Here is a 70,808-nt window from a genome sequence, read left to right on the forward strand (position 1 = left end):
TGAAGAAAAGCAGTTTTCAGGAGGAACTCTTGGAGCAAGTGTAAGCATCCTGGTTTCATGCTGACATCAATTCAAAAAACTGTATTCTTAAGAGTTTGCCCCTGCTTTTACACAACACGTTTTCTTTTTTTATTTTATTTTATTTTTTTTTTTTTGCGGTACGCGGGCCTCTCACCGTTGTGGCCTCTCCCGTTGCAGAGCACAGGCTCTGGATGCGCAGGCTCAGCGGCCATGGCTCACGGGCCCAGCCGCTCCGCGGCATGTGGGATCCTCCCGGACCGGGGCACGAACCCGTGTCCCCTGCATCGGCAGGCGGACTCTCAACCACTGCGCCACCAGGGAAGTCCACCACACGTTTTCTTATACATAAATCCCCTTCCGGTTTTTTTTTTTTTTTCTAACTTTTCTTCCTTCATTTACCTTAGTGTCTTAGTAAAATTAACTTTTTAAAATACTAAGTACTTGTGGATTCACCCAAAGAGCAGCAGAGCATGTTTCTACAGCAGAAGGAAGAGAGAAGCAGTGCATTTCTAGTGACTGAGGCCAGTGGGCGAGTTGGGGTGATGGAACCGGAAGTGAGCAGAGGGCTGGACCCTCCAGGTCCCCGTGGACATGCCTTAGTGGGGTCTAGAGAGCTGTGGTGAAACGCTAAGTTCTTATCACATTCATTCTGGCAATAGATCTCAAACCTGCGCCAATGCAGAGAGCAGGAAACTGAAAACTATAATGGGCTCTCATTAAAGCTGTCATATCCATATGACAAGAATGGATATTATGAAAAATGATCAAAGGAAAAGAAAAGATCGGGAGAAAAATCACAGGAATCATAGAAGAAAATGTCCCAGGATTGAAGGACATGAATTTCCAGAATGAAAGGGTCCACGGAGCACTCGGAATGGTCAATGATGAAATGCCTGCACCAGGGCACATCATCGTGAAACTCCAGACCACCAGGGACAGAGAGAGTATCTTCAAACTTCCAGTGAGGGAGAGAAGAGAAACCAAACCAACAAAGCAAGGTTTCGTAGAAAAGGTGTGAACCACCACACCTCCAGGGCACTTACAGATACCGGGAAGTACAACGAGGCCTTCAAAACTCTGAGGGAAAATTATTTCTAACCTGGGACTCGATTACACTTCCAAACTATCAAACAAGTTTGTGGGCAAAATAAAGTCTTTCAGATACTTCTTAGGATGTAAGATGTGAGCCAAGAAATGGGATGGCATGGGGGCCAGCCCAGGAGGAGAGTAAAGGTCAGTTCCTGCATGATACTGACAGGAAGCAGCAAAGGGAGGAGGAAGGTGATGCAGGGCTCCAATAAAAAATGGAAGTAACACATTTGAGCCCAGAGATAATGTTACTGATATGAATGTGATTAATACGTTAGAGCATTTGGAAAAAAATTAACATAGGTAAGTGAAATAACCAGGCAAAGGTGAACCTACACACGTGGCACAGCAACGCAGGATCACCTGGCTCAACCAACGGTGGACGACATTGGGCAGAGGTATAAATAACAGGAGTGTCTGCCGGGCGGGAGGGAGGGAGGGAGACTGATTCCTGGGCCCTAACTCAGCATTCACGGAATCACAATTTCTAGAGGAGTGATCTGTAGCTTTAAAAGTACCTCAGGTGATTCTTATCATCAAGCAAGTTGGGGAAATGCTGACTAGTACTTTGGGGTCAGTAAATTTAGAGTGGATTTGGTTTTCTGAGTCAGTTAACAGTGCAGCTCTGTTTATAACAGCTAGTGTAAGTCATTTTCATTAAACCAACAATATCATTAGAACAAACACAGCATATTCCAATCACTAACAATTAATACACACACACACACACACACACACACACACACACAATCCACATCTTTTTATATGGTCAATTAATCTACGACAAAGAAGGTAAGAATACACAATGGGGAAAAGACAGTCTTGTCAATAAATGTGTGGGGAAAACTGGACCGCTACCTGCAAAAGACTGAAAGTGGGCCACTTTCTTACACCATATACAAAAATAAACTCAAAATGGATTAAAGAGTTAAATGTAAGACCCGAAACCAAAAGCTCCTAGAAGAAAACATAGGCAGTGCACTCTCTGACCTTGGTCTTAGCAATGTTTTTTGGATCTGTCTCCTCAGGCAAGGGAAACAAAAGCAAAATAAACAAATGGAACTACAGTACATCAAACTAAAAACAGCCTTTGCACAGTGAAGGAAACTATCAACAAAACAAAAGGCAGCCTATGAACAGGAGAAGACATTTGCAAACAACATCAGGTAAGGGGTTAATACCAAAAATATACAAAGAATTCATACAACACAACATCAAAAAAACCCAAACAACCTGATTAAAAAATGGGCAAAGGACCTGAATAGACATTCTTCCAAGAAGATATACAAATGGCCAACAGGCACATGAAAAGACGCTCAACATCACTAATCATCAGGGAAATGTAAATCAAAACCACAATGATATACAATCTCATACCTGTCAGAACGGCTATCATCAAAAAGACAAGAAGTAGCAAGTGTCTTTATGGTGAGAATGAGAGACAAGGGAACTCTCGTGCACTGTTGGTAGGATTGGAGACTGGTGCATCTATTACAGAATATTGTACAGAGGTTCCTCAAAAAATTAAAAACAGAATTGCCATATGATCCAGTGATTTCACTTCTGGGTATTTACCCAAAGAAAAAACACAAATTCGAAAAGACACATGCACACCAGTGTTCGCTGCAGCACTATTTACAATAGCCAAAATATGGAAGCAAACTAAGTGTCCACCGATCGATGAATGGATGAAGAAGATAGACACACACACACACACACACACACACACACACACAGGAATATTACTCAGCCATAACAAAAAAGAAATCATGCCACTTATGATAACATGGATGGATCTAGGGAGTATTATGCTAAGTAAATAAATCAGAGAAAGACAAATACCGTATGATCTCACTTACATGTACAGTCTAGCAAAACGAAAACAGACTCACAGATACAGAGAACAACAGGTGGTTGGTTGCCAGAGGGGAAGGGGGGTGGAGGTGGGGGAGAAATAGGTGAAGGGTACGAAGAGGTACAAACATCCAGTTATAAAATAAATAAGCCACAGCATAAGGAATATGGTCAATAATATTCTAATAACTTTGTATGGGGACAGATGGGTAACTAGACTTAATGCAGTGATCATTTCATAAAGTATGCAAATATCAAATCACCATGTTAGCACACCTGAAACTAACATACCACTGTATGCAAACTATATTTCAATTTAAAAAAGCCGCACCTTTAACTTACTGATGAAATTTTCAAATGCTACAGAAAATAGGTTTATTCAACTTAACCAACTATCTGTTGCAAAGACCTTCTTGAATTTCTCTAGGGATCCTCATATCCTCTTTTATCAACATCGGTGAATAATGCCTCAATTTTCCATTGTCCATGCTCTGGAAACAGTTTCTAGGTTCACCCTTCCAGTGTATATTCCTTTTCCCATAAGATACTTGGTCATCTTCATTTATATACATGCTACAAAATACATAGCTCTTTAAGATGTTGAAAATCCTCCAATGTAACATTCTTGTTTTATAATCATAAAATGCTGACTAATAATGTGAGTACCTACTACACAGTAGGAACCAGATATACTTATCTTGCTGCTCCCGTCACAACAATCTTATCAGGTAGGTATTATTGGTTCCATCGCACATATGAAGAAACTGAAGCTGAGAAGATTAAATGCTTGTAAATAACAAAGCATGATGCAAATCCCAGTCTGTTTTTGAAGCTCATGCTGTTTCTAAAATACTAAGCCTGCCTCATTTCCTGCAAGCAATGGAATTTCAGCGATCATCAGGTTGTTTACTCCACCCCTCTTTTTGGACAAGAAATTTAGGGTACAAAACTTTGAAGTGATTCCCCTAAATGGCAGAATGAAACCAAATTCCATAGCTCTTGACTCTTACTCTATTTTTATTCCACAAATCTATGCACTGATGCTATACTAGGTGCTGGACAGGGCTAGTATTTATTGGGCATTAACTACGTATGGGGCTCTACAGGGCTTTAACCTGCATTAACTCACTCGATCCTCATGGTGGTCTTAGGGTAGATATTCTTCCCATTTTACAGGATAAAAAAAACAAAAGTGAGAGAGATTAAGTAACTTGCACAAGGTCACACAGCTAGCTAGTGGCAGAGCTGGATCTGAAACCCAGCCTACATGACTCCGAAGTGCAAGCTCTTAGCATCTCCAAGGTTTACAGTCCACATTATCTCTTCTGAATGCCCATATGGTTTTAGTCTAATTAAAAGTGTACACATGATGTGTGGACCCTTCTTTCAACCTGATGATTCAAACAAATGAAGTGTTAGAAAGTGAGACCAACAGGAAAATCTGTACACTGACTGGTTGCTTGGTGATACCAAGGAATATATTTTTTAAGGTGTGATGATGGTATTGAGGTTACGTTGAAAACTAGTTCTTATCTTTGACAGATACATACTGAAGTGTCTACAGATGAAATGATTATTTCTGGGATTTGATTCAAAACCATTTGGGAGTTTGGGGTGTAGAACAAGACTGGCCCCTGTGTTGGCTGGATGTATTAGAAGCTGGCTCATGGGTACATGGGGTTTATTAGCGTTTTCTCTATCATGTAAACGTTTGAAAATTTCCACAATTCAGAAAGAATGCACACACACACAAAAAAGAAAAAGATGAGAAAAACCATGTTATTTTAACAGTATTTGGGAAACAGAAATATGAATGATTTTCCCCCACTCTACTTTTTGTATTTTCACATTTTCTATATTACTTTTATAATGGAAAACATAAAATAAGCTACTTAAAGAAATTCCCCCCCCAAAAAGAAATTCCCTATCTTCTAAAAATAGGCAGAGCAAGTCTGCCCATAATCTAATGAGGTCAAAGCATCATGACGAAAGCATTTCCCACCCCTTTATCAGTTAACTACCATTCACACACTTTTAAAAAAGCCACTTTTTAAGGACAAGTATGGTCTTTAAATATTAAACTAGCCAAGAGCATAAAGGCACATAAGGGCAAAACAGATTAGACACAGACTTAAGAAAAATAATTATGGTAACTAGATTTGTGGCAGTGATCACTTTGTAGTGTGTATAAATGTTGAATTATAATGCTGTACAACTGAAACTTAAATAATAATAATTTAAAAAAGAAATTAACCCCCCAAACCAGATATGGTCAGGTAAAAATGGGTTACATTTCAAGGGATAATTAATATATAACATGCCTTGGTTTAAAAAAAAAAAAAAAAGACTAACTAGTGATACAGTTCCTCTTGATAGTTAGGCAGAGTTTGGGACAAAGACTTTGAATGTGTAATGCTGACCTTCCTAATGGTCACATGGGCCACAGGACAGGGATCTCCTCACCAGTGTATGGCCAGGTGGGGATGGGACAGCCACAGATCACAGGCCAGCTGTCTTCTGTGGGTCGCCGCCAGTTTTCCTCAGTGACACAATAATTTCCTTGTGTGTCACAGTATGAAAAAAGTTTGGGAAGCAGCGTTAAAGCTAGACCTGCCCTGACATTGCTCAAAAGCTGAAAAAAAGTGAAACAAGGGGCAACAGTACAATGGAATCTCTTTGAACTGCTGGCATGGAAAAAAGAACTAACACACATGGTATAGGTCAATACCATTGTTTTCTAATTTTTTTTCTATCTGCACTCCTTTCCACAACCCACCTAGGAAATCTGAAGGTGTATTCCAGCAGCACTCAATGAAGTAACCTCCAAACATAAATGTTAGCTCAGTGGCATAAGGTTCAATTGTGGGGACAGGATTAAAATCCTGGTCCTCTGTGCCAAGGCTAAATGTACTCAAGGTTAAGTCTGAAATAAATTCCACTTGTTAAGAAAGAGAAGCACTTAAGTGTCAGTGGAAAATCTTGATAGAAGCTTAGAGCTAGTAAGGATCTTCTTTTAAAAGACAAATAACTGAAGCCCAAATTACTCGCTCAAGTTCACAAGCAGCTGAACTGGGACCAGTCCCCAGATCTCCCAGCTGCCGACAACTGCTCTTTCCAGGGCACCTCCAGAGAACTGCAAATTGCTTCTTTGAACCTCTCTAAAACCATAAAACAATATCCAAGTACTTCCTGCTCCTCAGGGAAACTGAATCGCTGGTTAATCTGCAACTAGCAAATCGCTGTTCAAGGAACCAGCGTTTAACCTCATGCCACTAATTAACCTTAAATTTGGGATACTTAGACACAAGTTCTTTTGTTAGTCCCTGTTTGTATTTATGAAATAACAAGAAGGCTTTGTTGTTCTTGCACAGGTTAGAAAATATCCTTAAAAGCAAATTATCAAGTTCTTCTTTATAGGTTATGGGGGGCACATATTATGATATATCAAGATCTAGGTAGATAAGCCACGTTGGTACTCTGTAAGAATGAAGACACCACTGATAGAATTTCCCTCCTTATACTGAGAAAATAGTCCAGATAAGAAGAGTCCCCAACCAAAAAGAGAATATGAGATTAGTGCAGAAGTGGAAAAATGCGCTATCTAAAACAGGATTACCTGAATGAGGAAGAGAAAGGAGGTAATATATATCTTTACATAAATTCTTGTGTACTGAGAGCAACTCTATTTCAAATCAACAAGTGGCCAGACTCAAAGGATAAACATTAAGGAACCAAACTTCTGTACCCACATTGGCTAAAGCTGTACTGTCATACCAAGCAAACAAAAACTCTGAATTCTTCAAATTTCTCTTACGAAGTTTCAACAAGAAAAACCTAAAAGTTCCTTCTCCAGAAAAAAAGAGACCAGTGTTTTTATGCCTAGGCACTATAGTGTGTGCCTTGGGTTAACCTGAAACCCAAGAACACAAGCTCTGTGTCACTGACCATGACATCTGAGTTGGTTCTTCATTTTGTTTCCTGCCACAGAAGGCCAATTCTGCAGGAACAGGGGTCACTTCTTGAATGCCATTAAGGACAGGTTAAGGCAGAAAAAGGCTCCCCAGCCCCCCCAAACCATAAAAGTCCTACACCTAAAACAGGCTTGTAATTAATGTAACGATACGAATTTAAGTCCTGATGTCCAAATTTCAGAGTCCCTGGAAAGGAGTCTTCACATACTTATGTGACACGTGATGTGCGACTGCTTAGTGAAATTAGAACCTGGGTCTGGGACATTATCAGTAAAAGGTAGTAATTCTCAACTTCTCTAGATCTGTGTGTTTCCTGGGAATTTGCAGGGGGAAAAAACAGTAGGAGAGAAGCTGTTTCTCAATCTCCCTTCGAATTCTTCACATTTATACCCCAATCACCTCTCTTATTACAGAAACATACACAGGTCTTCTTTCCCCCTCTTTACAAATACATGTACTCCTACCTCCAAACTTTAGGTCAAAAATGGACAGAAATTAGATAATTCAAAATGTTCAGATACACCTAACCCATGCCTCTGATGCACTTCAGCCAGCCAAGGGATATTTGTGAATTTACTCTGTACCAGATGCGGGGGATAAAAAAAATGAATGAGTCCTTAAGGCACTCACAGTTCAACAGCAGCTGTCAATAGTACATGTTGACCCGTACAATTCAAAACCAATTCACACTCAAAGGACAGTACAGTGTAGGGAAAAAGACCAGTGAACGGGGCTTCCCTGGTGGCGCAGTGGTTGAGAGTCTGCCTGCCGATGCAGGGGACACGGGTTCATGCCCCGGTCCGGGAAGATCCCACATGCCATGGAGCGGCTGGGCCCGTGAGCCATGGCCGCTGAGCCTGCGCGTCCGGAGCCTGTGCCCCGCAACAGGAGAGGCCACAGCAGGGAGAGGCCACAGCAGGGAGAGGCCCGCGTACCGCAAAAACAAAAAAAACAACCAGTGAACGAAGCACAGCCTTTCTAATGAGCACTCAGATTGCAGCTTCCTAGCTGATTTCCCAGTTATCAAAGCCCTCTCCTTTTCAATCTGTCCTGCATTCAAATGCCAGATTCATTTCCAGAATTCCACTTCCAAGGAGTCTCTCTCCTGCTCTAGCATCTTCAAAGACTCCTCCCTACTTACCACATCTAGTTCAAACCCTTCTTCCAGTTAAAAGTCTTCTATAGGCTAGCTCCACTTACCTGTTCAACTTTATCTCAAGCTCTACAGGGCTCCCTTCTGGCAATCCCTTTTAGAGGGTTAGGACGCAAACTTAACTCCACTACCTCCTCTAACTCCTCAGGCAGCCTTCATCCTAAGCAGTCTTAAAAACTGTTTCCTCTATCGTCAGCACAGATCCGTTAATTTCCTGAGATGTCGTCAGGGCTCGGCATCAGCTTTCTTCTTAATAAATGGCAGGTCTGTTCCCAGGTTCTTTTAACATTACTATCCCAACCAGATGTTCCTCTTCCCTGCCACCCCTTAGTGAAGTCCCAGGGTCTTGACTTAGTGAAGTCCCTGGCAGTTTGGGCATGGGAGTCCCAACAATGCACCTTGTAAGAGAAGGAGAGGGTCTGGAGCAAGTTACAAACCAGGGATGGAGAAAACGAAGGAAGTGGCAAAGGGAAGGGAAGATTCCTGCTCTGCACTTTGTCTTTTCTTTGGAAGCAGTGGGGGGAGGGACGGAGGAGACGCCACGAAATGAATTCTTGAAGAAGGCAGAAGAAACTCAAGGTGCTCCCTAGGAAGAAAATATGGACCCGTGGATAACGGAAGGGCTCCCCATCACCCCTGGGAGAGAAGGACTAGTTACAACGTGAAACAAAGAGGTTGGGAGTCAGGAGATGAGGGGTGGAGAGGCTTCAGAGATCCCGCGTCTCCGAAGGTCGAGCGGTAAGGAAAAAAAAAAGGACGCGAGGCGTCCCTCGAGGGATTGGCCGAGCACCCGGGACGTGGCTGCCAAAACGGACGAGGTGGGCGCCTCAGACGGCTCTGGGGCGAGTGTTCATGGGGCACGCTTCTCCCGGGGGCGGAGAGGCAGTTTTGAGTGGGGTCGTCTCTTAAAGGGAGAAACGGTTTCCCAAGATAGGGATCTCCGAGAACGGAAGCGCTGGGGACGCGGAAACGTTAAAGCGTTGAGGCACCGGCATTTCCCAGCCCCAACCCGGCTTCTCCACACACTCACCGCGTCTCCTCCGAACACAACCGCTCCAGTTGCAGCTACCGGCCAACGCAGCCGCACTTAGCGCGCATCGCCCCCACGTGACTCGCCCGGGACCCCGCCCCGACCGCCCCACGTGACCCTCAGGGCCCACCTACTCCTTCCTCCCTCTAGTCCGTCTTCTGTGCGTGGGCTTAGCTCGGCAAGATGGCGGTTCCTAGCTGTAGTGCGCCTGGCGTGTGGGTCCGGGGTTCCTGGCAGCGTCTGGGGAATCTCTTCACTTTCGTCTCAAAGCCACTTTGTTCCGCTGCTGCTGCCTCTCGGCCCCTGGATGCCCAGCGATTAGCGGAGAGGCTTCGAGCCCAGAAACAGGAACAAAAGACGAAGAAGCCGGTGAGCCCAGAAGGACCACAACTCCCAAGAGGCAGTGCGCTCACTGGTTTCCCAGGCCGGGAGGGAGGTGGGCGGGTCCTCTGACACATGTCAAGTAATCAATGTCGAGGACTTGTGGTGGGAGAACGGGGAGAAGGCGGAGTGGAGAGCTCAGAAGGGTGCGGTATCTTCCTGTGGGCTGGGTCTCTGGCTCCTGCCGACCCCGGCCCTAAGCACTACGTGGGTACAGGCGAGACACACCCACCCCTGCGCTCAAATTACTCGGGGACGGGGCGAGTCTAATGCAAAAATACAGGCATTCCCTTCCCAAATTCTCACCCAGACTTACTGAAAGTCCTCCCCACCAGGCATTTACCGTCGCTCCTTCTCTCCCCGCAGGTGCCCACAAACCCTGTTCAAAGGAGAGTGCAAGAACTACTGCGGTTCACAGAGCAGCTGCAGCGCGTCCACCCCAACGTGCTTGCTAAGGCACTGAGCCGAGGACTTATCCACCAGGACAAGGACCTTGTGGTCATCAATAAGCCCTACGGTCTCCCTGTGCATGGTAAGCAGCATGTGGGGAAGGGAGGCGGGCCGCTGCTGCTTTGTGCTACACGTAGGGGCAACTCTAACATTACTCGGGGGGCTCTCTGAAGCCTTGCTTTCAAAGTGATTAAACTTTTGTGGGGTACTGTCCTCTGTGAGGAACCAGTAAGGACGCAGAGATAAATAAGACAGTCCCCACCTTGCAAACATCTGGCAGCCAGCAGTGACTTATGGAATTTGCTGTGTGCAGACCTCCACCGAGGATTGCTATTAGAGAAGGACAAAGGCTGTGTGGTTCCTGTCTTCAGATTATTTTCCATCAGAACTGGGAAAGAGGACATAACATGTGTTGGTGTATACCTAACAAAACCCCAGGGTGCCTAGAACTTAATGGAAACCCTAATGTTTTTGAATAAATGTTAAATGTAGTCAGAGACAGCTAGGGTGAGTCAGGAAAGACTGATAGAAAAAAATGCATTTGTGGAAAGGGTTTTGCTGGGGGAATAGGCATATTTTAGCTAGAAGAACGAATGTTTTGGGGGGAGGTATGGAGAAGGTTGTACCTGAAAACAACGAATTAAATCAGACATTGCCGAGTGCTTTGTATGGTTTTTTTCTCTCTTGATCCTGCCAGTAGCTTGCCTTTCCGTTCCCCAAGAGATAACTATTATCAAGATATTTACATTTTATAGATGAGAAAACTGAAAGTTGGAAAGAGTAAGTAATCTGTCCAAGGTCAATGGCTAGTTGTGAGGGTCCATAGGATGGAACCCAGGAATGTCTCACCCCAAAGCCCAGCCTCTCAGCTCTTCTGTAATGCCTCAGGAAGGCCTCATGGTCTTGCATTTCTCACTAGGGTTTACTTGGCAAATTCTCAAGCCTTTGTTTATATAGTGAAATATCAGATCTCATCATTTTGGTTGCTAATTTTAGTGTGAGTACATAAATAGATTAAATATATATATATACACACACATATAGGTCTGAGGAGAAAGCCACCTGCTCTAGGATGGTGCTTTTTAAACTTTAATATGCATATGAGTCACTTGGGCCTTCTGTTAAGATGCAGATTTTGATTAATTAGTCTGGGTTGGAGGCCTGAGATTCCTTTCTAGCGAGCTCTCTGGGCAGACTGCTATGTTTCTAGTCCCTGGACCACAATTCAGTAATAAGGCTCTAGAAAGCATTTACTGTTAATCCAGTAAGGACTGTTGTCCCAGGTAGAGGTCTTTGGTGAGATCTTTTCCTGGCCGCTCAAACCTCTGGCTTTTTCCTTCTTAGGTGGCCCTGGGGTCCGGCTCTGCATCAGTGATGTACTGCCTGTCCTGGCGAAGATGCTTCACGGCCACAAGGCAGAGCCCTTGCATCTGTGCCATCGGCTGGACAAGGAAACTACAGGCGTAATGGTGTTGGCTTGGGAAAAAGACGTGGCGCATCAAGTCCAAGAGTTGTTTAGAACCCGTCAGGTGACAAAGAAGTACTGGTATGAAGCCCATTGATAGCGGTCGAGGTGGTGTAGGCACCCTTCCATCTATTCATCCGTTCCTAGAGCAGGAACTCCTAGTAATAGAAGGCACTGTAGTCAGACGTGTGGGCATATAAAAATTATAGGAAACAGGTTTAGTGCTTAGAATATTAGAGTCTGGTGGCATAGTGGTTCCTAATTATGGCTGTACATAAAAATTATTAAAAATTGATTATATGAGTATACATGATTTCATTCCTTTGGTAAAATGTCAGACAACAGCAGTAGTGTTAGGTCGTTAGAAAGGGTCAACTCATAGTTCCAACTCAGTGTAAGTATGAGAAAATGTGTCAGATAGCAGCCTGAACTGCTACCAGTCTGCAGTGGGGTGTCCAGGGTGTGCAATGTTATATCTGGGCTTGTGACTCCTGGGCCAGTGATTCTGTGTTAGGCCACCAAGTACCCAGGAGAGCTGACTGACTGACTGGAAGAGGCATGGACGTAAGGACAGATTAAAGAGTCTTCTGCCTGTCTGTGGTGTGATGGAGGGAAACCTCCAACAAGAGGGACTTACTGAGCTGTGGTTGGGATTCCTGTGACTTTTCTGAGCACAGTTCCTCTGTTTTATTGACCTGGCAAATAGGCAGGAGCGGTCCTGTGAAATTTTCACTCCATTCATTCATTTATTCATTTATTCCATATGCAGTTCGAACTTACCATCTTTTATTATTTAAAAAAGAAAAACAGGATACAAAACTGTATTACCCTAGTTTTACTTTAGGCTGTACATACTCATTTTTAAAGGCTGGATGAGTGACCGTGTTATTAATACAATCTTTTTCTTGTTTTTCTGTCTTTTCCCCAAATATTCTACAATCAGCACATATCAGTTTAGTTGTACAAAAGATAGGCTTATAAGGGTAGCGTCAAACTCTCAGGCTAAGCGCTATACCAAGAGATCATTTGGGACCCTCTGATCTTAAGAACTGACCGCAGTAGTGCAGGAGGTCCAGAGTTAACACCTCTAAGTAGCCGATGCAAGGAGAGCCTCACTCACCTTTGTGGCTTAAGCAAGGGTCTGTGTGTGTCCCCTCAGGGCCATCACGATGCGCGTCCCGGTGCCCTCAGCGGGAGTCGTGGACATTCCCATCATTGAGAAGGAGGTGCAGGGCCAGGAACGACACCACAAGGTGGGTGAGCGCCTCCAGAGGGATGGGTTTGCTGCTCTTTCTTCGAAATTGTGTCCTGATTTCTTTGGCTCCAGATGACGCTGTCCCCGAGCTACTGCATGGACAATGGGAAGATAGTGAGGGTACGGACCAGCAGGAACGCACACCTGGCTGTGACTCAGTACCGGGTGCTGAGCAGCACCCTCTCCTCCGCCCTCTTGGAGCTCCAGCCTGTTACCGGTGAGGGTGCCAGTGTTCTGCAGTGGGTGGAGAAGCCCCACTGCCCCTCAGCTTCACCCAGGGCCTTGTGCCAGGCTCCGCCCCTCCCCTGAGCAGCTGGTATTATGGGGGCTGTGGGATTGCACCAGAGTGTGCTTCCAGTGCTGACCTGAGGCTGGGAGCTTCCATAGGGATGATTGTTAAAAACAGTAGGTAGGGGCTTCCCTGGTGGCGCAGTGGTTGAGAGTCCGCCTGCCGATACAGGGGACGTGGGTTCATGCCCCGGTCCGGGAAGATCCCACGTGCTGCGGAGCGGCTGGGCCCGTGAGCCATGGCCGCTGAGCCTGCGTGTCCGGAGCCTGTGCCCCGCAACGGGAGAGGCCACAGCAGTGAGAGGCCCGCGTACCACAAAAAAAAAAAACACCAAAAAAAACAGTAGGTAGCAGAAGGATACAAATAGTTTGCTTTAGGCAGATTCCTACTCTTAATCAGTTTCCTGGGTGGGTGAGAAATATTCAGTTAAAATGATAGAATAAATCAATTCTTCCCTTCAAAAAATAATAAGTAAATAAATGGTTTGCTTACGTTTATTTAAAAATTTGCAAATTGATTCCTCAAAAAATGAAGCATAGGATTACCCTATGATCCAGCAATTCTGCTTCCTGTATATATGCAGAAGAATTGAAAACAGGGATTCAAAGAGATATTTGTACACCGGTGTTTATAGCAGCACTATTCACAATAGCCCAAAGGTGAAAACAACCTACATGTCCATCAACAGATGAGTGGAAAAACAGAATGTGGTACATCATGCACTGGAATGTAATTCAACTTTAGAAAGGAAGGAAATTCTGACATGCTGCAGCATGGATAAACTTTAAGACATTATGCTAAATGAAACACAAAAGGACACATACTGTATGATTCCATTTATATGAGATACCTAGAGTAGTCAGATTCATAGAGACAGATAATAGAGTAATGGTTACCAGGGGCTGGAGAGAGCAGGGGGCGGGGAGTTATTGTTAACTGGGTACGGAGTTTCAGTTGGGGGCAATGGAAAAGTTCTGGAGAGGGACTGTAGTAGTGATTGCACAACAATGTGAATGTACTCAGTGCCACCGAACTGCACTCTTAAAAGTGATTAAAATGGGACTTCCCTGGTGGCGCAGTGGTTAAGAATCCGCCTGCCAATGCAGGGGACACAGGTTCGAGCCCTGGTCCGGGAAGATCCCACATGCCGCAGAGCAACTAAGCCCATGCGCCACAACTACTGAGCCTGCGCTCTAGAGCCCGCGAGCCACAACTCCTGAGCCTGCGAGCCACAGCTACTGAAGCCCACACGCCTAGAGCCCGTGCTCTGTAATGAGAGAAGCCTCCACAATGAGAAGCCCGTGCACCGCAACGAAGAGTGGCCCCAGCTCGCCGCAACTAGAGAAAGAAGACCCAACGAAGCAATGAAGACCCAATGTAGCCAAAAATAAATAAATAAATTTATATTAAAAGAAAGGATTAAAATGGTAAATTTTAGGTACATTTTGCCACAGTAAAAAAAAAATGTACAAAGCAATACTATTTAGTGTTATACAACACAATTATTAAAAAAAAAAAAAAAAAAAGCATGGCAATGATAGACACCAAGTAGATAGCAGTGGTTATCTGTGGTGGAAAGAACTGTGGTGGTGAGGGGTACTTAGAGGCTTAACAGCATTTATAATGTTTATTTCCTAATAGCCTATTGTTTGTTATATTATTCTTTATACCTTATTGTAGTTGGGGCTTTGCCCGTTTTACTGTCCTTTGGTTTAATATGGTTAGAAGCAGATGCCACCAGTGGTATTGTTTCAATAGCTACTCCTAAGTTTCCTCCGTCTCTTTTTTTTAAAGGAATAAAACATCAGCTTCGAGTTCACCTGTCTTTTGCATTGGATTGCCCGATCCTTGGTGACCACAAGTACTCAGACTGGAACAAGCTGGCCCCCCAGGTAATACACGTCTGACCCAATATGCAGCAGAATAAGGGGGAGAACTTATGCTTTCCCCTTGTTAAGCCCCTGAAGTGAGTCACAGCAAAGATGTGTTGATTGTCTTCCGACACAGTACCATGCTAGTTATCTAGCTTCTGGAGAAATTGAGAAGCAGTTAGGAGACTTTCTGAAGGCTCAAAGCAGGCTTTCATGCTACAGCAAAAGAGCCTTGGTGGGAACTTTGTTTTTTGCTGTTACAGCCCATTCTCTTGGAAAGCCAGAGAATTGGCCAAGGAGGGCTTCCCTGGTGTGATGGGTTTTCTCATACATGGGCTCTGAACTCTTCCTAGAAATGGCCCCAAAGCAGGCTGTCCATCACTGTGTCTTCTGGGAGTTAGTGAGGGGGCCCCTTGAGTGGAGGTCTTCTGCCCCCGCACACTGGAGCTGTTGGCCTTGCGCTCACGAGCTCTTTCCTCTGCACAGAAGCTGTCTGCCTGCATCCTGAAGAAGCTGGGGCTGCGGCAGTCCAAGGCCCGTCACATCCCCCTTCACCTGCATGCCTGCCAGCTGACTCTGCCTGCCCTGCAGGCCGGGAAGGAGGAACTCAACTTGGTCTGCAAGCCTCCTCGATATTTTGTCCATTCCCTGCGCCGTCTGGGCTTAAAGATGCCGAGTCGGGATCAAAATGGGGACGAGCAAGCCACACACTCAGGAGCACAGTGAAGACAGTTGGGCAGTTTGCCCTGAATTCTCTCTGTTTAAGGGACTCTGCTAACTTCTCACTTGGGACAGACTCCAGAAGAGCCAGGTGTGATGAGTTGAAGAAACAGCTGCTTCAGGGCTCTTACTGGGGACTAGTGTCTGTTTTTCGACACTGGCCACATGCTGGGAAAGCCAGCAGGCAGTCTCCCTGCTTCAGAGTGGAAGAGAGCTCAGGACCAGGAGAACTAAAGCACAGAATCTGTGATCAGGAACTGCTTTTACCCAACAATAAAGCTCTTGGTCTATCAGGAAAGTTCCTGTGGTTGGAGAGAACATAATGGTGGTCTAGCTCATAGAGATGCAGAAGCAGCTTCTGCTGTCCTCGTGGAGCTGCAGGATCTATCAGCAAAGCCTTCCTGCTTTATTTGTTCAGTCTCAGATTTTGTAGCCAGCGATTATAGACTACAAGGATTCCCTTCAGCCTCAGCTCGGGCCCCTTACTGTGCTAGTGACTGTGGAGCCTGTGAAGGGGTGTTCAGTGAGCAAGCAAAGCAGGTGTAAATGGCAGGCAGGTAACAAAAACGAGTGGAACAAGCAGGGTGTAAGGCCATGGTGGGGAGCACCCACATGTCTAAAGAGGGCAGTTGTAAGCTCCAGCTGAGGGTTGCTCTGTGGGAACAGATTTTCTAACTTTTAAAATTATTTATTTATTTATTTGGCTATACCAGGTCTTAGTTGCGGCACGCGGGATCTTTGTTATGGCCTGCAGGATCTTTAGCTGTGGCATGCGAACTCTTAGTTGTGGCATGTGGGATCTAGTTCCCTGACCAGGGATCAAATCCGGGCCCACTGCATTGGAAGTGCAGAGTCTTAACCACTGGACCACCAGGGAAGTCCTAACTTTTTTCAGAGAGTCAGGAAACCCAGATATTTATGTGAAATCTCCCAGTATATTGCTAACTAAATCAGAATTTAAAAAAAAAACACTTGGATAGCCAAGCAGAACATATTTGTAGGCTGGATTTGGTCTGCAGGCTGCCTGTTTGCAATCTAAAGAATGGTGTAGGGCTTCCCTGGTGGCGCAGTGGCTGAGAGTCCGCCTGCCAATGCAGGGGTTACGGGTCCGTGCCCCAGTCCGGGAAGATCCCACATGCCGCGGAGCGGCTGGGCCCGTGAGCCATGGCCGCTGAGCCTGCGCGTCCGGAGCCTGTGCTCCGCAACGGGAGAGGCCACAACAGTGAGAGGCCCGCGTACCGCAAAAAAAAAAAAAAAAAAAAAAGAATGGTGTAGAAGTTTGAGGAAAGGGATCATCTTGAAAGTTCTGGATCAGTAGTTGACATTTTAGCTCCATGTAGCATCTGTCCTTCCTAGACTAGGGGATGGCTTTGATTAATCTGTAAATATGTGGTTGTGAGGGGGCTGCCGGTGTTTTGAATCTCCTTTGTTTTGGAAGCAAGCCTATCCTTGGGTCTCAGGGGGAGATGCTGAGCCGAGCACCCCGCGGGAGGAAGTTATCTCGGCCATCCAGCTAGCTCCCATCTTATTTCTTGCAACAGTACCATCTTGCAAACAAATACACCTCATGTTACTTTGGCTGAGCTGAGAAAACTCGGAGTGACAGCACAGTTGGGGAGAAGCCCCAGGAACAGTCGTTAGGTGTTCTCTCTGTGTTGATAATACAGCTTTCTAAAAACCCACTTTCCTGTTTCCATGATGCCTTTTACCATGCATGATGGATTGAACTTTAAAAGCACAGATGAAATAACTGTCCAGTAAGTCCCCTACATACGAACGAGTTCCGTTCTGAGAGCATGTTTGTAAGTCCAATTTGTTCGTAAGTCCAACAAAGTTAGCCTAGGTACCCAACTGACACAGTTGGTTATATAGTACTGTACTATAATAGGTTTAAAACACTTTTCACACAAATAATACATAAAAAATAAACATTTTAAATCTTACAGTCCAGTACCTTGAAATGTACAGTAGTATACAGTCCAACAGCCGGCATCCAGGGGCTGGCATCGAGTGAAGAGGCAAGAAGAGTTACTGACTGGAGGAGGGAGAGGAGGCGGGAGGCGGTGGAGCTGAAGGATCGTCAGCAACAGGAGACGGAGGGCAAGCTGCAGTACCAGCTACATCACCACTGCTTTTACTCTTGCTTCCAGACATCTTGAGCTTGAAATAAAGACACTGCACTCCTCTCTTCAGTACTATACGGTAAAGTACACAGACGCACAGCCACTTACAGGGGATGCAGGCGTGTGACAATGTACGCCAGACACGTGAACTCACTTACGTGATTGGACATGCAGACGCACGTTCGCATCTTTGTAAGTTCGCAACTTGAAGGTTTGTATGTAGGGGACTTACTGTATTTGTTTCTGTAAGGCCTAAAACCGTTGGCTGTTGTTTCTGTTTCTAGTAAACCACGCTCCTCGAGATAAAGGTACAAGAACGTGACACTTGGAAAATACTGATAATTGACTTTGAATTGGGGAGGCAATTGAAGAAGACCCCTGGTTTTGTGAGTGAGTGGAGAAACCCCAGGAACCTGGGAACCGCCCCCAAAGGGACCAGGCAGTCCAGATGTAGGGCAGCCCGGGCTGCAGGTGTCGGCTGGAAGAGGTGGGACAGCACCAGCCTGCAGCAGTCTGCTCGCGGCATTCCCGACTGCTGGGCGGCTAGGGCAGGGCGCGGAGTGACAGTGCTCTCCCCTTACCTGTCTGTGGTTTCTAAGTCTTGCTGGGTATAGCAGTTATCCAGGATAATCTAAGAGAACTTTTATCCCAGGTTGGCGTGGCCTGGGAAGGTGGGCTACATCCAAGGGAGGCTGGAACATGCCTAAAATGAAATATTGGTTAGAGCCAGTGAAAAGGTTGGATTTGGTATTAAATCATATAATTAATAAGAAAGTAGTTTTTCATTCTTTTTATTAAAGTTCTACATGCACATGATCTTTTTAAAAATCAAGAATTAAAAGGCTTATAATGGAAAACCGTGTCCCTTGCCCATCTGGGCTTTTATTTTTAGCTTCCCCACAAATGCCCACTGTGAGCCTCTGGGAAGAGCCAGCTGCTTTGCTTAGGAGGCTGTAGGGCAGACTCACCCCAGCACTCCCCGCCTGCTGCTCGCCAGCTAGGTTTTTTCCAGGCTGGGCACCCGCCAGCCTGAGCCGGCAAGGTACTCTCCTCAATCATCACACCGTACCTTGTCTTTACATTTAGAACCCATCTCTCCTGCTCTGCCTCCTTGCTCGCTTTGATTCCGTACACTCCTCTCGCATCTCCTCACTTGATTCCCTTCCAGGCTCCTTGAAGGGCTCCGGCCTCAGGGCTCTGTCTGTGCATCCAGTTTCTCACCCAGGTGACCTGGCAGCTGAGCTGGATCGGCTTTGGAAACCTCCGCCTGTATGCTGCTGCCTCTAAATCTCTCTCTGACCTTGGTCTCTCCTGTGAGCTCCTGATCTCTATATCCATTTGCCCATGGGCATCACCCCTTGAGATTCTCTACCGGCCCCCCAGATCGTGCTCACACCGCTCGTCTTCTCTGTCCAGACCTGGTCGTCCTCTCCTGCTTTTGCCTTAGTTAAATGGTATCACCACTGTCCTGGGAATCACCCTCAACTCCTCTCTCACATCTGCCCCCAAATCCAGTTAGTCACCAAGTCTGCTCTCCTTCCCTCTAAACCCCTTCTCTGAATATGCACTTACGTCCTACTTCCCCGGGCACCAGTGTCACCCTCCCCAGCCTTCAACCACGATGGGATAGAGGGGGAAGGTGGAGTGGCAGAGCCGGTAAGAAGTAGGGTCACAGGCAACCTGCTCGTCCCCACAGAAACCAAGCTCAGGGTGTGCTGGGACCATCCTGGGTCCCTGGGCTCTGGACAGTGGAGGGCTGGTGTAACTACGACAGAACACCGCAAAACACACCCCCATGTTTTCTCAGTCGGCTGCCCTTGGCGCTCTGGGCCACTTTTAGCTAGAGCTCCCAGTAGGATGTACAGACACGGCCTTCTGTCTCTGCTTGTGTGGAGCATGCCCTGTGGGTGCAGACACCTCTTCCCCCAGTGGGACGGACAGTGCAGTGTACTTCCCACACCACCTGCCCAGAGTGAGGCCAGACTCCACAGGTTAAGGGCATGGTGCTGCACGGGACTCCTGTCCAGACACCAGCTGCAAGCCCGGGGGTTCCCAGGCCACCGCACTTCCGACTAATCAAGGGGAGGAATGAGCTTTCCACGGCCCTCTTAGGGTCCCTGGCTGGGTCTAACAATTGAACTGACAGATTAACAGGAGAAAAGCATACAAATTTATTTGATAACAAGTTTTACGAGGCATGAGAGTTTTCATAAAGAAATGAAGACCCAGAGAAACAGACCCAGAAAAATACCTGTGTATTTTCACGCTAGCTTTGATGAAGAGTGGCCCATCAGGGAGGAATGTGATGGGTTAGGGGGAGGAAGTAATTGTAGTAACTGGGGGAAGCTTCACAAGGCCTGTTAGTTAGGATTCTTCTTGGCGACTCAGTCTTTGGAGATACGGATGCTCCTTTTCTCCAGGTATGGGGAGGGCACCTCTCACATGAGGGTTTATGACCTGTTTCAGGGAAGAAGGGCAAGGAGAGGAGGAGGTCAAAATGAGTTTCCTGCTTCTGCTGTTTTCTCAAACTTCTTCAACTTAAAATATTCAAGGTGCCAGATTTTGGGGTAGCATGTCCTCAACCCCATCACCAAATAGCTAAAAATTCAGGGGTTCCTGCTACCTCCTCAAGCTCAATAATCTTCTAGAATGACTCCCAGAACTCAGGAAAGTGCTATACTTACTATTACAGGCTTATTACAGCAATAAAAGAATACAAATCAGGACCAGCCAAAAGAAGAGACTCATGGAGCAAAGTCTGGGAGGGTTCGAAATATGAAGCTACCATGGCCTCTCCCGGGGGAGTCAGAACGCATCACCCTCCTGGCACACGGATGTGTATTGCCAACCATAAAGGTCATGTAGCTTCAGTGCCTGGAGTTTTTACTGGGGTGTCATCATGTAGGCTTGATTGATTACATCACTGGCCACTAGTAATTGAACTCAATCCAACTCCCCTTTCCATCTCGGAGCCCGAACCCTCTAATCACAAGGTTGGTCTATTGACATGGCCTCCACCCTGACACGCCCCACGGGTTACACAAATTGTCAGGGCCCCACCGTGAGTAACGAAGACACTCCTATCATTCGAAGGATTTAGAGGCTTCCTTCCAGGAGCCAGGGACAAAAGCCAGGCAAATTCCTTACTATACAACTTTGTTTCCCCTCTGTACCCCCAGTTCCGAGTCATCTCTCCATGTCCTATATAGGGACCCCTTCACCTGTCTCCTTGGTGGCTGTCTGTATAGATGCCTCCATCAGCTGGGGCCTTAGGCTCCTCTTGGACCAGAGGTCTTGAGATATTTCTGTTCACTTCCTCTCTCGAACACCACGTGGTGCACTCTTACGTGCTACGATCCACAGCATAGATTAAATCCCTGGGGTTTTCATCAGGGGTGATCACACAGTAGGGTGAATCTTCTTTTGGGGGGATTTTCTATGCTATGTGTTCACAGTTACAGTAAACATGTCCTAAATACACAGGTACCCCATGCCTTCCAGCCCACGTCAGTCCATACACGTGTGTACTCCACACACACCACAAGTCCACGCTTCATATCACCTCCCTTTAACACTCCCCCCAACTCACCTCATTGCCACTCTTCACACCTGTGGGGCTCTTGACCTGCCGCTGCTCGCACTGTGGACTCCTCAGCGGGTGTGTGCAGACTGTCTTGTGGGAGCCAGACTGGGAGCGGGGAGACTGGTGAAGAGGCCCACGCCATGGCCCAGCTGACAAGTGACGGTGGCTGCACTAGAGTGGGGCCCTGGGCGCGCAGTAAACAGGCTCAAGATACAGCTGGGAAGGAGCATGGGTAGAGCTGATTAGGGGTTGACGTGGGTGGGGTAGGAGGAGCGTCTAGGGTGCCTCCCAGGGAGCCTGTCTGAGTGGTGGGGTAGATGGGGTGGGTTGACAATAAAAGGGGGAGGAAGAGGTTTGGGGTGGCCGTCCCAGTCCTATGTCAGTGCTGTTACACATCCACGCATCCAAGAGGGAGGAGCGGAGGGTGGCGGTTACCCCGTGTCCCCAGAGCACCGCAAGGTGTGCCCATCTTCATCATTCCACACTTACTACAGAGCATCCTAACCATTACCTGTAATCATGTCTGCCTTCTCCCAGCCTGTGAGCTTCCCGGGGGCAGGCACCAGGGCTTTCATCTTTGTGTCTGGCCCCCAAGCCCTATATCTGTAAACCCTTGTAAAGTGGCTACTGAACAGAGAGGCAGCCCTAGGTCTGTGGTAGCTCTCAGGCTCTGGAGCCAGATGGGCTCTGGGTTCAAATGGCGCTGATATTTATTTGGTACGACCGTGGATAATTTATTTAACTTATCAGAGCTTCAGTTCATGCACCTTCAAAATGGGTATAATAATAGTACCTCTATGACACAGATATTTTAAGGATTAATTGAAATAATTCATGTTAAGTTCCCAGAAGAGTTCCTGACACGGCAAGCGCCCAATTAATGTAATGTTAGATTAAAGCAGGTTAAATTTGCCATTTTTATTGAGGTAAAATTCACATGCTTCATATAAAATTCATCCGTTTAAAGTGTAAAATTCAGTGGTTTTTGTATATTCCTAGAGTTGGACAACTATCACCCCAGTCTAATTTTCGAATATTTTCATCCTCACGAAAAGAAACCCGATATCCATTTGGCAGTCACTCCCCATTCCCGCTCAGCCAGAGCCAGCCACTCTCCTATTTCTGCCTCTGTAGATTTGCCTATTTTCGATACTTGAGATACATAGAATCATGCAATATATGATCTTCTGTGCCTCTTCTACTCAGCATGTTTTCAAGATTCATCTTGTCGTAACATGTATCAGTATTTCACTTCTTTTAATTGCTGAATAATACTCCATCATATAAGTATGCCGAATTTTGTGTATCCATTCATTTGTTGATGATCGTTTCCCCTTTCTCGTTATGAATCATGCTGCTATGAACATTCACGTATAAGTTTTTGTGTGGGTGTATGTTTTCATTTCTCTTGGGTACGTAACTAGGAACAGAATTGCTGGGTCACATGGTAACTACGGGTCAAGTGTTAACGCTGCTCAACGCTCTGTAGAACTGCCAGCCTATTTTCCAAAGGGGTTGCACCATTTTACACACCCAATTTCTCACCAACACTTGTTATTACCTATCTTTCTGACTATGGGCCTCCTAGAGGATGTGAAGTGGTTTCTCACTGTGGTTTTGATATCCGTTTCTCTGATGACTTATGATATTGAGCATGTCTTCATGTGTTTATTAGTCATTTATATATCTTGTTTGAAGAAATGTCTTCAAATCCTTTGCCCATTTTTAAATTGGGTTTTTTTTTTTTAATTTTTTTGCGGTACGCGGGCCTCTCACTGTTGTGGCCTCTCCCGTTGCGGAACACAGGCTCCGGACGCGCAGGCTCAGCGACCATGGCTCACGGGCCCAGTCGCTCCGCGGCATGTGGGATCTTCCCGGACCGGGGCACGAACCCATGTCCCCTGCATCGGCAGGCGGACTCTCAACCACTGCGCCACCAGGGAAGCCCTGGCTTATCTTTTTATTATTGTAAAAGTTCTTTATGTGTTCTGGATGCTAGTCCCTTATCAGGTATATTATTTGCAAATATTTTCTCCCTTTCTGTGTGTTGTCCTTACATTTAAAAAATTATAACATTTGCAACACAAAATTTTAGATTTTGAATTTATATCTCCTTTTGTTGGTTGTGCTTTTGGTGCCATATATAAAAAAAATTGCCTAATCCAAAGTCACGGAGATTTAATCCTATTTTTTCTTCTAATAGTTTTCTAGTTTTAACTGTTACATTTTGGGCTACGATCCATTTTAAATTAATTTTTCAGTATGTTGTATTAAGGTCCCTAACTTTGCATGTGGGTAGCTAGTGGTCCCAGCGCCATTTGTTGAAAAGATTATTCTTCCTCGCATGGAATTGTTTTGGTAAGCTTCCATTTTTGAAGGTCACACTGGGTCAGATATAGATAATTTCATGGGGTACAATTTAGTTTTATTAGTGTTAATGTGAATGAAGCAAAATGAGAAATAATTGTAGCTTCCCATTTTGCCACCAGATGGCAGCAGTCTCCCAGATTTCTTATCCCTCACTGGGCTGAAAGTGGGAACACGTTTTATAAATCAAGTATCCTCCACAAGAGTCTTTCCCTGTTTTTCTCTAACCTCCTGAAACCCCTGACATTGGCTTCCCCAGCATTGTCAATCTCGGTCCTTTAATTTTTAATTTAGCTGAAACGTGGGGTTTTCTGTTCTCAGGTGGAGAGTGAGGTAGTGGGGGGAGGTCATGGTTTAGGCTGGCCGAGTGTATTCCAACTAGAATATGACTCATAAACACTCAGTTATAAAAGTACTAAAAGTTCATTATAGAAATGAAAAGTATAATCAAGCCGTTCTCAACTATCAAAAAGCCTAATGGCTACGCTCAGATAAGAGTACATCTTAGGTGGGATGACAAAATGACATCCAGCCCTATAACGGGGGCCCTGCCTTATCAATCCCAGATCTGCATTATGGGCCCCAGCCCACCAATCATAGCACTGTCCCTGGCACACCAGGGGAGACGCGAGAGTGAGAAGTGAAAGATCTTGCCTACCTTCCTTTCAGGAATAAATACCTTCTGCTCTGAAGGTATTTATTTATGCTCACTGGCCTCTCTTGCCTGTTTCTCAAAGTATTAGCCGTTCTGAAGTCCCAGAATCTACTGGGAGGAGCGTTGCTACATCCTCACCTCCGGGCTTCCTAACTGTGCACGGGGTTGAAGGGCCACCTTTCCTCCCAATTCCCCTAGAGACAGCAGATTTTACCTGTGAATTCTGTTGGTGGGGCCCATTCCATAGTCTGCAGGCTGCATTCATTTATAAGACATTGCTACTTTCAATTTTTCACCAATTAAAAAAAAAGCCTAATGGAAATACGCATTTACTCACCACGTGGTTGCACAGCTCAGCTGAAATATCAAGAGTTCTTAGCTTTTGGCTCAAGGTAGTAAAACATTGCCATCTCTTTGTTGGTCAGAAGCACTGATTGATATGTATGATTTTGACTAACAAAAGCAGGTCGATAAAATGTCATTTAATAAATAATGGGGGGAAATAAAGAAGGCAGGCTTGGAAGCCTGGGCTGCGATGATGTGCCGCAGGTGCCGGACATGTGTGCTCAGCTGCCAGCCTCCCCTTCTCCACCGTTGCTCCGGGGGCGGGCCTCATTCCTGCACCCCACGGGCTTTCTCACGTGGATTTCAGAGTCCTCATCTCCCTCACCGCTCCCACACCTCCCACCTGCATCTGTGGGCTCTGAACCCCAGCGTCAGAGCAGACTGTGAACCCCCTTTTCCCAACACCCACTGAGCAGTCTTTCCCGGGGGAGCCGAGACAGTGGCTGCAGGAGAGGACAGCTCTGACCGGCCGGGGCTGTGCTAACCTGAAGCTGGTCTTTCAGCGCTCTGGGAACTATTACCGTCTGTCCGTCAGCAGCTTCAGGGAGCCAGAAGTGATGACCCGGACCCATTCAGGGAGCGAGCAAGGGGAAGGGGTCCCCACTTTGATGTGAGCAACAGGGTCAGGGAGGGAGTAGGAGGTGAAAGCCAGGGCTGGGCTGCTGGCGGCAATCTCCTCTCCCAGCCAGGCCTCCACGCAGATGCCAGCTTGTCTTCATCACCCCTTTCATGTCTCCCTTCTCTGGGGCCAGGTCTCTGCCCAAGCCTCTGGACTGCCCTGGGCTCCTGGTCCCACCCCTCCAGCCCGTGTCCCAGATGTGGCCCCACTGCCTGCGTACACACCCTCCTCGGAGGGGGAGTGAGGCAGTGAGTGGGCAGGTAGTGCCCAGGGTGGGGACCAAACCCACCTGCTTCATCTGTCCTTGATTCTAAGGGGCAGGTGGTAACTGCTTCCTGCAGGAAGCACCCAGCCTGAGAGAGAAGAGAATCTTCCATTTGGAACCAGAAATCCCAGGGCCGGGAGGGATCTCTACCTTCTGCTACATTCGTAGCAGGCAGCTGCCCAGGCTGGCCTTGCACACTTGAACGGCAGGAACACTATCTCCTGAGGGTCCCGCACTCATGGGTGGAGGGAGGAGATGGGAGAACAGGGAGCGGGGTAGGGAGATGGAAGACAGAAGGACAGACAGAGGGAGAGAGCCACCGGCTCCCCTCACTGGGGCCAGAGTCTCACACACACACACACACACACACACACACACTCACACACACACACACACATACCTCTTACAGCCAGGCCTGAAAGGCTGTCAGCAGCCGGGGAGTCTGGCCTTTTTCTTGTCTAAAGTTACAGAATTTTCCAGAAGTTTCCCTGTCTTTTTTTTTTTCCCTGGCGTTAGAAACCAGATTTTCTCCCGTCCCCCTACTTCTCTGGCCTAGAGAAGAAAAGCCAAAGAGGGAAACCAAGCAGACAGAGGGCCTGTGGCCACACGGAAGGCCAACCCTTCCCTCCTTCCCTCCTACTTGGAGTTCCCGGAGCCTAACTGACAGTACCTGTAACATCCAACACCTGGTGCCCACACGGAGCGTCTCGCCTGTGTTAGCTTATCAGCAGCCCTGAGGAGAGAGGAGAGAGCATCTCGTGATGGAGGATGATTCAGCTGCGTATTACTTTTATTCTGCTGATGGCTAGCTGGGTCACAATCTCCCGGGCCTCAGTGTCCTCACCTGTAAAATGGGTAGGATGGGGCAAAGTCTATGATCCCAGTCTCTAGCAAAGTCAATCTCTGAGATCACTTCTAATTGCAGGACCTTGAGTCTGATTGTTCTGAGATCACTCATTTGGAAGGAGATACGATGCCCTCAGCCCCTTGCCTGGAACCCACAGGGTTTCTGCATAAGAACCTTTAGCATCTCAGAGAAAGACAGTGTCATCACTCAATATTTGGATCCAACTTCGGAGGCTTGCCTGTTGAGCATCCCAGAAGGGCCCTGGGGACATGGTGTCCTTAGTATTCTGCCCAGCACCTGGGCTGGGAGGCACCTTCCCACTATCCCAGGCAGTAAGTGATCACAGGAGAATCAGAGTGACAGCGAGTAGCTTATGCTGAGTACTTACTGTGTGCGCTGTGCTGTGTGTTTTATCTATGTGATCTCATTAAATCCTCATAGCACTGCCACGTAGTAGGTGTTTTAGAGACCAGGAAATCGAGTTAGGCAAATTGCCCAGTGGCTGGTAGCTTGGAAGTGAGGGGGCTGAGAATTGCACACACGTTCTTATCCACCGTGCTATCGTGGGCCCGATTTCAGACGCAGTCTTAGATTTTCACCAATTTTTCCAGAAAGGAGGCGGGTCTCTGGTTAGGCTCTTTGGGCCATTAGCATGATTTTCTGGAGTCCTCACAGGATGAAGAACAGCCCTAAATACGCTACCTTTACTACAGTTTGGGGGAGAAGCAGGAAAGGAAAAGGAGTTGGGTCCTCCCTACCTTGAGAAAGACTGGGGGCTTCCCTGGCGGTCCAGTGGTTAGGACTCCATGCTTCCGATGCTGGGGGCCTGGGTTTGACCCCTGGTCAGGGAACTGAGATCCCACATGCCGCGTGGCGTGGTCAAAAAAAAATAAAAAAAGAGAAAGACTGGAGTCCCAAGCTGGACCTGGGGGTTGCCTGGCAATGACTGAACAGTTAGAGCCTCAGGAGGGAATGTGAGGAACCCCCCACCGTAGCTCAGAAGATCACCCCGAGAACAGGGTGGGAACACAGGTGCTCCCCAAACTGGATGGTTCACCAAAGATGAAGCTGGAAACCTTGGGAGTGGAGGACATGGCAGCCACTCCCAGCCAAGCCCCGCTGCCGGGAAATGAGCAGATTCAAGGGATAGCACAGCATCACGGGCAGCCACCGAAGAGCCTTGGATTCCTTGAGACGTGTGCGGTGGTTTGAAGGTGCTGATATATGGCCAGGACTCCTGGGTTCCTGATTTGCAGGCCAGAAGCCCAAGATACCGGGGATAAGGGAACCGCCAAGATCTGGCCTCAAATCCTTTCCCTGTCCCAGAATCGGAGGGGGAGGGGAGAGGTTACTGTATCAAAAGGTTTCTTTCCTTCCCATCCTCCAAGCAGGTTCACTCAGCGCCCAGCATCACTCATCCCTGGGCAATTTATATGCCACCAGCGGTGCTGTCTGGTGCAGGGAGAGGAAAGGGGAGGCAGAGCAGGGAGGAGAGCAGAGGGGAGCCTTGGGGCGTGCGGGACACTGGCAGCTTTGTCTCCCATGCCCACCTTTTGGGGGAGGGGCGGGGGTTGTCGGCAGCCCCGCACCCTCTCCGGCACACAGCCCTAAGTCTGGGTCAGGGAATTAGCTCTCCTCGCCTCCCCAGCATGAATGAGCCCTGAGAGGCCGTGACAAGAGCTGTCAGGGCTGGTGTCCTGTCCCAGCAACTGCTGACAAAGCCAGGCATCTCAGAACACCTGGGAAAGACAGGACCGGGAGAGCAGGGTCCAGGGCCCGAAGGGGGCGGTGCAGATGGGGACACAGCAACCTTTGGGCGCACCTCACCAGCACTGGCCATGGAGAGCTTCCTGCCAGGGGGCTCTGTCCCTGACCTGCCTCCCCACATCTGGACTCTGCACGCAGTGTCCTCTGCCCTCCATCCTCCTCCCTGCTTCAACACCTGCTCAAGGCCAGGCTCTCAGCTTCTCTGGAGAGCTCGTCCTGCAGGGGATGAGGGTGGGCACGAGCTTCAAGGTGAAGCAGGTGACAGTGACTGTCTTGGCCTTGGTCCAGTGCCTGCCCTCCTGGCCTCTCCTCTCAGCTCTGTGCTGGGCGATGCCAATCAGCCTGCCAAGTGCCGGAGGCTGAAGCTGAGAAGCGTGTGAACCAGTGGGGGATGTCCTCGTGGGTAGGATACCCAGATGACCCACAGATCCCTACGTGGGCCTGTCCTGGGAGGAAGCTGAGCCTCTGTGGGAGCTGGGCCTCCACCAGAGAGGAGCATAAACCACCTGGGGATGGGCCTTGTCGTGGTCCCCAAGTCTTCCTGGGCCCTATGGTCCAACAACCCTACACGAGCAGGGGCCTTACTGGGCTTGCGTTTCTGCCTGGTGAGCACGATCTGGGCACTAAGGTTCTAGGCCCTGAGCCCCAGCCCAGCTCATCCCCAAACCAAGAGGCCAGGTGACTGCAGCAGCGGGAGGGTTGGGTGACAGCGGCCGACAGCTTCTCTCCAATACGCTGGCTTATTAGCAGTGCATGGCCGCTGTCTCAGCAGGAAACTTGCCCAGGACTGCGTTCTACCCGCTCTGTCTCATATTGTCCAAAGAACAGTGCCCCATCACCAGCTGTCTCGTCCACCCCTCCTTCTGGCCAGCCCTAAAATCAACCTGTGGGCTCCAGGCCAGGGTCTGGGGTGGCAGGAGTGGGAGAAGGCATCTCTGACCTTGCAGCCCCTGCAAAGGGGTAAAGCCCCAGGGAGACCTGGAACCTTCCTGGTGCCTGGGAACTCAGGGTCCTGGGAAGGCCTCAGAGAATCCAGGCGGGTCCCCTGAGTCACAGCAAGGCTCCAACTCCTCTTGCCGTCAACAGAGCTGAACCTGGACAGAAGCATAGGAGCAGGAGGTACAGTTCCTGCACCCAAGGGGCTGGCACTCTAGTTGGAAAGACAAAAATGCAGTGCGGGGCTTCCCTGGTGGCGCAGTGGTTGAGAGTCCACCTGCCGATGCAGGGGACACGGGTTCCTGCCCCGGTCCGGGAAGATCCCACATGCCGCGGAGCGGCTGGGCCCGTGAGCCATGGCCGCTGAGCCTGCGCGTCCGGAGCCTGTGCTCCGCAATGGGAGAGGCCACAACAGTGAGAGGCCCGCGTACCGCAAAAAAAAAAAAAATGCGGTGAGAACCGATCAGGAGTAACTGGTGAGCTGAGGCTTCTGACCTGACTGCCGTGTCTGTTCACTAACCCCACTGGGCCCAGGCTCTGTGCTGGGCAGTGGTGATGCGTGTGAAGTTGCAGCCCCATCCTGCAGAGCATGTTTCAGACACACACAGGGAGTTATGAGGCCCCAGGCAGTGCAGGTGCAGCCTGGAGGGTTGGAGCTCCAGGTGGAGGGAGGGGAAGGGCGTCTCCCAGGAGATAGCGGCAGGTATTACAGGTGGGTCTGCAGGGGGTTTGGTGTAGCTGGAGCACAGAGTGGGGGCAGGAAGAGGCATGGCTGGGGAGTAGAGCAAGGGCCTGGTGACCTGCAGGTAAGGGAGTCTGAGGGTGAGGCCGGGAAGCCCAGGGCGGTGGGCAGTCGTGAGCAGTCTTGGGTCCGAGCTGTGGGGACCGGGAGGCCTGAGCCATGCACTTAGGCTCCGGTGACTTAAGTACAGTTTCCTGAGCTGCCTGCTTTACTGTCATGGCCTCAGCAGCCGGAGACAGGCCACCTCTCAGTTTCAAAACCCCCAGAGATGCCCTGGCCTTGGCTCTTCTTGGGTCCGAGGTCCACACTCAGCCCTGCTATGTGCCACGTGGGCCTGGAAGGAGCCTGGGAGGGTCTTTCTTGCCCTCTCCAGGGGCTCTGTTCCTGATGCCCCACAGACAGCCCCACCCAGCTGGCTGGACCCTGGAGTCTCTGGCTGCAGCTGGAACCTCACAGAGATGATGGGGAGGCTTGCAGAGGCCTCTAGGGTTCCCATCAGAAAGATGGGAGAGGAAGGCATCCACTGACAGGCACACTCCTGGGTCCTGACCCGGGACTGAGGCCAAGAATTCTCATAGCAGAGTCAAGCTCTGAAATGTGAGGGGATGCCCATCATCCGTCTCACTGCCTCTGCCGTCGTCTCTGCTATGGTCTCTCTATCCCTCTCATCCTCTCTCACTCTGCCTCTGTCTCTGTCTTGCCCCGTGCCCCGTCTCTGTCTCTCTGTATCTGCCTCTCTCTCTCTCTCTCTCTTTCTCTCACAGCTGTTGTTTAAGTCCACCCCTCTGCTGTTCCCGATCTAGTGCCTTTTCCTTCCTATTTAGACCTGAATCTCCCCTCCCCTCTCTCTGCCCAAACCACCCCCAATTTCTCTGTCTTGATTGGCTGTGAAGTCCCTGCTCTCCTCTGGTGGCAGCTACAGCCACACCCTCTCTGCAGCCCCCCGTACAGCAGGGGTGGTGCAGGGCAGGCCCAGCAGCCTCACTTGTCCCCAGGACCCCCTCACGGAGACCAGGAGACCACCGGGCTCTCCTCCAGCCATTGGGAAGCCAGCCCTGTGGCTGGGGGGTAGTGGGGGGCGGGCTTTAGCTCCCTCAGCAAACAATCGAAGTACTAAGGTGCCTGCCCGGCTAACGTTTCCAGACCAGCCCCCTTGCCCTCTCTTCCAGAGGGGCTGCCTCCCCTAATTCCCTCCTGGGTGGAAATGCTGAGCCTCCACCACCCGAAGGTTGTCACCAAACCTACACTGAGTCCCCAGGTCCCACATACAGAGTGTCCCCTCTCTGCTGTGAAGGGGGAGGAGGGGGGAAGGGGAGGAGGGGGCGTCTGTGTGCGTGGAAGCTTCTCTCTCATCCCCATTGCACTCCCCTCCGCCACCAGGCCGGCTGACGCCCCTCCTTCCGATGTCAGTATAAACGTCCCCATCTCGGAGACCACCGCCCAACCCTCCGCCAGACTCTGGGTCCTGCTACGCAGCCTGACGCCCCTGCCCCATCACATAGGCCCCTCTGGGTGATGTGCGTCCCCTTCAGACACAGCCCGCCTGCGGCTCAGGGGAGGGAGGGTTTACTGAAAATCTACAATGGGCCGGTTGCTAAACTAGGATCTTTCATACCATCTACCTGATTTAATCATCCCAGGAACTGTGGATGGAGGGAACCCGCAGGAGGGAACTGCGGATCAGAGAGGCGAACAGTCAGCCCCATTGCCAGGGTGACCTCCTTTCTCCACGGCCACCACCTCCTAGGACCCCGCCTAAAGGCATCAGCGCTGACTGCAAAGTTCAGTCTGTGTTAGCCTTCAACCCGCGGTTCCCTGCATTTATAAATACCCGAGTCTAACAAACATTTTTTTTGAGCTCGTTCTCTACCCCAGGCATTGGGCTAGGTTAGGGGCTGGACGTGCCAAATGGGATGTGGGTGGCACCTCCGGGATGTCACCTGTCTGCCTCTGGACCTCTGTTCTCCAGCAAGTGTTTGTGTTGCCACCCGGCCAGGGCTGAAGGGAGGAGGGGCAGGTGTGGGCGTGTGTCTGTGTGTGTGTGTGTGTGTGTGTGTGTGTGTGTGTGTGTGTGTGTGGCTGTGGGTGAGAAGGGTGGGTGGAGGGGCCTGGGGTTAATGAGGTGACTGCCACTTGTAAATGAAACAGAAGGCGGTGCAGCTTGTGTGAACTCTGACCTCTCCTGTCCATCTCGCCTTTCATCGGGAGCTTTACGAGTGAGCAGCTCCCTCACCAGGGACCCACCGCAGCCTGGGGATGCTCAGCCCCGGGTAGGGAGAAGGAGGGCTGGGACTGGGGCTCAGGCTAGGGTTCACTGGAGCCCCTGCACCTCCCGCCTCCCTAAGAGGAGCTCTGGGAAATAGAAGCGGGGACTGGATTTCAGAGGCATAGACTGCAAACCTGGAGACTTCTAAAAATACAAACTCCCAGGCCCCATCCCCGGAGTTTCTGGTTCAGGAGGTTTGAGGTGGGGCTTGGGAACCTGTATTTTTAAAAAGCTCCAATGGTGATTCTTAAAAACAACCAAGTTTATAGGCAGCACATGGAAGCAACCTAAGTGTCCATCGACAGATGAATGGACAAAGAAGATGTGGCACATATATACAATGGAATATTACTCAGCCATAAAAAGAAATGAAATTGAGTTATTTGTAGTGAGGTGGATGGACCTAGAGCCTGTCATACAGAGTGAAGTAAGTCAGAAAGAGAAAAACAAACACTGTATGCTAACACATATATATGGAATCTAAAAAAAGAAAATATGGTTCTGAAGAACCTAGGGGCAGGACAGGAATAAAGACGCAGATGTAGAGAATGGACTTGAGGACACGGGAAGGGGGAAGGGTAAGTTGGGATGAAGTGAGAGAGTGGCATGGACTTATGTACGCTACCAAATGTAAAATAGATAGCTAGTGAGAAGCAGCTGTATAGCACAGGGAGATCAGCTCGGTGCTTTGTGACCACCTAGAGGAGGGGGATAGGGAGGGTGGGAGGGAGACGCAAGAGGGAGGAGATATGGACATATATGTATATGTATAGCTGATTCACTTTGTTATAAAGCAGAAACTAACACACCATTGTACAGCAATTATACTCCAATAAAGATATTTTAAAAATAAATAAGGGCTTCCCTGGTGGGGCAGTGGTTGAGAGTCCGCCTGCCGATGCAGGGGACACGGGTTCGTGCCCTGGTCAGGGAAGATCCCACGTGCCGTGGAGCGACTGGGCCCATGAGCCATGGCCGCTGAGCCTGCGCGTCTGGAGCCTGTGCTCCGCAACGGGAGAGGCCACAACAGTGAGAGGCCCGCGTACGCAAAAAATAAATAAATAAAAAATAAAAAAATAAGGTGAGCCCCTGTGGAAAAAAAACAACAGCCAAGTTTAGTAAGCACTGTCTTCGAACACACAGCAACGTTGACCGGCCAGAATCATCCTCTCACCGGGCTAGGAAATTCCGGTTCTCAGGGATACTCGTTGGCTCCATCTATGGATGTCCCCACACATCAGGTACTGTGCTTCATGTTTTACAGCCATTACCCCGCTGTGCCCTTCACATAATCCTGCAGGGTAGAAGGCGTTATCTCTATTTCAAAAATGGGATGGAGATTAAATAACTTGCCCAAGAGGACACAGGACTGACATTTGAAAATGTTTCCACCTGACTCCAAAATTTCTGTTGTTAAGTAGATACTTACGCCATTGCCTTTATGGACCTATGTAAAGGTTGCCATTGATTGAGATATCCAGTGTGTAGGAACCAAGAAATCATGGTCTTATTGCATTCTAAGCATAGTCCTGGGGCCAGCTTTGGACTCCATGACTGAATACGGCCCCATGAGGCAGAGACAATTATCTAGCTCGTGATTACATCCCAGAGCCGAGCAAGGCCTGGTTCGTAGGACGTGCTTAATAAATCCTCGTCAGAGGGGTAGTAAATACTGTAAAAAAGAAAAAAAAATAGAAAGGACCCTTGATACAAAGTGTAAGGCTGCCCCTTCTACATTGGATGCCCCTTCATAAAACAAGAGTTGTCTCCTTTTTCTTTTGAGCAGCAGAAGTGGGTTTGGCTGAAAAGGATAGGCTCTGGGGAGGGTCCCGTGTGTGTCATAGCTATGGGGACAGCAGAAAGCGCCCCTTCCCTCTGGTCTGTCGCCCTCCTGCCTGCATCCCCGAGGGCAGGTTTCGGTGGGATCCACCGCCCTCAGTGCCACTCTTCCGGAGAGGGTATCATCCAGGGCTGCCCACGCCTAGAGGCCGTGCTCTGCAGGGCCCACGTCCAGCTGCACCGGCAGCTTTAGCATAATTTTGCCAGTGCTTTATTCATTCAAACATTACTTTTCAAAAAGCATCGTTTCTGGAGCACCTCCTACTTTATATAGAGGCACTAGCTGTATAAAGTAGAAAGGATGTGGTCTGGGATGGTAAAAAGCAGAGAAGATGGGGAGATGGGGCAGGGTAGAAATGAAATGTGAGGATTTGGGATTTTTCCGCCTGGGGAGGAGAAGGAAGGCTGCTGGCTGCAGGGGCTCCAGGGGAAAGTCACCACTGCCTTCAAAGATCTGTAGGGAGAGGCCTGGGGATGAGGACAGATGACATGGGAGGAGGTGAGGCCTTGGGGCCAGAGCGGTGGCAAAGTCCCACACGCTAAGATCTTCACACACGGAGCCAGGAAGGCTGTCCCAACGATTCTGCCGGCGGGCACAGCCTTGGGATGCTGGAGTCCTCCCCACAGACACTCCCCCTTTAGGCAAAGGGCCAATAAAATGCCTTACAAACCAGAATACTTTTAAGGACAAACGTGACACTCAACAATCACCCCCGGACACAGGCTTAAACCAAGACTGTCTGCAGGCAACCAGGACTGTGGTCACCCTACTTATGGGTCACCCCAGCATCAGAGTCGGGGGCCCTGGACTCCCGGCTCCTAGTTAATGGTAGAGCGAGTGGCAGCAGCGGGATGTGGAGTAGCGTCCTCCCGGGGAGCCTCGCGGGGCAGCGGGACGGGGGACGGGGAGGCAGGCGCTGGGCGGGGCTCTGAGCCCGGGCGCCAGGCTGTGGTGAGAGCGCTGCTCTGTGGGGCGCTGCGACCAACCCGACTTCACGCCGCAGTGGAGCAGTAAGTAAACAGATTCGGTAGCGTAATCGCCCCGGGTGGGGGGGGTTTGCGGGGGGCTGGGCGGAACCACTCCTCTCCCACCACTGCGGGACAGCGGATCGCGGGAGGAGGTGTAAAGGGGCTTCGCAGCACACGCTTTCCCCCCCTCCAGTCAGCCTGAAGCCAGCGATTCCTTGTTGTCGCCTGGACCCTCTGCAGAATCTTTCGAAAGCTGCCGGCCTTCTTAGAAAACGCAGAAATGCGCTCCCACGTACTATTTTGCAGTTCCAGGGGATTCATGGACCCTAAGAATCTCTATCCTAGGAAATGATGAGCTTCCCCCAACAGCCTTACTGAGACTTCACAATACCATAAAATTCACCCATTCAAAGTGTCCAATCCAAGGGTTTTTAGTATATTCACAGAATTTTGCAACCAATACAATTAATTTTAGAACATTTTCAGCACCCCGACACCCTGTATTCATCAATCCCAATCTCCCTTTTCTCCCCAGCCCTAGGCAACCACTAATCTGCGTTCTGTCTCTAAGACTGGCCTATCTGGACATTTCATATAAATGGAATCGGGAAAGCACACGGCTAGTGCACCATCACTCACCACATACCTGCCTCTGGTCACATCTCTTCCGACACGTGCTAACTCTCTCCAGTATTCAGGTGTTCAGTGTGGTATCATTTCATCCTCTGCCTCTCACCTCTGGCACACACATCTTTTGGTGTAAGCGGGTCTTGTCCCCACATTTCTTTGCCTGGGCTGATTCTGCCAAAGGCTCAGTGGGTGGTGGGCTCTTTCTGCCTCCTCTCTTGTGGCGTGAAGACGGGAAGATGATTCCCAATGATCTCTGTCTCCCGTCATCCCCACCCTTGTGTAGTCCCCTCCCCTTGAGTATGCACAGGACTTGTGAACTAACTTCTAACAAACAGATGCAGCACAGGTGATGGGATGGCACCTCCTTGTTTGTATTACATAAGGTGGTGACTCCCCTCTTGCTAGCAGACTCTCTCCATTGCCTTCTTGGCTTACACAGAAGCAAGTGGCCACTCTGGGGAGGCCCACTTGGCAAGGAACTGAGGGCTGCTTCAAACCAGCATCCCACAAGGAATGGAATCCTGCTAACAGTCTTTCTTGGAAGTAAATCCTTCCCTAGTTGAGGTTCAGCTGAGACCTCAACCCTGGCCAACAAATTGATTGCAGCTTTGTGGGAAACCCTGAACCAGAGGACCCAACCAAGCTGTGCCTAGATTTTTGACCCACTGAAACCATGAGATAATAAATGTATGTTGCTTTAACCACCAAGGTTGTAGTAGTTACACAGCAATGGATAACTAACACACCTCTCATGTTAGTTTTTCCTGATGCCTGTGTTACTCTATCAAAAAGGATGTTCTTCCCAGACAAGGGGGCATGCTCCCAGATGCTACTATCTGTACTGGCTGTCAGTTAGCATCTGCAGAAGTATACATCTTGGCCTGGGAACCCCTGTCTGGGAGCCTTGTCCTGGCTGAGCTACCCAGCCATCCTAGAAAATGTGGCCACCTGGACAGCCCCAGCATAGGGGATAATGCCTAGGAATTGACAATTGTCAATGAGAATACAGTAAATGGCAAGAGAGAATTCACATCCCGAGATTCCCTATGCCCATACTCACAGTAGGGACCGATTCATATTCTTTGCTAGCCCCGTGTCTCTGGCATGTAGATTTGCAGTTAGTAGTTACTCAGTACACGCTTGCTGACTCATTTGATCCGGTCATTCCTGAAGTTAAGACTGGGGCAGATGAAGAAGTGCCAAACCCCACCTGTTACCTAAATTTCAGGACAGTCCATCTGGCACAAAGTGTGGGGGCAATGTTGGGCCTTTGAAGAGGACTTGTGGTCCTGGGAGTGTAGAGGGAGGTGTCTGGGCAAGAGAAGCCAGGTGAGAGATGACCCAAGCTGGCATCCAAACCTGCAAGGAAAACACCTTTTCCGTCTAAGGCTTTCATCAGTCTTCACCTTGACTTGGAAGCCTTGGGGAAAGAACAGAATGGTTTTGAAGGGACATCTCACTAATTTCTCTGGGTCTTCCACTCTCTCAGGAAGCAGAGGAGTAGAAATTGAAGGAGAGGATTGGAGATTTCAGCTGTTGGGCTCTGAGATTCTGGTTATGTTGGTAAGCTTTTCCATTTCCTTCTCAGAAATTAGAATTAGATGGAAGTAACCTTTGAACTCTAGAAGCCCAACCATCTCATTGCATAGATAAAGAAACCAAGGCCCAGAAAGGTGAACAGACTCACCCAGGGTCACACAGCCAGTTGGTTGCAAGGCTGATCCAGAAGCCAGTGCCTCTCCGTATTACTCCCTTCTCTCTTCCCCTTGAATGGGAGCAATTCATAGCCATGGGAGCCAGGACATTTTATGTAGATGCGACCACAGCCAGGGACTTTCCACACACAGGGTGAAGCCGGCTGAGAACAAATATGGGAGTGCCTGGGACGTGGCCTCTCTCCCTGCCCTCCCTGGAGGTGGTAAGAGTTGGGAGTTCGGCAGCAGCGTGAGGCATCTTGTTCATATTTTCCCGGCTGGGCAGTCCTGGCAACATCTCTTCATTTCCTGTAAAGGAATGACTTTTCATCTCTGAGCTCAGCCTCACTTAAGATGGGATGGGGTTTGGGGCAGAAAAACTGAATCCCCCAGAGTAGAGCCCCTTCCCCCTGACCCAGGGCACTCTGGTGGGCTGGTGGAGCCAGCAGTTGACAGCAAGGGGCCCTGTCCGTTGGGCTCTGGGCTGAGATCTGAGAGGCTGGAGGAGCAGAGGCAGAGCAGGGCCACTCCTCCAAGGCGTCCGCCCAGCCTTGGGCTCATAGGAAAGAGCCTGGGTCTTTCCTCTTTCATTTAAGACTAGCTGGAGGTTAAAAATCATTTTCTCCCACCCCAGCCATGCCCATGTTGGCTCTCATTTCAGATGACGTCATCTGGGAGCCTCTTTGGTCCCCCAAGTCTCATGAGGTGCCCTCCTGGGTCCATACACCCATGGTGCCTGTGCTGCCCCCCTTTCAGCTGTTGCAGATGCCTGCCTGCCTGCCTGTCTGCATCCGCCCACCACCCAGACTCTGATGGGGAGACATCCCCATAAGCAAATGAGAATGATGGGATGAGGGAGGGAGAAGCCGATCCCCCTTATCTGGTCCCACCAGGCCCCTGGAGCTGGGATGCCCAGAGGTGACAAGGATGCCAGGCCTTACTTTCCGCAGCAGGCCACCCACTGGGAGGAAGTTGACCTTGGGCCAGGCAGCTCCCAGTGGGGGTCAGGGTGTGAGCCACCTGCCCGCCAGCATCCCCTGTAGCTGGGGGATAGGTCTGTTGACCTTGAAGAGGGGACCTGGGCTGAGCCCCACTGTATCACCTTGAAGATGGAGACTTTGATTGCCATGGTAACACAGCACATTACCTGAGAGTTAAGAGGTATTCCATAATTATTCGAGAGGTAAATGAAACATAGCATTTCAGGGGCCTTTCTTCTCTGGCTAAAAATGCCAGATAAACATTCCTCACATGCTATGATTTCCAGTGCTTGCCTCGTCCTGGCTTCTGTCTCCTTTGAGTCAATCTCTCTTAAAATGCAGCCCCCCAGAACCCACAACAGTTCTCCAGGGCGGTATGACCCACAAAGCTGAGCTGCGTTGTCATGTTGCCAAGTGTAGATACTGCTTTTCTAGAAGGCGACCTGAGGTTTTTAGCAGCTTCGGAGAACTCAGCCTCCTGTTGTGCCTATAACTACCAGAATCCGGAAGTTTTTCTTCCCAAATTCATTCTACTGGCTTCCCTGTCTCACCCTTATAAATGTGTGTGTGTGTGTGTGTGTGTGTGTGTGTGTGTGTGTGTGTGTGTGTGTTTGAGAGAGAGAGAGATTGAGATCTAAGTGCAGGACCTTGCATTTGTTCCTATTAAATTTTATCTTGCCTGACTTGTGCTATACATCCAGCCTACTGAGATCTGGAGTTTTTTGACCAAGAAGTTTTCATTTTGCTCTCAGACTCCTACCTGTCTCTGACTCTCTCCCCAAAATTGCCAGTACGTACTGTGTACTCAGCACGTGCCAGTAGGAACCTAATCACTTTACGTGGATTTTATTTTATCCTCCTCACAACAACCTATGAAGTAGATACTTTTATTGGCTTCATTTTATAGATAAAGAAACAGGATTTCCCAAGGTTACAAGAGTTAAAATTGTGGATCAGGAGTGTGAACCCATCTATCTGCCTCTAGCCCATTCTTGTAGCTACCACAGCATATGATCCCAATATTTTCATCCAAATCATCCACTAAAATGATGGGGAGGAAAGACTCAGGGACAATACTGCCGAGGCGGTAAACATGGAAAAGCACATAAGCAGGGAGCTACCTGCGTCAGAGTGAAAATTCCAATACACTAGAATGCGAAGGGAGATGAAATCGTCTATGTCGTGCCACACATACCCATTTGCAAGGCACCCAGGAACTCCATGGAAAAGAACTCAGATATCTACACAGATGGCCAGATCCATCTACAAATCTGTAAATGCAGGGAGGCAAAATGAGACCGAAAAAAATCACTCAAAGCCAAAAATATTGACCATGGCCTTTGTACATGCAGTCCCTTTACCTGGACACCTGTTAACGCTCCTCACCCCCCCGGCCCCCTCCTCCCCCCAGTCCCTTTGCCTAGCAAACTCCTATTGATAGCTTAAATATCACTCTTTCTAGAAATTCTCCCCTGACTCCCCAGACCATTTAGTGCAGTTGGTGTAAGTTCCTGGAGCACCTTGCGCATCTCCTAAATGCTCGGCACCCTTGGAGTAACTCACTCCTTGTCTGGTTTCTGCTAGACGGTGAGTTCCATGAAAGTAGGAACCTTACCTGTCCTGTTCTCTACTCTGACCTGGCTCCTAGCCTGGCCCAGAGCAGGCTCTTCTTGGAAAATCAGTGAATAGATTTTGGAAACAATAGGTGGAGGCAGAAGGAGGGAGGCGGCTGCCGTGTCTCTCCTCTGCGGCCCTGGCCCCAGGCGCTCATCGTCCTCTGCCATCTCCCCCAGCCCTCACCCCGCCTCTCCCGCACACCCTTGCTTGGGCTTTGCTTGATGCTCGCTTGAACTGGTTTTCACCATCAACTAATGTTAACAGGAAAGGGAGGGCCCGCAGAGCTCAGGTCAGCCTCTGCCTCAGCATGGCCCTGCCCAGGGAACGCAGCTGCGCCTTCCTTCTGCTGCAGGATATTGATGCTTTCTGTCTCAAGCCTGCTGGCTTGGTCCGGCTGTGACTCTGAGATATTTTTTGTCTGTGTTGGGAAGCTTTAAAAAATGGCATTCATGTCACAGCCATCCACCAATGGCTCTGAAAGTGAGACTGGGCCTTGGGGAAATGGGGCTGTCCCTGTGCTGAGAATACAGCACCCTGAGAGTTACCACCTGGACTCTGCACCCGCATGTGGCCCTTTTCTGATCACAGCACCAAAATGAGGCCAAGCCTCATGGGTCTTCCTGGCATCCCGCTGGAGCAGCGCCAATTCCCCAGCGAAAGGGAACAAAAGAAGCCAGCGAATGATTATGTACTTAACATAGAATGTTAGGACTCCTGGCGCCCTTACACTTGTATTAGTTTTTAGTCAATCAGTGTTGACTGTTTGCTGCGTGACAGACATTACACTGTATGTCATCTCATTTCTCCTCACAACTCTGTCCTGGATCGAATAAAGATCACTATCTCCATCTTGCAATTGAGAAGACTGAAGCCCGGTGCAGTTATACGGACTGGCTTCTGGGCCTCCCATCTTTGCTGGGTCCCACGCTCCCTCTGCTGTGCCCCGCTGCTAGCTCCAGAGGGCATCCCCTACTGCCCTGGCCTTGGGGCCACCGGGTGCGAAGTTGCTTTCGACTAGGGTCAGATGTAGAAGCCAATCAAAAGCACCACCAGCCACAGAACTCTTTTGGGGAGCTGGCAAGTTCTCTCCTCGGCCTTGGAAACATTTTCCAAATATGGGGAGCCATCTGTTTGATGATGTGAGAATTGGACCACTTCTACCCTCATCACGAGCTTGGCAGCAATGGGAATCAGGTCCAGGAAGAGCCCTCGTGTATCATAAAGGAAATTTAAGACGTATGTTTCTCATTCATTTACTCCCAAGTCATCAACATGTTGGTTTGAAAGAGGCCTTTGATGTCCAACTCACTTTCTGCTCTTTTATGGGGGAGAGAGAGAAAGGAAGTCACGATTCTTTAGCTGTAAATTGCCCAGTTTGGGCAAAGCTGGAGATGATCCAGGACCCCAAACACCCGAAGAACCGAGGCAGCTCCAGGCATGGGGATGTTTTAGGAATGCAGACAGGACTCATTCTCATTCCAAAAAATGCACATTGAATACTTAGTGTCAGGCATAGTGACAAGTACCAGGTAAAGAAATCAAGAGCCTCTTCCATCAGTATTAGGGGAAAGTAGGAAGACAGACATCTAAATAAGTTACCGTGCTGTTCTCCGGTAGGTGACTCCCCTGCCTGCAGTCAGCTTCTGCACCTGTAGCCCTGAGCAGCAATGCTGTGATGAAGAAATCGTGGCTGAGAGGACAGGAGCCATGACCGAGGTTACCTATGCAGGGGATGCAGTCCTGGAGCTGGGACTGGGATCTCGGGATCTCAGCCGTCTTTCTCGAGAGCTCCTGTTCTTAACCTCTGCTCCCTCTAGGAGAAGAGGCGGTGTTACCTAGGCAGGGAGAAAGGAAAAGAACTCTCCAGGTGGAGGAAACCACCCCTGAGAAGGGCCCCAGCAGGGAAGGGCATGTCACATGTAAGAAACAGAAAGGCCAGGGTGGAGAGCGCAGGAGAGGGGCCCAAGGGGGAGGCTGGAGAAGCTGGGGAGGGCCGGGCCTGAGGGCCTTGGTGCCAAGGCAAAAGCGTGACCTCTAACCTAAGAGCAGAGGAAAAGCACTGGAAGGTTGGGAAGCTCTCCAGGTGCCTCAGGGTTGAGGCATTCAGGATTGAGAACCACTGGGGCTAAGGCGGTGGCAGTAAAGGCAAAGGAGAAGTGGACAGACCGGAGAAGGACCGTGGGCTTCAGTTTATAGGACTTGGAGTGCTGCCTGGCGGGAGGTCAGGGAGGTATTGAGGATGAAGGGGGGAAGGCAAGTGATGGAAATAGAGACTCGCCAGAGAGGGGTCCGGAGACATTGGATTTTAGGAGGTGACGGCTGCTCTGAGGCTGCCATTAGCACCAGGGCTTCTGTCTGAGGAGTGAGCGCAGCTGTGCCCTGAAGGTTGTCCAGGCTTTGAAATCAGATCACTTTTGTCCTTGGAACCCAAACAGCCTAATGAATTTGTTTTTAACATGACATGGCAAGTGTCACAACAGAGAGAAAATATCAATAAAATGCTAGAGCTGCTGAGTGAACCGAGGGGCTAATTCTGCCGGGAACGTCAGGGAACACTTCGCTACGGAGGTGACATCTGAGAGGTTCTGGAAGGGTCGTAGCTGTTCTCAGGCGAAGAAGGAAGAGGGTGTCCTAAGCACGTAAGAGGGCACAGGGTTGTAAAGGACCCGTCGAGTCTGGGAAACACTGGGAAGTTCAAAGTGGAAGCGATGTAGCTGTGTCTGGGAGAATGACCAGGATGTGATGGAGAGACAGGCTGGGACCAGCTGAGAAGGGCTGTGGAAGCCAAACAAAGGATTTGGATGTTCGTTTTGGTTCCGCTCCTCTAATTTCTAAGTTCTCCTTCTCACAGGACTTGGCCTTTGACCTTCTGTTGGGGGCCTATGAACACAAGAGAATCCTTGGCACCAATGGGCCCTTGGAAGTTCATCTTATCCGTTCTGCTGTCCTTTGGGGTGCCAGATCTCAACTGTCCTGGACACAAGAGAAACTTTCCTATATTTGAAGCATTTTAAAGGAGATCCTACCACTTCACTGGGTCATCCATTCTTTGACAGGAGCTCTCATCCTAATTCTTTTCCTTTACAGTTTCAACTTATTTTTGTAGATTCTCAAAGGAATGGAAATAGCCACCATTTTCTGTAATGAAAAATTCCCACATTCTTAGGCAATCACCAATGAAAAACATTTATTGGACTCTTACTATGTGAAAGGTTCTGTGCAGACCTGATTATAAAGAATTAGAAGACACATTCTTTGGCTTTGACTTACTCATATCTGGCGAGTCAGGAAATAAAAAAGAACACTTGTAACACCAGGCAATATAGGCTTAGTGCCAAGTGAAATCTTCCTGATTCACTTAGACCTGGGTTGTTCTCTGCTTGTGCTCCCCTTGTTCCTGGTACACACGTTAGTTCCACATAGCAGTTGTCCTGTGATAGCACGGCTGTTTGTTTCCATTTTGTTTGCCCAGCAGGCTGAGTTCCATAAGGCAGAACAGCCCCTTCCTCTTTGTGTGAACCCTTCCTGTTTATGTGAACCCCTCCTCCCTAGCTCAGTATCTAGCTTACACTGGGTGCTCAATTAATGTTTGATAGATTAATAAATGAATGGTAAAGACAGTACGTTTCTCCTAAGAGTTCGGAGGAGGTAGGGATCTCTCTGCACCAGAACGGTCAGGAAGTTTGACAAAGACAGTGAGGCACGTACCGTATGCCTAACTTTCAGTGGTGGGAAGTGGGAACCAAAATAATGAAGTTAGAAAGGGGTAAGCTGGGTAGGAGAAGGGTCTGCCATCACCAAACTCCAGCTAATATCTTCCAGTTGGAGCCATGGCCACTTACTTGAAACACAATGGATTCTGGGACAATTGACCAGTGAATTGTTCAAATGGTTGGCCATGCATTGAGTCACGGGGATCCCGAGTCCATCCTGGGCATTCTCTTGGGTCCTGGAGCACCAGAGGTTGCTCTGGTTTTTCTGGAGTTCCCTGGGATCCCACTCTCTCCACCAGAGACTGTGCCCCCTTCTGAGTGAGTCCCTTTCTCTCTCCCTCAAATTAAAACAGCTAATTTTAGACACTCCCTGATTACTCCTCTCTGGGTCTCATTAGTGGAATTAAAACCTTTGGAACCTCAGCCGGAGGAGGAGCCACTTTCATTGGTCCTGGTCTGTTTTCCATCTCCACGTGGCTGTTGATGTTGGCTGCCTTGGAGAAAAGCAAAATGAACTCTCTCCCTAAGAGAGCGGACCACAGGCTGTTGGCTGAGTGCCTAAACCAGTGGGTGACGGGTGAAGGCACACATATCCAAGGGGATGTGACCACCTCTGGTGGCAGGTGCATGTTTCGCTCACAGTACATCTGGAAAATGCATAGGCATTCTTTTCTTCATTTATATACTCATTCAACATTTAGTGATCGCCTAGCATACACCAGACGCTAAATTATCCCATATCCCAGGTTCTTAGGATACAAAAGCATCCAACAAATGGGTCCTGCTTGTCAAGAGTTTACAATCAGGTGGATGTGATGGAAAAGCATCTGACTACCAACCCACGGGGCCCACGTACAGGTATGTGAAGGGCACTCATCTTTGAGTGTTACGGTCCAGGTTGTCTAAGCATTTTACATGAATTTACTCACTTAACTCTCACAATAACTCTATGAGCATTGGGAAGGACTACCTAGCTCAGTGCAGAGTGGGAGCAAAGGACAGGCACAAAAGGAAGCAAGAGCGTTCCAGGCAGAGGGACTTGCATCCGCAAAGATGTGGAGGCCCCACGTGCAAATCAAGTGTGGGGATCTGTTTACCTCTTCCTGCGGTTCTTTTCCTCTGTCCCAGAGGAAAAAAAATCCCTGCAGATATCTCGCAGTTGGTGATACCTGTTGATTACAAGATGGATTTCAAACATCTCCAGGGCATTTTTATTCCACCGAAAACAGTCTCCTGCAATAGCTCTTGTCTCCTGCTGGATTTGCACCTTATCTAACAGCAACCCGGCTGGGCTGGGAGCCTATTAATCTGCTCACCCCCACTGTCACCATTTCCCTCTTTCTTGCCCCTCTTTCTGCTCGTGTAAATTGATCCCAGAAGCATTCTTTTCTCACTTTTGGTCTAGAGCCTCCTAGGTTGGCTCTTTCCCCTCCACTAACATAGCTCGTTTTCCCATGAAACTCATCATCGGGGTCGCGCTATCACCTCTTCTCTTCGAGCCCTAGTCACCCTGGGACTGTCCTGAAGCAGGATTAACAGCCACGAGACTTCAACAAATACAAGATCAATGGGAAGCAGAGCAGTGGCGGTTGGTGTGCATCCATGCATAGCCTGGGCTGGACACCGTAGAGTCCAGTGTCTTCTGTCTGACAATGTGACGCCCAAATCAGGATTTATGTGGAATCTACACCAAAGCTTTACGTGGTACCCAAACCCTAGCGTAGGAAACGGAGAGGGGATTTGTAGAGGGAGGAGAATCGCCAGCACAATTTCAGTCACAGGGGAGATACTTCTGGAATCACTGAGAAAAGCGACCCTGGGAAGACAGCAAAGTTACAAATAATGATGTTTCCCATCCCGGGTCAGATGGCCTGAGAATCTCAGCACATCTGACCTTCACTGCCACTTTTCAGGAACTTAAAGGGCCAAGGAGACATGGCCCTTTTCCTCTCTTCGGCACGTCCTTTGTCCTAAATCATAGAGAAGTTCTGAGCCCCAGCCTGGGACGAGGGAGACGGGGAGCCCTGAATCTGCCCTCAGAGGGGAGAGGGTGGTACCTCTCGAGAAAGCCAGCTTCCCTCCCCCCTGAGGTCTTGGCTGCATGATCCTCTCCAGAGCACTTGAGGCCTAGAGTCCTTTTTAATGGGAACAAGAAACTTGTAAGTCCCCAAGCCAGACTCCCTTGGAAGCTCCTGGCTCAGCGCACGCCTCCTGGGCTCCCTGCCACGGGGAGCGTCTCCCATCTGCCCACCCTCTCTCCCTGCAGACTTCATGCATTGACTCCTGACTCTGGCCAGGCAGCCTCTACCGCCTGGACAAGGCCTCGGGCCTGCTCTGGTTAAGATGGGTGAGCATCTTTGGGCAGGGCTATAGCCCTCAAGTCCTTCTGAAACTTGAGGTTGTTGGATCGAGAGATACTGACCCAGCATTTCGAGAGATTAAGTTTGGAGAGGTCCCAGACAGCCATCAGACCAGGAAGAGCTTAGGTGAGATCTACCTACAGTCCCCTTTCCTCAAGTGGAGGCTCCGGCACCCAGGTCCCCCCATTCCTTCTGTGGCCCCATCCCAGAGGGCTGATCTCCCTCTAGGTCCAGCCATCTGTCCGGGAGTCTGTCTCTCTTCCATTCTGATAAGGGGGCTCCTGGCCCCTCCCCTCCCCTCTTCCTTTTCCAGTCACTCTTGTCCTTCGACTAGAGGTCATGAGCAGAGACGTCCAGGTGCAGCCTCTGCTGGGCTGAGGGCAGTCAATCCCACACTGTCAGGCAGATCTGTCAAGAGGGCTTTAGGGTTTGTAATTAGGAGGGCCAGCTGGCCTCCTTTCTTTAGTCTTTTCTGGCCTCTCACCCCTCCACCCAGCACCACTGGCTTGTAACTTGACTTTTTAAGGTGGAATCAAAAATTAAAAAGAAAGAGAAAAACGAAGGACGACTAACCTCCACCCCCTCCCCGTGTTCTAGAAATTGCCTTGTGCCAGGTCTTACTTCTTGACTCCTGGTGTCTTTAGATGTCCTCAGAATTTGCAGGGGAAAGTTTCTGATGGAGGAAACTGATTCCTGGAAGTCGTCCGAGGAGGGAGGTTTCTCTCCTTTTTGTTATAGCAGGTCAGCCATGGGGCTGGGCCTGGATCCCAGACATCCCCGTGTTCCGGGCTTGATTAGAGCTAACCGGGTGGAAACAACCAGGAAGGCACCGGGAGCCCTGGGCCCTGGTCAGGCTCAGGCCCTAAATTGCAGGATGACCTTGGACCAGATTTTTCTCCTCTCTGGACCTCAGAGTGTTTTCATAGAAACAGGAGAACACTTCTGCTTTTGAAGGTACTTCGGATAAGCGGCTGCAGGAAAAGGAGTGATGGTTGCTAGTACCAGTTCATGTCATAGGTAGATGGCGTCTTAAAGGATTTCATGATGGAGCTGGACTGTTTTGATTTAAACATGGAGAGGAGGGGACTTCCCTGCTGGCACAGTGGTTAAGAATCCACCTGTCAACGTAGGGAACACGGGTTCAATCTCTGGTCCGGGAAGCTCCCACATGCTGCAGACCAACTAAGCCCGTGGACCACCACTACTGAGCCTGCACTCTGGAGACCGCGAGCCACAACTACTGAAGCCCATGTGCCACAACTACTGAGCCCATGTGCCTAGAGTCCACGCTCCACAACAAGAGAAGCCACTGCAGTGAGAAGCCCACGCACCTCAATGAAGAGTAGCCCCTGCTCGCTGCAACTAGATAAAGCCCGTGCACAGCAACGAAGACCCAACACAGCCAAAAAAATAAATAAACACGGAGAGGATGTTGGCCTTGGGGGCCGGGAGGTGGGTGGCGAGAGCGGCTGGCTGGAGAAGGTGGCTGAGGCGGGACCTGCTGGAACTCCCCGGGTCCAGGCGGGTCCAGGCAGGTCCACGGCCTGTTTTTGAAGATCCATTTCCTCTCCCAGGCCCGTTCAGAGGAAACCAGACTATGTGGGCACAGAGTTCTAGAAAAGAGTTTCTTGACTGTTACGGCAAATCTGCCTGCGGCTCTCTGTCTGCACCTCCTGGGTCTCACTGTCTGTGTGGGAACCTCCCCGCTTTGGGACTCAATTACTGCAACCTCTAGGAAAGTTTAATTGAATATTTGTTTTGAAAACAGGAACCGGGGCCCAGGCCCCTGATTCGGCGAAGCCGGGCACAAGAGGAGACCTGTGCCTGCTTTTCACTCCGGATTAGAGAGCTTTAATTGTGCTGAGAGCAGACAGGGGGACCGGGGGATAATGAGTCTGAAGTTTGTTTTCTCCCCACACTGTCCCTTCCTCCCTCCTCTCTCCCTGCGGAGGAAAAGCGTTAGGACAACGGGCTGCGGGCTGTCCTGGCATTCTCCCCGGGTGCTCTGTACTCTGGGCCCCAGCCTGGGTGTCGGGAGCTGGGGGTGGAGGACCCACACTTGTGTCCAGCGGGAGGGTGGGGCGTGCAGGTTCCTATGTGTGTGAGGTCATCACGGGGCAGGGGATAGCGAGGAGGCCCCTGCGGAAAGCCCCTGGCCCCTGCACATGTCACAGGGATGCTCTGGTCAAGACAGCAGTGATAGCAGAGCCCACCTGCCAGGGCGCCCAGCTGGCCACGTGCGGGGTGATTCTTTGAGCCCTGACAAATGCCATCGATCACTCTCTCTCCCTGGAAGGCATAGGGTGAGCCATTCTTCATCTACACTGTCCTCACGGCGGCCCCTGCAGTTTCTCAGCCTGGCCCATCTATGGGTGTCCCCTGTTCATCGTCCTGAGGCCCCTGTGAACATGACTGCTTATTATCTGAGCGGATTCGAGAGAGGCCCCTGACTTGGAGAGGCTGGGGGACTGGCCCTGGGTGGCACCCCTCGGGCTCTGCTGGCACCAGGTGTGGTCGCGTGGAGAGGCTCTCCTGGTAAGACAGGTGCTAGTGGCCATGACCTTAGAGCCGGACAACTAGGTCATAAGTCACTTTCTTAAGACCACACGGCCAGCTCCAGGCAGAACTGGGATTTCACCCAGGTTTGTCTGCTCCAAAGCTCACGCTTCCCTTTACACCATATGGAGATGCAGGATCAAGGGGTGAGGGGTGGGGGAGCTTCACACCAGGCTAGAGATGAGGACATTTGGTTCCTCTACATTTTTCTCTGAAGTAAGATTGTGAAGAGAGACATGAAATTCCTGCAGGTGACTGAGTCACTAGCGGTGTGAAGACGGAAGCAAGTGGTGTCCATATCAGAGTCCGGTTCTCCCTTCTCTGCATCCCCCCGGCCCCGGCCCGTGCTGAGATACCAACAGCCCATCACTGAGCACCTGGGTGCCAGGCCCACTGCGAGCGCTCCAGAGGGGTAACTCACTGGCAAGGGGGCCTCACTCGATTTTAAGAGGGAGACTGAGGCTTGGAGATGCTGAGTAACTTCTCTCACTCAGGGAACCAGGGGCCTGCCTTCTGGTCCCGGCGCTAACCACTGAGCCATGCAGCCCTGAGGGGAATGCTTCCAGCAGCTCCACTGCCACGTCTCCAAAGGGGCAGAGAGGGGGAGGGTCACCATCCTCTGGTCCTCAGGGGGCGGCGCCTCTTCCCTCAGCTGCTGGCAGCCCAGAGATCAGAAGAGGCAAGGTTGGCCCCGCTTTGGTGGGGAGACCCCTCCCTCGTCGTGCTGCCCTCCGGGCCTGGTAGCCGCAGGGTGACCGGTGGCCAGGATTCCGGGGCTGTGAGCTTCATCAGTGCCTCACAATAAGGGCTTACGGCAGCCCCAGGGCACAGGGCATTTGTCGTGGCCCTGGTGACCGTGGGGTGTGGAAGGGGCAGGACGTGCAGCCCCTGCATGTTGACCTGACCTCGAATGGAGGTGACAACACACTCGGACCCGGAGCGTGTCACTGTGGTTCCTTTGCCTGACTGCATCTGCCTCATTCTTAAACTCTTTGTCCTTCTGTCAGTGTGTTTATCAGGGAGAGGGGTGAAAGGTGGAGGGAACCCGAGGTCCAGAAAGATGGAGAAACAGGAGGAGATGGAGTAACAACAGACCTAGGAGTTGGCCCTGTGACCCTGGGGATGCTCCCATTCATGGGCTGTGCTGTCCTTGCTCTCCCAGACCAGCTGAGCGAACTTCAAACCCATGACTGAGGACAAGTGGAGCTGGGAGGCGCCGAGCCTGGCCCCCCTTGCAGTAAACAGTAGTAGGAAAATGCAGCTGTTTGTGTATAAACTCAGTCTCCTTAGTCCTGGAAGCCTCTGACTCGGGGCCCACGGGCCTGGAGCAGAGAACACCGTGGGCAGAAAAATCCTGTGTGAGCTGTGACTGCCAGGCCCCAAGCATTCTGCTGCCCCCCCTCGCCCTCCTTCACTCTCTGGACCTGCCCTGCTGCCCTCCCCTCACCCCCGCCGGAGCCCAAACACAGCCCAGCTGCAGGAACATCAGCCACTCATTAGGTCCCCTGAGCTCCTGCACAAACAGAGCAGGTCTGTAGGGGCAGGGATGTTGGGGGGAGAGACCCGCAAGGTGGGATAGGGCTTTCCTCAGGGGTTGAGCACTGTGAAACGTGCCAGAGGAGGGGTACAGGCACTATGGACCCCTGCCATCCACGGGGATACCCTGAGCAGACCCCTACCGTGAGGGCGGGGCGGAGGCGTGAAGAGTTTTGGTGCAGGCTGGAGTCCGCTCTGCAGGGATGGGGCGCTGAGGAAGGCGGCAGTGCGGAGGGGGCATTCCGTCCATTCTGGCATTAACTGTTTATGTAAATAACACGCAAATTGGCCCTTTACCGTGTTTTAGTCAATAGCCAGGCATTTTTTATCTTTGACTGGGAGCTTTGGTCTCCGTAGGTCCCAGCAGGTCACCAGGTTGGGGGGGGGGGCGGGCGTCAGCCTCCGAAAGAGGAGGTTGGGAGGGGAGGAGTCATCCCTTTACTCTACCCAGTAACTGTCACACCCCAGGGGCTGCAGGGGACTGGCATCGGACAGGCCCTGGGAGTCCCTCCTGGTGGGCCCTCTGATGGCAGCTCTGACATTCACAGGCTGGGTGTGATGGGGCTGGCGGGAGGGAGGGTTGTGCTGGGCCTGATGGATGGGCCCTGGCAGCAGCTCTAGCCGCCCTGCTGGGGGTTGGGGCCCAGGCTCTGCAGAGCAAGGTCAGGCTGAGGGCGGAGGGGGCTCTGGTGACTGAAATGTCCACGGGATGGGGGACAGGGGCTGTTCCGAGGGCTGGTGATGGGAGGTGGGTGTCTGAGGGGAGAAAGGACAAGTCCCGTGTGGGCAGCGGACTAAATGACACTCTGGCTAGAGAGGACCACCTTGAGTTGTACTGCTAGGCTTCCTAAGGAGCTAGTGTGACTGTATTTTGTGTGGGTATCAGGGTGCCCGTGTTGGGGGGGGATTGGGTCCAAATGGAGTACACAGGCCAACAGGTATTGCCTTTCTTGTCAGTATCGTCTGCCCTACCCCAAACACACACGCGCGCACACACACACACACACACACACACACAGCCCCTTTTCATTAAAAAAAAGGACTTTGGTTTCCATGGAAACCTGATCACTTAGATAACGGAGGTGTCTAAACTGACATTCCTGGCTGTAAATCATGTCTCTTCTCCCACCTGTTTCTCCAGTGCCCCAAGTGCAGTGTCAAATTCCCTCCTGCTCAGTCCCTGAGGGTCCACCCTCTCCTGTACAAGCTCCACAACCCTTCCTCCTTATATGCCTGAGAATTGCAGGGTGGGGATGTGGAGGGCAGTCCTGTCTATTTCTGCCTCATGGTCACAAAACTGGGACCCAGTTGCCTGTCCTCAGAGGTCAGAGGCTGTGCCGTATGTCAGGGGAGCATCCAGCCCTGGGGGAAATCTGTGTGTCTGAGTTAGAGGGACTTGGGAAGTGGGTGGACCTTTGTGGGAACCCAGAAGTGGCTGTCACTGCCTTCTCCCTTTCCAACCTGTTCTGCACCCTCACCATTGTGTGGACATCATCTCCCAGAAGCCCTTCCAGGGGCCTGAAATCCGAGGAATTTGCCCAGCCTGCTGGTGAGAATGTTGCTTCGTCGAGGTGAAGGTTCTCCAGGATGGTGCAGGGTTGAGGCAACAGGGCTGGGGCAGGGCCAGCCGAGAGCTGTCAAACCGGCTGCCTCCTCACTTTATAAATTCCCCTGCCATTTCCCCAGGATACCTTGATTCTGACCTCGTGCAGGGAGCAAAGTCCTTTCTTTGTCCCCTAATAAACAGCCTCAGCCATCGCTGGCCTCCAGCTGTTCTGTGGCCCCTTGGGCCCCACCCCCTCACCCTAGAGGCTCTTTCTCCCTGTGAAGTCTCATTAACTGGAGGCTTAGGGCCAAGGTGGGGCTCTTGCAGGCCACCTCTCTCCTTATTAGCACAATCATTTCTGTCTGGCGTGATGGCCCGAGCTTCTCCTGGAAGCCTGTCTGCACGGAGGCCCCTCAGAGGCCCGGGAAGCACTGCCTCGTGTCCTCAGAGTGACCAGGGCTGTTTCTACCCTGTGGTCATTAGTGCAAAGTGGCTACGGGTGTGGGAGGACTGCCTAGGTCTTCTCGGGGCCCAAAGGAAACAGCTGCTGTTGGATCAGATGCAGGACGATGGGTCTCCAATACCTTCTCCCTAAAAGCCATCCCCTGCTCTTTGTGAAGAATTCCTTTCCTCGTGGTGTTTGCCCACTGTAAACTCAGGACGCCCAGAAGGTACTTTCCTGTGTGCACACACACTGCTCCTGCACACAGCTCTCTCCCTTCCTAAAATTCAGTGCAAAACCTGAGCTGGGCCAGAGAAATCTCACGAGGAAATTTGGGGTGCTCTTTGCAGGTGGATTTCTCCCTGGACATCTGAGTGGAGACTGGATTTCAGGCTCTTCTCTGTACACCCAACCCCCGGACTTCAGTCTGCAAAATCCAAAGTGCTTTCCACTTCCTCTTTCTAGAAACAGTTGTGTGGTGGTTAAGAGTTGAAGAGGTGCAATCAGACAGGCCTGAGTGCAAATCCTGCAGCTGCTGGGTGACAGGGAACATTTCTGAACCTCTCTGAGCCTCAGTTTCTATGTCTGGAAAATGGGGGTTATGAAAGTAATATGGAGCATGACAAGAGAGGATGCCCGTAACACACGCAATATTAGCTGTTATCATCCTGAGGACACTCGATGTTCATCCGTATTATATGTAAAGTCTGAGGGAGGATTTTCCTCTTCTACTTGAGCCAGGACACGGGATTGTGTACATTTCCCTCTTGCCTCCATGCAGGGGAATTCCAAAATGGCCCAGAAAGTTTGTTACAGCGGGGAAATGTGTTTCTTTTTCTAAAGAAGATATGCAGGTAAGAAAGTGTCTGAAAGGATCCACAAGGCCCTGGGAATATTGGGAACAGGAAGGGGAATGCAGTGGCCACAGGCAGGGGTAGGAGGAGTATGCTCCATCACAGGTCTTTTTGACTCTTTGTTCTGTGTTTACATCATACAAAACTGCCTTTTAAAAACTGTGTAAAATTTAAAAATTAAATATTAGAAACACGTAAAAGGAGACACACACTGGGATAGCAATCCCTAAGCTTTCTTTCTCTCTTTTTAATTTACGTTTTATTGAGGGACTTCCCTGGTGGTCCAGTGCGTAAGACTCTGTGCTCCCAATGCAGGGGGCCCGGGTTTGATCCCTGGTCGGGGAACAAGATCCCGCATGCATGCTGCAACTAAGAGTCCACATGCCGCAACTAAGAGTCCACATGCCGCAACTAAGATCCAGTGTAGCCAAAATAAATATTTTTAAAATTAAAAAATTTTTTATTGAAGTATAGTTGAATTACAATGTTGTGTTAATTTTTTGCTGTACAGCAAAGTGACTCAGTTATATATATATATATATATATATATATGTATATATACATTCTTTTTCATATTCTTTTCCATTATGGTTTATCACAGGATACTGAATATAGTTCCCTGTGCTATACAGTAGGACCTTGTTGTTTATCCATCCTATATGTAATAGTTTCCATCTGCTAATCCCAAACTCCCATTCCAACCCTCTCACATCCTCCTCCCCCTTGGCAACAAACAAGATTGATCTCTATGTCCCTAATTCTGTTTCTGTTTCTTAGATAGATTCATTTGTGTCATATTTTAGATTCCACATGTAAGTGATATCATATGGCATTTGTCTGTCGCTGTCTGACTTAACTTCACTTAGTATGGTAATCTCTAGCTGCATCCATGTTGCTGCAAATGGCATTGTTTCATTCTTTTTTATGGCTGAGTAGTATTCCACTGTGTATAGGTACCACATCTCCTTTATCTATTCATCTGTTGGCGGACACTGAGGTCGCTTCCATGTCTTGGCTATTGTGAATAGTGCTGCTATGAACATAGGGGTGCATGTATCTTGTTGAATTATAGTTTTGTCTGGATATAGGCTCAAGAGTGGGGAAACCCCTAAGCTTTCTCAATTCTTGAACCTTAAGGTGTTCGGCTGTCTGGTTGGGCAAAGGGCCGATTGTGACGGGTTCTTCAGAGGAGAAAGTGATGTGGAGACCGAGGGGTAGAAGGTCCGTGGCCCCAGGGAGTTGGTGTAGGCCTGTTTGGAGTAATTTCCTTGGCAGGTTATCTTTCGTCTAAGTGCCTTGTCCCAGTGGCTCCTCTGTGACCTGGATGCAGACACTCGACATCCGTGCGGCGAGCTCTGCTCTGTGGGGAGTGAGGCAGGAAGTTGCAGCCATGGCCTCTGGAGACCTCCTTGGGAGCCCTCTCCCCTGCAGGCCTTCCTCGTTCGTTAAAAGTCTTTTCTTCAAGGTTTAGCTCAAATTCCACCCCTCTGTGAAGTCTTCTCTCTTCCTACCGAATCAGAGTTCACCTCTCCATCCCTTCATGTAGTTTTTTGCTCGTTTCTCTATTCTAGTTTTTCCTCCAGCCTGTTTTACATTATCTTTAGTCATTTGGATGCTAGGCCCCCACTGTTAGTTTTGAAGTCCCCCAAGGACAGAGACCATGGCTCAGACTAGTTCTAGAGTTCCTGGCTCAGGGCCCAGAACATGATAAGCTCTCCATCAATGCTTGTGAAGGCATGAGTGAGTGAGTGCATAGCTCTTAGCCCTCAGGACCTCCTAGACAGGCCCTGATATGTCCTGTCTCTTTGAACCTCAGTTTTCCACCTGTAAAATGGGGATTGCAATAGTGGAACCACCTGTGAGAAATCAGCTGGGTTGTGCTAGGAGTCTCCGCTGTGCCACTGGCCCTGATGGATGCCCGATACATCTGGGCAGTGCCGGTCCTCTGACTTCCTGTCAACTCTACTGTGTGCAGATTTTGCCTTCTTTCCATTTCTCACATGGCTCCTTGGTGTCACAGGTCATAAACTTAGCTGGCATTAGGCTGGGCCTAACTTTAGGGCCCATCGCCACCAGACACGGAGTAGTTAGCCCAAAGAATCAACCCTCGGCTCCCCTCCCCGACTGCTCCCCAGCAGGGCCTCAGGGCAAAGCTTCCTGACTCTGCCCGCCTGCTGACGGCATCAGGGCCAGTGCTTGGAGGCCTGCATGAGGGGGCCTGTTGGAGGCCTTGAGGAGCGTCTGCTGTGAGCCGGGTGATGCCACACTGACACGCCGACCTCATGTCTTCCGCTCTGACCCATCTTTCATTTCCCACTTTATACCCTTCCTCCTTTCTCCTTCCCTCTTGCTTGCCTCTCCTCCACATCACCCACTGGCTTAAATCTGCAGACGGTTGAGGGATGTGTGTGGGAGGAGCTGGGTGGGCGTGGAAGGAACATCCATGTCCTTCACGGGTCTCCCATCTCTGGCGCATCATCCGGTCCTGCTCCTAGGAGGAGCTCGTGGGTTATGCCGAGTAAGAAGAGGCTCCGTTTATCCTAACTGTCATTCCTTCCTGGTCCTCCCAGCTCCATCCCTAAGAGGCCCACTGGAGTAAGGGTCTTGCCAAGGGTCTTCTGTGAGCAGCACATTTCTATGAAATGGATACAGGGCCTTACAGAGTCCATCAATCCTGCCTCAAATGAGAGCTTCAGTTCTTACCCCAGAAAGAAGACACCTTCTCCCATAGCACAGTAGGAAGCCAGGCATCTTAGGGTTGGGGACATGCAGTATAATGTCACTAAGAGCACAAGGACCATCCTAGGGCTTTATTCTTTCCTTTCCCCAGTGACAGAACAAACACTCCACCCTCCCCCGGGTAGTGGAGACCCAGGGCAGAAGCAGCAGCGGCTGGTGAGATGCTACACCCTGCACCCACAGCCCTGCCCTGGCAGTACCCTTCTTCCTCCTGCCTCTTCTGTATCTGCTCCACAATCCTCAGCACCAGCAGAAGTGCCTTCAGATTTATATGGTGCTATTTGCTGGCCCTCTGCCAATTAGTGACACTTTGAAATTCCCTTAAATGACGCACTGCTGCTCTGACAATAAACAAGTCATTAGCTGGGTCGGAGGGCAGCTTCCAGCTGGATTTGATTCATTGTTTCTAAACTGGCTCAAGAGGCTCATAAAGATGCAGGGTCCCCAGCCCAAGGCTCAGGAAACCCCTAAAGTTGGAGGCAGATGGGGTTTCTGCGCATCCAGGTGCCAGGTCACCGTGTCATCTGCTTTCTCCTCTGATCCCCCATGAGGCTCATCCCCACCCCTGGGAGGGATACTGACTGCCAGCTGAGCCTCCACGTCCCATTTCCTAAGACACAGACGTGGGACCAAGGCCTCCCAAGCAGTGGACTTGGAGGAACGGCAAGGTATGGTGAAAGGAGGCTGGTGGCGGGGGGTGCTGGGGGCGGAAGGAGAGGCCTAGGTATCGGAGGAAAGAGAGGCCACAGGGAGATAGAAACTCTCATGGGTGATTTGGGGTGGGGAATATCTGGGGGACACTTGAGTGAGAGCCTGAATGTTTTCTCCAGTTTATGTTCTTACCCTGCAGCTTCAAAGGCTGTCGGACCTGAAATGGATCTTGGAGATCACCCAGATCCTCTGCCTCTGTTTTACGGATGCAGAATCTGACACCCCAGAAAGGTGAAGTGACTTTTCCACGTTCTCCCAGCTCATAAGTGCCCGAGATCAGACTAGAATGAGGGTTAACTTTTGGTCCAAATCTCTACCTGCACGACCTCCTAGGAAAGGACCCATAGCTTGGAAAAGAGCAAGGAAGTGTCCTGCGCCAGTGCCAGTGCTTACTTCTGCGTCCCTCCTCCCTGGATCACCCTGCACGTCCCCGGCTTATGGGATTCTGCACAGATGAAGGGGTCAGGGTCATGTGTGGGTGCCTAAGGGTTTTATCTGTTTGGATGGTTAAGGAAGGAGGCTGTGACGGAGCACTGTGCTAGGCACTACAGGAGCGACAAAGATGAAGTAGGCAGGCTTTTCAAGAAGTACTCGGTCTGTTTGCAAAAACTCATGACTTAGAACGCAAAGCGCAATAAAAAAAAAGTTCCTAGGAGGTAAACATAGAGCTTAAAGTCTGAATGGTAAGTTCCACAAGCTGAGCCACGATAATGGTGCCATGGGGGATATCAGATTAGATGCAGTCCTAGGTGTTAGAGACTGTGGTTTTGATATCAACAAGGGGGCAGGTGACAGGATCTCTAGTTCATAAGAGGCAGACAGGTAAAATAGAGACGTCTGAAAAAGCTGAGACCCTGTGAGGGATGCATCCTCAGAGAAATCTGGACTAGAAATATATCACTCAGGGCCTGAGGGTAGTGACAATTACGCTTGGGCTTACTGGGGCTCTGAATAGAAAAAGTCTCCAGTGAGAAAAAGAAGCTCCAGGCCCAAACCATATGTGACTATAGTGTCTGAATTTCCACTGTTGGAATTCCCAAGCTGAGAAATTAATGTAAGAATAGATTCCAGACCAGTAAAACTCATGGGGTATCAAGAAGAGGAAGGACAAGACTACTCTGGAGGAATGTGCCCCAGAGCAACAGCGTTCTCACAGCAAAATATAATCCCCTTTGAAGTTGCACTAACAGTAAAAAAATTGCAAACCACATGAGGAAACAATATGCCATGAGGGAAAGTCAGCAAACACAGCAAACTAGTTTAGCATTAATAACATAAAATATGTTATTAAGGTCTCTCTGAAAGAGACCTTAAAATAACTCTGTTTAAAATGATTAAAAAGGTGAAAAAGCAATACAAACCATAAAGGAAGGGTAGAATATTTTGAAAGAGAACCAAATAGAACTTTCTAGAAATGAAAAAAATAGTCATTGAAATAAAAGCTCAATGGATGTGTCAAACAGCAGGTTAGACAAAGCTGAACAGAGATTAAGTGAACCGAAAGATAGATCAGAGGAAATTACCCCAAATGCAGCACAGAAAGATAAGGAGAGAGAAAATATAAAAGAGAATCTAAGAGGCATGGAGAGTAGACTAAGAGAGTCCAAACTACCCTACAAGGAGATGCAGAAGGAGAAGAGCAGAGAGAATGTGGGAATGGCAATATTTAATTTTCCAGAAATGATGGAAGACATTCATCCTCAGGTTAAAGAAATTTGGGGAGTTCTGAGGAGGACATACATAAGTAAATCCACATTCAGATATGTCAGATGTGGTGACACTGGATTCAAAGAAACACAATCAGGGTATAATTTTGCCCATGAATGTCTGGGAGAGTTCATGGACCACTGAGGCTTAAGCCGAAGTAGAATTTTAAGATGCAGAGAAGCTGTGGAGGAAATCTAAGAAGAAGTAGGAAAATAGGAGACTCCAGACTGTCGGACTAGTTTCTGAACCGGTTTTGACACAACTTGTTTTGAATTAAGTTACCTAGACTCTGGATACCTGTCTGTTAACTGAAAGTTTCAGGGGACCCTCCCCTGCTCTGTACCTTCACTCAAGCCTGGTCTTTGATCTTCCTGTTCGGGACCCCTGCTCTGTCCCTGAGATCCACCATGATTCCACAGCCCTGGGAAGAGTCCTTTCTGAGACCAATCATAACCATCTTGCCCTCTGAGGCCTCCCCCTCCTTTTGGGGCTGAGTTGAAATTGGACTACCTAACCTTCCTTCTGTCTACTCGGGGTCCTTCAGGGCAAAGAAAGCCCCTGCTCCGAAGTGGACAGCAGGGGCTCGCTCTGCTGCATCTGTGCCTTGTTAGCAGTGCCAGGGGCTTCAGAGGAACAGAAAAACCTGGCCATGGTAATTGGCTCATGAGAGCTGCATGTTGCTGGAGGGGGAGGGAGGGTCTGGAGAGGAACGGGGAGAGGGCTTAATGGGAAGCAAATGTCAGAGAACAGCCCTGTGTAGACCCTCCCCCAATTCAGGGCCATTAGCATTCCTCAGACACCTGCAGGCACTTGGCCTTGGCTGGGTATGGGATGTGTTGACTCCTCCCTGCTGGTGCACAGAACAGAAAGATGAAGTTTGGTTCCAATTAAGGGGGCAGGGAGCAGGGGTGGATGTGAGATAGGAGACCTCCTTCTTGTATCTTTGAGAGCGTGCGGTTTTATTTGACAGTTGTTGGATTCTGCTTCACTTTGTGACTGTTTATGGTGTCAGGGGAAGAGCACTGGGCTTTAGGACCAGATGAATCTGGGCCTGAGCACCAGATGATCTCCTTCCTGGCTTTGTGACCGTAGAAAAAGCACCGAACCTCTGTGGTCCTCTGTGAGGATAATGACGGAACGATATCTACCAGACAGAGTAACGAATAAATAAGGTAGACCACTTGACGGCACCTAGCGGAGTACTTATTATGGTAATGGACACTCAAAAAACATTAACTTTCTTTATCCCTGGATTGTAAATCCCTTTAGGGGAAGGATAGCATCTCGTCCATCTTTGTAACCCCTGAAGTGCTTCTGGGAGTGCCAGGCGCACAAAGTAGACTGTTGAGTAAATGATGGAGCGAATGCTCTACACACTTGAGCTCCCAGCCCCCGTGCTAGTCCAGGTCAAAGGTTAGCTCAGAAGCCTGAGATGCCAGGAAGGGAAAACACGGTCCCTGAAGTCACTGACATGAGGATGCAGCAAGCTGGCGCCCAGCCAGTAGAAAGGCAGTCTGTGCTTCCTTGAGGCCACGTGAAGAATTCATTCCATCTGAATACTGGGGATTCTAGGTCCCTCTTGCAGGGAGGGAACTGTGCTGGGAAGTAGGAGGCCGCCTTGCCCCGGGACCCAGCCTGGCCCAGGAAGGACGGCTCCTTCTTCTACTTCTCCCACTCGGTATGTGCAGATGCCGTGTTGGGATCAGCAAGGGGCGGGCTCGTCTGAGGCTGGAGGAGGGTGAAATGGCCCCTGGGGTTGGCGCCCCTCCAGCCACGAAGGCCTTTGGCTGGGGCTCCTCTCCACCTGCTCTCCAGCTGCTGCTGGTGGAGCCCCGGTCGGCTGCGGCATCTTCCACGCATCTTAAGCCTGTCCTGCCTCGGTGCCAAACATCTGTAGAGTGAATCCACTGGCCGTTTATTTTCTGTTTGCCTCGGGTGTGACACAACCTCCGTTCTTCACTTCAATGACTCTTCTCTTTATTATTATTATCTCAACCACTCTGTTTATTTGCTTTGCCCCAGTACAAACCACTTTCGCTCTCTTCTCCCAGATTGGCCGGGGGCCCACGCCAGCGCCCCCTGCTTCTCTTCCTCGGCAGCTCTGGGCCCTCTCCTCTGGCATCCTAGGGCCCTGCTCTCTGCTGGGAACTTCATCAAACCAGATGTGGCTTCCTCCTCCTCTTCCTCTTTCTTCCCCTGATTTACCAAGGGCTGCAGGGGGTAGAGGGGGAGGAGAGGCTCTCCACCCACATCCTGCCCCCCACCCCTGCTTCCCTGCCCAGCTCCAAGGCCCAGGCCAAGGGGAAGCAAGCAGTGCAGGACAGGACGTCTGTTTCGTGCCAACAGTGAGGCATGGTGCTGGGTAAGCTCTTACCCCTGGGAGCTTAGCCAGCAGGGGGCCTTGGTCCCTTCTGCAACGCAGCTGCCCTGGAAGGATTTGGGCACCATCAATGACATTAAGTATCCCAAACTCTTTGACCACAGATGGTCTCAAGGCCTCTCTGCCTAAATACGTCCTGATTGGCAATATCTTACAACTGGTTAGTACTTATGGACTACGAAAGGCCTTTACTTTCCGTCTCTGCCACCCTCCCCATAGCCCTGGAATGCAGGGCTATCACCTCCTCGTGGCAGAGAACTCCCAGGCTCCGGCATCATTCCGTTGATAAAGACCAAGTAAAGATTTGAACCCAAGTCTGGTCTGATGTGAAGAATGGCTGATTAGCTTAAAAACTGGGTCTGCCTTTCTCCACCCGGCCCCTTCTGTTCCAACACATGGGAATGAAACTCTTAAAAAATAGAGTCTGGGTGTGGAGGCATCAGCCAGCCTGAGACACACTTCTCTCTTTCTGGAGTCATTTCTACCTCTGGCCACGAAGGGTCATTGGAATTTGGCCTCTGGGATTACCATTGTGATTGTTAGAGGTGATGTTATAGCTTTCACTGGGCAAAGAGTATGAGGGAAGAGGGATGTAAGAGAAACCGGAGACAGTCCATCATCAGAGGGGGCGTGTGAACTAGGCTTAAGGCCCTATAAAAACTCACCGATTAACTAGCTCAACCAGGGGCCAGGCCAGGTTTTTCAGGGTTTGAGCTTTTCTTATGTGGTGGTTAGGTTCTCTTTAAGTAAAAGAATTCACAAGTAGGAATACAGAGTTAGCAGGGCCCCTCCCAGGGCCTTGTAAGGAGCATGTGCAAAGGTCGTTCACTTCTTGGAAAATCCGCCCCAAGTGGAGCACAAGAAAAGTTCAGACTGAGCACGTAGGTGGATTCTCGGTGGAGGCTATAGCTCGGAACAGACCAGGGCGGTGGTTCTCCACCCTTAGGGGGCCCAGGACACACCCGGAGCTTGTGTGAAAATGCGGGCTGGGTCCCGCCCTTGGAAGGCCTGCTTCTGTGGATCTGGGTGGGGATTTGAAGCCTGCTTATTTAACTCTGGGTCATCCAGAGCCGTCTTGATCCTGGACATCTGGGGATTCAACTCTAGGAAACACTGGTCCGGCCCACCCCTGTAAGGAGGTGGAGAACGGGAGCCTAGTCACAGCCACAGAGCCGGACGGCGACTGAGGCAGAGCTGGGATCTGGGGCCCGCGTCCCCGGTCCATGGTGCCTTCAGTTTGCCACACGCCTGCTGCTGAAACCTCACTTCCTGAAGAAGCTGGGTTATTAACGTGGGGAGTGGAGACGTGACGGGTGCGACGCAGGGAGAGGCGGGGATGGTACCGGAGGGAGGTTGGGCGGGACACGCACAGCCCACCTGCTTGGGACTCTTGAAAGCGGACGACCCTGGGCCCCGAAGGCGGTACCCAGACCCTGGGGAGGAGACATTTTAGTGCTGGCAGGTGCCTTAGGTGTGGGGCAGAGCCTCTCCCAGAGCAAATGCCCAAAGCCTTCCGGAGCTCCCCCGGTCAAAGGTCACCATCAAAGGATCCAAACATTCTCATTAAGCCAAAATATGGACTGGTCTTGATAAGAACTGTGTTTGTTTTGGCCGGAGGTTTAGTCTAAACACGTAGATGACTGTCGTCCGCTGCGGAGTCCGTCTTTTGTTACCCAGGAGTCTCTTCTGAAGACCCATTACCCAGCGAGGAGACCGCGGGTGGGGAGGCCAGCTGGCCCCTCACAGCCTCAGTGACAGAGGGGACGGTGGATGAAAAGCAGCTGGAACGGGGGAGACACTCCCACCCGCTGTGGGGCCCAGAGGGACCTGCCTGGATCAGCCCCCAGCAGGCCTGCAGCCCCAGTGCCCCCAATGCCCCCAGGGCTCCGAGCAAAGCAAGGAGGAAATTGCTCGAAGTTTCAAGAGGGCTGAGGAGCCCAACGGGCCCAGATGCCCTTGGCCGGGGCCTCTCCGCCACACAACCCCAGAGGGCACCAGGCACAGAGTAGTGCAGTGACCAGGTGGCCCACTCTTGAGAGCATAGCTACTTAGTCTGTGCCCGCTCACGGGGAGGAAGGGCGAGGACAGTGGAGAAGGAGGTGGAGGGAGGATGGAAGGAAGGGAGGGAGGGAGGGAAAGAGGAAGGATGCAAAGAAAGAAGGGAGGGAGGGGCAAATTTTCCCTGAATCCCTACTTTGTGTCAGGCCCTGGACTGGGTGGGACGTTCAGGTGGGCAGGCCAGAGAGAAGGATGGAGAGTGGGCCAGGGTGGGAGAGGGAAGCTGCCAGAGGAAGGCCGAGCCCCTTGAAAGCTGCTATTGTTTGAGGTCTCCGCTCAGAGAAGCCCCAAGTAAAAAGAGCTTGTTAGAGAGGGCCAGGCTGGAGACAAGCGGCTCTCAGAGAGTCAGTGAACCGTGCGAAATGACTTAAACTAACATCCCTGACTGCACTGGGCCAGGACCCAGGAGTCAGACCGTGTGCTCATCAGAAATTCATAGAAGGTGCCCCGTGGCTCGGCTTTCTCTGGCCCCCTTGTTCATTGAGTGGTTTTTTCTTTCCAGTCCTGCGGCTCTGAAAGGGAGACAGGGGCTGCCTGATGGGGAAGATCAAGTGGCCTTTGAAAACCTCTCTTGGAGTTTATTAAACCCTGGGGCCAGGGCAGGATGACCTGGAGGCCCAGCCAGGTCTGGCTCCACCCCCCCGGGCTCCCCGTAGGGAACCTGGCCTGTTCTCATGTCCCCAACTTGGCAGGCCCGTGCCAGGCACAAGGAGCAGGTCCTGGAGGAAGCGGAGTGAACATCCGCATCATTTTCCAGAAGATGCGGGGGAGATGCTAGGGAGGGGGCCTGAGGGGGCGGAGGCCCTTCACTCCCACGAGTGGCACGGCCTTGTCCCCCTGGGGTCCGCAGGACAGTGTCCGCTTCCTGCTGGAACTCTGCTCCCCAAGGCTTCTCCAGAGTGTTTGTGATAATGGTCCACACAGAGGAGAGGGGGCGGAGGTGAGCGACCACAGGGTCTCTAGGCTGGGTCACGGCTCAGTGACCGAGTCGGGGCAGGAAGGAGGCTTCTCAGATGAAGCCTCAAGTTCCCTGGATCTGGAGCCCCTCCAGACGGAGAGATACACCTGCTGGGTGTGCCCCCAGCTCCAGAGGGACTGGCCCGGCTGAGACAGTGCACAGAAGTGGGGTGAGAGTTGATGTTTAGCCCAGAAAGCTCTTGTGAAAGTGCTTTGTGAACTGTGTTGACAGAAAGCATAGTTGCGGTGTATCCGTTTATTCCACAAGTGCTCACAGAGGGGCTTCCGTGTGCCAGATGTGATTCTAGACGCTGGACAGAAGCAGGGAGCAAAGCAGGTGGAGAGCTCTGGGCATGGCACCTCTGGAGTCGACATCCTGCTGACCCCCGGCAATGACCACATGGCTCTGAGTCCGGGGGTGAAGGAGCAGAACCAGAAGGAACCACGTTCACCAGAGCCACATTCAGCCAGAGCAGCTCCTTTGACCCATTTACATCCTGGGATTCTGCGTCTGCGTTGGATTTCTTTTCTTCTTCTTCTTCTTCTTTTTTTTTTTTAATATGTATGTATGTATGTACGTATGTATTTATTTTGGCTGCGCTGGCTCCTTAGTTGCAGCACGCGGGATCTTCATTGTGGCACGCGAATTCTTAGTTGTGGCATGCATGTGGGATCTAGTTCCCCGACCAGGGATCGCACCCTGGCCCCCTGTGCTGGAAGCACGGAGTCTTACCCACTGTGGAAGTTCCTCGATTTCTTTTGAAAATGTAGTTCACCTTATTCTAAAAGTTGAGGGACTTCCCTGACGGTCCAGTGTTTAGAACACCGCGCTCCCACTGCAGGGGTACGGGTTCGATCCCTGGTCAGGGAACTAAGATCCCACGTGCTTCATGGCGCAGCCAAAAAGGTTAAAAACCATGAGCCAAACCCCCTTCAGCACCTTATTTTCATCTTTTTTGTCTTGTTTCATTTACTGTGCCCCCTTCCCAGATCCTTCCAAGGCTCCTTCTTCCTTCTCTCTACACTTCTCGCCCATAGAGACTGATCTTTCCCAAGCTGGCTTAGGATTTGGAATCCAGTTTGTCTTGGCCCCATATACTTCCCCTTCAAACAAGTTCAAAGTCCTTTACAGTTTTTCCTGAGTCTCTTTCTTGGTAACTGTAGAGAATAAACAGATGGGGACAGTCTGAAGATATAAATCTAGAGTTCAAAGTCATATATGGTAACTGTCCCTGGACCTCGAATAGATTGCAAGGTACAAGAAATGGCCGCATTTCCCCTACGTCGTAGGCCTCTTTCTCCAGGGCCCAGGCAGTTAACAGGCAAGTTTAAAACACTTACCTCCCAAGTTAAGGCCAGCCCTCATCTCCTGTTGGAATTATGGGCCAGTGCCTTGTCCTATGGGTCCAGGAGGCCACGAAGGATGGTTTGGGCAGTGACGGTGGTGGTCCTTTTAGCTTGGCTTTCTTGGAGTCAGACATCAACAAAGTCTGGGCTAGCAGGGAGGTTTCAGCTCATGTACTGACTCTTCCCGATTGGGGTGGGCACCTGGAATGCTCTGTTTAGACAGACCCTGAGACTGTGTTGTTGTTATTACTATTATCAATATTATTATGAGAATTATTACTCTGAGAGCATTATTATTGACTTGTGATATGTACCGTGGGCACAGGCTGGAGGAATGATGGAATCGATGCTGTTTCTCCCATTCCTGAAGCAAATGAGAAGAGGCAAGAGTTACAATGCTCAAGCTGCTCGTATTTTTTCTGAACCAAAAAAAATAAAAAGAGAGAAAGAACGATCTGACAGTGAGACAGAATATTTGAATGCGGGAACTGTGCCCCAAAGTTGGTGCATGTGTTCGCTGCATGTTCCTTCCTAGAATCACAGTTCTTGGCATGGACATATATACACTACCAAACGTAAGGTAGATAGCTAGTGGGAAGCAGCCGCATAGCACAGGGAGATCAGCTCGGTGCTTTGTGACCACCTGGAGGGGTGGGATAGGGAGGGTGGGAGGGAGGGAGACGCAAGAGGGAGGAGATATGGGAACATATGTATATGTATAGCTGATTCACTTTGTTATAAAGCAGAAACTAACACACCATTGTAAAGCAATTATACCCCAATAAAGATGTTAAAAAATAAATAAATTAATTAATTAAAAAAAAAAAAGAATCACAGTTCTTATAGCCGGTAGGAACTCCCAAGAGAAATTATACCTTAGTGGTTTTCAAACTCTTCTTTTACAGGCTTGCAATGGTAAGCCTTTCTTTCAAGGAAATCTTACATAAAAGTAAACAAATCCAGCAGATAATGTGGAGCTGCTCTGGTTGAGATGGGGAGTTGGAAGGGGGCCCTGCCAGCTGTGAGCATCTTCCCTCCCACCACCTCCCCCCTTCCTCTCCCCGCCCTCTGCTGGCTTCCCAGGAGCTCCCTGTGTTCCTTGGAGCCCATCTGAAGCTACTAATCTACCCCTCCTCTCTGCTTTCAGGGGGGTATTTTAAAATATTGGGTTGGCCAAAAATTTCGTTTGGGTTTTCCATAACATCTTGTGGCAAAACCCAAATGAACTTTTGCACGGGAGAACGAGTTGTAACCCAGGAGTCTGAGTTAAGTTAGACTGAGTCGATGCATAATTATCCTGGCAGCTGTGTCACGTTTACACACCTCCATACACACCATTGTTACCCCAACCTGCATCCTCACACTCTCTCTGGTCCCCTTCTCCGGAGCAGTGAACCACTTCCTGCTTTTTGTCTTTCTAACCTTACTGGCCCAGGCTGCTCCGTGCCTTGCTGTGCCTGCCCTTATAACATGGCCCCATCCCCTGCTCCATGCCCACAGCTCAATGGGGATCACACATCCTGGACCCCAGCCTGGGCTGTGTCTTGGTGTCATGGGTCCCTCCCTCTTCCCCATCACTTGTCCACCTCTCTTTGCTCTAGAGGTCCAGAGTGACCTCTGATTCCCTGCATGTGGGATGGGAAGAGGGCAACGGCAGCCCAGGACTGCAGAGGACGAACCCTTTGCTACTGTGCTGGGACCAGCTCCTGGCTCTGTGCCCACAGCTCACTCTGTCCTTCCCCACCTCCTCCGTCTCCTAACCTGGTCCCTGCCCTTGTGTGTACTCACTTTCTGGATGCACCACCTGGTTCTCTTACCTACTACTTTATGCTTCTGTTCATTCTACTCCCTGAAATGGCTTTCTGTCTGAACTTTTCTCCTCCGTTTCATTGTAAGGGCCTTTCAGAAGCCAGTTTCTCCCCAGGAACCTCCCTGGATTGAAGAAAGGTAGAGCTATCTTTCCCTAATATTTCCACGCATCCATCCATACTTAGCACAAAACCCACTGGCACGTTGTACTGGGCATCATGCCAGGGTTAGTTTACTTTGTTCTTGGGCGCTGAGCTCTGGTGTCGTCCTGATTTATTTTGTGGTCTGTGTGCCCTCTGCCTCTGTCCGCATATGCACGGCTGTTTGACACTGTACCCCCCTAGGCAAACATTTAATACAGAGAGTACAATGAGAAAAACGGGCCATGTAAAGGGCAGGAGGGCTGCGTGTGCGGGCCAGGCTGGGACTGATGTGGAGAGAAGGTGGGATGAAGGGGGTGACTTGTAGTTTGGGTTCTTTTTTTCTCCTTGATGGGGAACTTTGGGACTGTGTGTGTTAGCTGGACTTCCCAGTTTCCACCCATGTCTCCCCTCCTGGGTTGTGTCAGGGACCCTGGCTTTGCTGACAGCCCTCTCCTTACCTCCCCACACTCTACCTTCCCAAAAGACTGCAAGGGCTGGCTGCAGTTCAGTGCTTGTCAGCTAGTTCAGTGGGAAGGAAACATTAAACACTCCAAACACTGCTTATTGGAGCTGGGTAAACTCAGCACACCACAGTTTACTTTGCTGTCAGAAATCCCTTGGCTTACCACAGAGCAGAACCCCGGAGGACCCCTGTCCCTCCCCCTCCTTCCCCACCCACCAGAGGAGACCCCCGCCTCTCTTTTTCCAGCCCGAAGCCCTCTATAGTCCCTTCCGGGCTTCAGCCCCCATCTGACCTCTTCTCTCCCCCCCTCCCCACCCCCATCTCCTCCTCCTGTCTCTTTCCATCCAACTCTGGATCCTTCCTGAATCCTCCTCCAGACTTTGTGTCTTTCAGCAGCCGAAGGCCAGGGGAGCTAACCCTTCAGAGCAGAGAGATGGGGCAAGGGAAGGTCAGGTCCAGGCATTTTTTAAGGGACCAAGAGAGATCAGGATGCACCCTCTTTTCTTCCTCACTCCACACAGCCAGGCACTATGAACCCTCGATTCAGGAGGGGCAGGAGTTGAGACAAAGGTGCAGAACTGGAACCAGAGGTTGGTGGAATGTGCAGGCACTTGAGAGGCACTTGGATGAGGCTGGAGGCGTGGCTCTGCCGCTCAGGCTCCTGGGTAGGTGCCTGGAGGAGTTTTGAGTTAGGAAGGAGGGTGTCGCCGATGTTGGACCTAGCTTTGCATTCACTCAGATATTCTTGGACATGACAGCTCCCACCTCCCTGCTGGCCTCCCGCATCCCCACCTCTCCAAAGACATGTGCAGCCTGGCCAAGGTTTTCTCTTTGGCTCCACTTGCAAGTGCAAACCTTGTGGGCTTGAGATGAAACATATGCTGCTCTGGAATGTGGCTATTAGCCAAGGGAATGCTCAGAGGCCCCTGTAGAATTTGCAGCCATCTGCCTGGGACTGGGGGCTAGGGGGTGTGTAACCGACCATCTGGGGCCAGGAAGGAGCAATGGAGGCTGAGGGCACCTTCCTTCTCTCCCCCGCACTTAGGACCAGGGCCTCTTTCAACACTTGAGTGGATCTCAATGTACTGTATTTCCTCCCCCTGGGGAGACCCAAAGCCAGGCTCAACCTCAGATGCCACAGGCCTGCTGGCTCCCAAATGAACAGGTGCTGACTAGTGTGGCATTTTCATATTCTCTGAATGTAATTCGCTTCCTGCCCAAAGGCACAACCAATTGCCCTTGCATTCTTCCGCTGGGACCCAGCCACATTTTCTGCTCTCCCTCTCCGACTCCATGTGACTTACAGTCCTTGCCCTCTGCAGCTTTTGCTGACCCTCTCCTACAGCTCCCTCTGGCCTCACAGGCCCCGATGACCCAGCTGGGACACCTTCCTTTAGAGGAGTCCTCACTGGTCCTCCTTGGCGAGGTCAGAGAACAAAAGCTCAGGTCCTGTCCGGAGTTTCTCCAAAGCGCAGAAATAAATTTCTTGAAATGAGGATTCCTGACCCTACTCCACGGGACACCCTGCCTGGGTTTTCTTGGATGATTGCAGGGCCAGGCTGGGAAGTTTCTGGCAAGGACTAGTCACCAGGGATGGGTGGTTTGTCATGACAGAGAGGTGGCTGGCAAAGACCCCACCAGAGTCACGGGTCAGAGAGCTCCATTCTGGGAAACTGCTGGGGCCGGGGTCGGGTAAGGAATTCTTAGGGGTTGTCAAGGGCCTTGAAGATTATTTAACTCAACACTGTAAATTTATTATTAGTAGTATTATTATTATTTTTTAATTTCTGGAGAATCTAAGACCCAGAGGGTGAAGGCTATTTTCCCGAGGCCGCTCCGTGGGCCAGCGGCAGAGCTGGAATCAGAAACAGGGGCTCTTGGGCTTCCCTGGTGGCGCAGTGGTTGGGGGTCTGCCTGCCGATGCAGGGGACACGGGTTCGAGCCCTGGTCCGGGAGGATCCCACATGCCGTGGAGCGGCTGGGCCCGTGGGCCACAACTATAGAGCCTGCTCTCTAGAGCCTGCGAACCACAACTACTGAAGCCTGCGAGCCTAGAGAAAGCCCGCGCGCAGCCATGAAGACCCAACGCAGCCAAAAATAAATAAATAAATTTATATATATAAAAAAAAAAACAGGGGCTCTCAGCTCCCCATCCAGTGCTATTTTCACAAGACGCCATCTTACGTGTCCCTCTGTTGAGAAATGTCACCCTGTCCCCAGAGCGCTGGGGAGGTGACAGTTCTTCTGTGGCGGTCCTGCCCCCCAGCTTTCGAGATTCACTCCTGAGATGGTTGGATTCTCTGAGGATGAATGTTACCCATCCCTCCATGAACCCCAGAACCACATGGGGGGTTAGACACACCTCGGGAGGGATGTGTCTGCTTCTCAGAGAGTTGTTTCTGCATGTTCAGCTTCTGCTGCCCTTGTACATGTTTTGTACCTCCTGTTCCACCCCTCAGGCACGGCTCATTCGACCAGCAGTAAATGCCCAAGGCCAGCCGGTACTGTGGCGGAAGCACGGCCAATCTGTTTTTCTTTTTAAGAGTTTGAAAGAAAAAAGCACAGACTCTGCAGCCATTTAGTTGGAGGGGCTGGACTAAAACTTCTCGTTCAATCAGGACTTGAGTCAGGACCATCTGGTGACACCAAGGGCAAACCAAGTAACACACAGAAAAGTTGAGACAGGAGACTCTGTAGCTATGAGGCCTGGTACTTCACTTATTTGGAATCTCTTTGTCCTCCAATAGCTGTCCCTTTATCCACTTTTTATATGTGAATGGGTTTCTGCCCCTTGTGACCCAAAGTGCTTTGACCAGAAGAGGAAGGGAGCATTGTAGCATAAAAGTCCCCAAACAAGCCCAACTCAGATAAGGCTGGACCACAGCTGCCAATGGGCAAGGTGCATTCCCACCCTGTCGGGGCAGAGGTGGGACTCTGGGAGCGGAGCATTTGGGGCCACTGCCTTGCAGTGTCAGGTTAGCGGGGAGGAGAACTGGGCCACAGGCCCCTACTCCCTCCCCCATCTTCCTTCAGGAAAAAAGCTCCTCTGTTGTGCGGACCCTCACCTGAGAAGCCCTCTGTATCCTGTTTCACCTCCTAGAGAATGTTGGAATGAATATAACTCTACCTGGTGGAGAAACATCCAGTGTACCCTCTGCTGTTACCCAGTATTACTCTCCTCTCCCCTGGAAATACCAGTGTGTGTGTGTGTGTGTGTGTGTGTGTGTGTGTGTGTGTGTGTGTTGGGGGAAGGCGGGGTGGTGGAGAGAGGGGGAGATGGTCAGCTGATTGCTGGAATGTGGGTTTGAGGGACAAAGATACAATCAGCTCCATCTAAGTTGGTTCAAGGACTTGGGGGTTTGGAGGAGAGTGACAGACCCGAGAGTATGCCCCACAGTGGCTCCAAGCAGAGAGAGACCAGTCCCACCTCAGGACTCCCAGGCAACCTCCCATCTGGAAGACACAGCTATATCTTGCAGCAAAGCTACATCTGCCAGCCAGATGAGCGGTACCTGTGAAAGATTCCCACATCAAGTCTTGTTGGGCCAATGCCTATTCCAGAGCCTGCTGACAACAGGAAAACCATCTCAGAACTACGTTTCCCAAAGGACTCGGAGATGCTTGCCCTTGAGAACGTAGTGAGGAGCTTGATATTGTATATAGACATCTCAGGAAGGACTGCTGCAACGGGAGA

The 70,808-nt window shown here is 50.3% G+C and overlaps 1 protein-coding gene across 3 annotated transcripts; it reads left to right on the forward strand.

The window, feature by feature from the left end:
• Positions 1 to 9,245: 9,245 nt before the first annotated feature.
• RPUSD4 (RNA pseudouridine synthase D4) lies at positions 9,246 to 15,978 on the forward strand. 3 transcript variants are annotated; one of them, XM_065881470.1, is made up of 7 exons: positions 9,246 to 9,487; positions 9,866 to 10,031; positions 11,294 to 11,495; positions 12,574 to 12,667; positions 12,742 to 12,886; positions 14,753 to 14,850; positions 15,316 to 15,978. In XM_065881470.1, exons 1-7 carry the CDS (start codon positions 9,302 to 9,304, stop codon positions 15,553 to 15,555), a joined length of 1,131 nt encoding a protein of 376 aa, XP_065737542.1. In that variant the 5' UTR covers positions 9,246 to 9,301; the 3' UTR covers positions 15,556 to 15,978. The 3 variants fall into 3 exon arrangements, with proteins under 3 accessions (XP_065737542.1, XP_065737543.1, XP_065737544.1); XM_065881471.1 differs by having other exon boundaries at positions 9,302 to 9,487; positions 15,319 to 15,555; XM_065881472.1 differs by having other exon boundaries at positions 9,302 to 9,487; positions 12,574 to 12,647; positions 12,815 to 12,886; positions 15,316 to 15,555.
• Positions 15,979 to 70,808: the final 54,830 nt, after the last annotated feature.

The sequence above is a fragment of the Phocoena phocoena genome, chromosome 8 (assembly GCF_963924675.1).
Source record: "Phocoena phocoena chromosome 8, mPhoPho1.1, whole genome shotgun sequence".
In the NCBI taxonomy this organism is placed as follows: Eukaryota; Metazoa; Chordata; class Mammalia; order Artiodactyla; family Phocoenidae; genus Phocoena; species Phocoena phocoena.

Bases quoted from the DNA above. Each gene is read 5' to 3' on its own strand.
- RPUSD4 (XM_065881470.1), top strand. From the start codon at position 9,302: ATGGCGGTTCCTAGCTGTAGTGCGCCTGGCGTGTGGGTCCGGGGTTCC. The intron at 12,668-12,741 runs GTGGGTGAGCGC...CTTTGGCTCCAG, and splicing joins GCCAGGAACGACACCACAAG to ATGACGCTGTCCCCGAGCTA. The intron at 12,887-14,752 runs GTGAGGGTGCCA...TTTTTTTTAAAG, and splicing joins GGAGCTCCAGCCTGTTACCG to GAATAAAACATCAGCTTCGA.